The 72,089-nt window shown below is 36.9% G+C and overlaps 1 protein-coding gene and 1 pseudogene across 1 annotated transcript; both read right to left on the reverse strand.

Moving 5' to 3' along the window:
* LOC119508706 overlaps window positions 1-1,026 on the reverse strand; it is a 1,240-nt pseudogene extending 214 nt beyond the window's left edge.
* A 6,143-nt stretch (window positions 1,027-7,169) lies between these two features.
* VGLL3 (vestigial like family member 3) lies at window positions 7,170-57,642 on the reverse strand. The gene is made up of 4 exons (XM_037833843.1): window positions 56,983-57,642; window positions 44,733-44,850; window positions 35,261-35,794; window positions 7,170-7,883 (listed from the first exon to the last, which is right to left on the reverse strand). Exons 1-4 carry the CDS (start codon window positions 57,106-57,108, stop codon window positions 7,840-7,842), a joined length of 822 nt encoding a protein of 273 aa, XP_037689771.1. The 5' UTR covers window positions 57,109-57,642; the 3' UTR covers window positions 7,170-7,839.
* Between the last annotated feature and the right edge of the window lie 14,447 nt (window positions 57,643-72,089).

Genomic DNA, 72,089 nt, shown 5'->3' on the forward strand with positions numbered 1-72,089 from the left:
TTTGTATTTTTTGGCAAGATATTAAATCCTCTGTTGCTATATTTGGCTCTCTGCAAATAGTCTCTTGTACAAGTACAAAGCAATGATCAATGCCGGTGTTCTTCATTCAGCCACAGCCAAACTTGGTAAGGAAAATAAAACAGCCGTGCTTGAGTGTTGTTTCTCACATAGTCTTGCAGCACTTTATTGATCAGCGCAGCATTCCTGAACATGCATACCCACTTTATACGTTAAATGTATCAAAACATTTTTCCTTCTCTATACCTTTTTTTCCCACTGATTAACTAATAGCAGATGTAATGATTTGATATGGACAAAGTGTAAAGCTTCACTACATTTATGAGGTCTTATATAGATATTTTAGTCGAATGTGTATAAGCAGGTCAAATGAGATGCTTGAAGACTTAAGATAGCACAGGATGGGCATTATGTTTCCAAAAAAGGAAGTAAAACAATTAAATGGTAGTTGGTTGTCCCCAGAGAAATTACACTTCAGCTGGGAAGAATCTGCGCCAGATGTCCTGCTTTCCGCCCTCCTGAGTGCCCGTCATACATAAATACTGCATAATCCTTTGGATTCCGAGGCACCATCATAACCACATGGAATGTTGTTTGAAACAGTGACAGAGATTTCCTTCAAATGCAATTATTTAAATGAATGAAGATCAAACTCACACAATTGCCCATGCAAATATTATGTCTTGCTAGTTCCAGAGAAATATTGAATTCTCCCAGATTGCAAGGCTGATAAATGTTTGAAGTGTAAATACTAACAGTGGTAGGTAAAACAATGGTTTCCCAAATATGTCCACATCCTGAAGTCTGGAACTGTGTTGCCTTCCGCAGCAAAAGGGACTTTGCAGGTGTGATTAAGGATTTTGAGATAGGGAGATTGTCCTCCATAACCCAGATGAAACCAGCATAATCACAAGGATCCTTAAAAGTGGAAGAACAGGTCAGGGTGATGCAAGGTGGGGAGGACTCAACCAGCCATTGCTGGCTCTGAAGACAGAAGAAGAGAGCCATGAGCTAAGGAATGTGGAGGCATCTAGAAGCTGGAAGAAACAAGGAAACAGATTCTTTCCTAGAGCAGTGGGAAGGAATGCAGCTGACACTTTGATTTTAGCCCATTGGGACCCATGTTGACTTACAGAACTGTAATATAATAAATTTGTGCTGTATTAAGCCATTAAGTGTTCAGTAATTTTTTACAACACACATAGAAAACGATTACAATAGTATAAAGATGGCAGACAATTTAGAAACCTGTGCCAACTTATTTTACCTGCAATGCTGGAGGGTCTACTTATTTAAATACTGATTTCCAGGCTTTTGTACTGCCTTATTAAAAATTAATTTCATGAAAAAATAGAAGACTGATGTAGGAAAATTCTAACTTCATAATATATTAGGTCTTGGAATTCTCCTTTCTAGGAGCACTTCTTCAGTGTTAATGAACTGTGGAAATAAACTTTTTTGTTTTATTTTTCCCCACAGTTCTTATGGCAAGTCAAAGTATAAATAAAGGTAAAAACAAAACAACAAAATACACCTCCCCCAAAGAATCACCTTAGACGCTTTGTATTTAAAAAATCTCAAGGCTCCTGCTATTATTTAATCAATATATCCCATTTCACTTGTTCTTCTGTTATAACACTTACTTTAACATCTACGCCTCACTCTAACATATAAATTCATTGGCTCTAGAAATTTAGCTCATTAAAAAAAATAAACAACCTAGTATAAGGTAATTTCCAAAGAAATTTATAAGTTCCTTAGTTGAATAGGAAGGAAACAAGAGAGCTTAAATTGATTGTCAAGAATTGCAGGCCAAACCAAAATGCTACATTAAAATATAAACATTAATTCACATTAAATTATTTATTGAACAAACTGAAGTTAATGACACGTTTTTATTACAAAGGCCTTCATCATCTTATATCATTGACACATAGTTATGGGACCTATATTCAAAGAATAAATGGAAATGAGAACAAGTCTCTTCAACTTCCACCCCTCCCCCAAAAAAATAAAAACAGGAAAATATAAAAAAGATTTTAGAATTAGCTTGTAAAGCCAAAATTTTTGTTATATATATATATATATATATATATATATATATGCACACACACACACACACACATATATATACATATATATAGTAAATTTGGATAACAACATGGTTAAGATTAATTAATTTCTCTTCCTGGAAATTTAAAATTAAGCTAGCATAAAATCACTTATAGAACTAACAAATCATGGAATTTCATGGCATTACAATGCTACAAGGTAGTATTTCTATTATTAAATTTCAGTTTACCTAATCAAGTGTCAAAGTTTACCATACTGCATATTTTTTATGAAAGCATTTCACCTGACCTAGATTTATATAATGAAAACAAATTGAATGTATATTTTCCCATTCATTATATGCATTTTAAAATAATACAAAGAGTTCAAACAAAAATCCTTCCATATATTGTATATCCTGAAAAATGTATGGAATAGTAATTTTAAATCAGACATAATATTCAAAATTGTAAATAGCCTAAGAACTTAAATGTGTATATAATCACTATTAACTTTTGCCCTAACCATATCATACAAAAAATGTACATCTCCATTAGTACAAAGAGACATCATTTAAAAAGTTCACATCTTATGCATATATCATAAAAGTTAATTGAAGTAACTTGTATTCTAAAAGAGATATTTTTAAGTCAAAATTTAGTAGTCCAGAAGTTAAAAAGGAAGGTAATTGATGATGATCTGCCCTTTCCTAGACGGTGTCATTGCTTTACTCACACAACAGAATTCATAAATTAAACTTAAGTCTATTAGTATTTTTTGGAACTTGAAAAGGAAATCCAGATAAATTTACGGTATCAAATTAATTTCGCTACAATTTCAAGAGAACACTAGTTTGATCAAGTATTGGAAAATAAAAAAATGTTTTTAACAAATTAAACAACAATGGACAATAAAAGAAACAAGAAAATTAAGATATTTTTAAAATAATGATTATTTCTATAGGTTGGAAAAGTGTATAAGATGAAATTCCCAGAGAGTACTAGAAGAAACTAGTGAAATATTTCAAAATTTAATTGTTCGTTTTGAACCTACTGAAACTGAAGTTTCCTTAAAGGCTCTACCCCCATGCCCCAATCAACCAGAACAATCCAACTTTTCTGTGGCTTATGTAATTTTGTTCTGTAATCTTCCACATACATATTTTTTTTACTATATCTTTAGCTGATTTTTCTGAAATCACTTTAACAACAGTTTCAAAGTATAATTAAATACTTTTAAATGGTCTTAGGCAATGTTTTTAGAATATAAATTCTAATTCCCTCTAGAACAAGCCTCTACTTTTCTGAAAGGCGTGACTGTCATTTACCCTGCAGGGAAGAAAAAAAAAGAGTTATTAGAGTACATTAGAGTATATTAAATTGTACATTATGTTGTACATTAAAATTGGCTTGCTGATTTCAGTCTTTGTCTTGTATATTTTCTGCTGTCATTCCATCTGCTGCAAAGGTGATCAATCACAGGATTTCTAACTGCCATCAATAACCCTTTGAAACTGCAATGGTTCCAGTGAACTCTCTCCATCTTCAATAACTGACACAGTGTCAACATCTGCTTCTAATAAAGTTGTTTTTTTTTTCTTAAGTAGAGTAAATCTGCTGACTGAGATTGTAAAGTTTTTTTTTTCCTTTCCCCCCCTCCCCCTTTTCATATGGAAGATTTTTTTTTTTCCACTATATTTTGCAACTTTTCCCCCAAGGAAAGTAAAAACAAAAATGGATAATTTCAAAACCAATATTTTTATTCCAGGTGGCAAGGAAGCCCAAAATATAACTGGAAAATATAAACTTAGATGCTTTAATGAAATGGTTGCCTTAATTTTGGAGACAATGATACATAAGATGCTGGGTAAATAAAATTTTGGAATACGTAAGAAAACTTGGAATTGGACCTATATACTACAAAAAGGTTAATTTACTTTCCTCCATAAATGGCACACTGAACAAATCAGAGCTGATTTAAAAATTTACATTTCATCTCCCACATCTAGCAGGAGGCAAAAATGCTCTTTACAACATGTTTTATGGAAAAGCACAGCCACATATATATATATATATGTACATATATATATGCATATATATGCATATATACATGACTGATGTACAAACGGAGTGTAGAAAGGAAAGAAAAGAGACATTTGGGAACTCGGCCTTATGATCTATTTGCTCAATTGACAGATTTGTGATTACTGTAATTTACTAAACACCTACTATTAGGTGTTTTATATTATATATAATATATAAATTCTAACCTCCACAGCCTGCCAAGTAGTTATCATCCCACTTTTCTGATGAGATGAAAAGAAGCCTGATACTGCACATCTAATTGTGGCTCAGCCAGAATTCAGAGAATGTCCTGATATCCAAGCCAATGCACTTTTCCACTAATCCATTCTTCTTTTCTATTCACCCCTCCATCAGAAAGAACTCTAACATAAATACTTTCTTTTTCCACCACTTAATGCTAGTGCCTTAATGTCTTAATTTGACAAATACCAAGTAGCAAAGGGATGCTAGAGCCTGTCATATATTCTGCAGGTCTCAGAACAGAAATTGGCAGGTACTGTTTGCATAATGAATAATGAGCTCTTCATGGGGATCTTTTATGCCAGGACTTAGAATTTTTTTAAAAATCTTTGTTATAAAGTAAACAATTAATTCCTCAAATATTCATAATCCACTAGTAATAAATTTGTGAAATTTCCTAGAACAATTCTAGCCAGTTTTTTGCTTAAATAATAATGTAAATAATTTTAAGAGAAAGGAGAAAAATTAAAGGGGTCAAGTTAGGAGGCAATGGTTAACCTTAAGAAGACACGTTGACTTTTAAAACTTTTAAAGACTCTACAAATATACAATATGTGTCAAATAATCTTTTAAGATACTAATTTACCAATACCATGTTGTGCCTTAGCTGGTCATAGTTTAATGGTGGAAGTATAGATTAGATTTAGAATAAATGAGATGATTTTCTAGTTTCTAGTTCACAGATTTTTTAGAAAGCTTGAATAAAGTCTAATTTGTTAAACAGTTAATGGCAGAGTGATTCTAATTGAAATTGTGGAAGGAAGTGGTAGCCCTCAGTAAAGCAATTTAGAAACCAGAAAGTTTTAATGCAATATTTTGATGTGAGGAAACCTGACCTGAAAGGTGATAGCATTTTCAACTTTAAATAAAGTCGGAATATTGCATTAAATTACAACTCATTCTCTTTTATTACTTATGGCAATAATATTAATATGGTTGTAGCAAGGGGATGTCAGAAAACTATAGAGACGTGCTCATTCTCTTTCTGCTTAGATTTTGATATGCTCATTGGGTGGCAGTGTACCAAGCTACCTGGGTCTGTTCTTGAGGGGAGAGCTCACTTACAAATCTTTGCTGTATACGTCAAAATTCAGGTCTCTGATTTTCCTGGGCCCGAAGAGCCAAGAAATGCTTTATTCAGTTCTTCTCAGAAATGAAACACAGCAGAGTCTAAGTTCAGGGTGAAGCTGTCCAATTTTCTGCTCTCTCCTTCAATTCACTTCAGTGGGGAATAAGGAAAGGAGCAGAGTTAATACGTTTCTTCTTCTCTTACTTGGGAAAAGTCAATTGAATGATTTGAGTGAGTTCAAGTAAAACACTGTTTTAAGAGAAATAGCAAAGAAAGTTAACAAGTGCCAAGGGAAGAGGAGGCAAATAAATCATTTCCAGTGAGTCATCCCATGGGAACTGCTGATTATTTGTCTTTTAAAACTGAGGTGGACCCAAGACAAGGCCAGTTTTAAGAGTCATTCAACTCCGTGCTTCAGATGTTTGGGCAAATTACAAACACAATTTATGGTAGATATTTGAGCCAATCAAAATATAGATAATTTAACCAGGTTAGAAATTTACGTTTATATCATTAGTAAGTTGAAGATACCTTAAGTTTGAACTCTACATTATGTAAAAATGTGAGTATTGTGTTAAGGAGAGTCTGGTTAAAAAGAAGCTGTGCCGTGGAGAGATGAGAATATGACAGAGTATATAGAGATTTAAAGCACAGGATGGATCAAGAAAATAATAAAACACAGTCAAGGGAAATTTCTGAAAATGATCTGTGAAAACTCTGCCTAGCTAAGCATGTTGTATTATTTAATATGTTTTAAATGTTCACACACATGATAGACACAATTCAAGATGTAAAGTGAACATTGTATTTCAAGTAGGTGGGGAGTTCAGTCAGGGGGATATTGGAAATACATTTCTATCAAACTAAAACTTCTATATGACACTAACTTTTTATGATGACCCATCTCTTGGAACAGTTGAAAGGTCTTTGCATTTAAAGTTCTGAAAATATCAATAACTGACTGCTGTTTTTATTCTAATCTTTTCCTAACAGGGTCTTAATGATAATTCAAACTTCGCCCTATTTAGATCCTGAGGGATATGTCAAGTGAAATTCCCAAATTTTTAACTCAACCTATTTCTAGTTAATTGTGGCATAACACCAATTTAAATGTAATTTTTCTAAAAAAATTTTTTTCTTAAAAAGAATTAAATCAACTAAAACCAGATTTAAACCAAGAAATAAAGAATTGCAAAGTCCCATGATTAGCATATTACATATAGATGTATTATTTCTCAGTTAACAATGGTGGGTAATGTTATCAGAAAAAGTCATTTAGGTTTATTTAAGGTGTAGAGTACCTTACCATATATTATCTCTTCAAACTCTCTCCAGAAAAAAAATCCACTTAAAAAATATCTTTTAAAATTGCCAGAGCAGATAATTAGAAATAAGGAATTAAGTCACTGCCACTCACAGGTAGCATGGTTGTATATAAATTCTGTTTCCATTAATCAAAGTTGGATGGACTAGAAAGAGAAGTATTATGCTCTAAGCAACTCTCTATCTGACTGAAAGTTTATGCAAACTTTCTTAGTCAACCTCCAAGTATTCTTTGGGAGAAATCAAAGTAATGAGATATCCTTCCTTTAGCATGTTCATTTAAAAAAACAAAACAAAAACAAAACAAAAAAAACCTTCCTTTTCAAGCTACACATATGACTCAAAGCTAAGTGAGCTGGCGTGGAATTAAACTTTCACTGAGATTTAATGTAAAAACAATACTGTATTGGCTTGGCAATGGTGCTACTTTAGTAAAAAGGAGAAAATATCAAACACTTGAGGTAACCTAGAAAGCACAGACAGAGCATATCACGGACATCTTAAAGATAAGTATTTTAAACATTTTTGCCAGTGCTTCTCTGAGTGCAAGTTCTTTAAACAGAACTTAACAATTTTCACAATATTAAACAAAATACAACCCTCAAAAATAGCCCATCAATGCTAAATCGAACTTTCTGTATTTCTACAAAAATAGACGCACATAGAGCTACAAAATCGTATTTCTCAAAGAATGCATTTTCATTTGTGGTTCTTCTTTTCCTGACCAGGTGGTTGGTTCAAAAGCAAAATCAAAATGAAACAAATCTTAAATCATGTAGTTAAAAAAGCAAGGGAAAAAAAAAACAAAACAAGTTGCACAGTTGGCAAAGGCTCAGATGAAGGGAAAAACAAACAAAAAATGCTTTTCTTCAATTTCTAGGATCCTTTCTGCTTTATCAAGAAAAGGATCAAAACCAAAGTCAACCAGCTAACACTTTCTCTTCTCCTTCCATGTCTCTTTTGTCCCATTGCAGAATGGAAAATCCTGGCAGCATGTTTTCCCAGTGGGCCCTTGGATCCATGCTGCAACCTGACTTGCTAATGTTATGTATTTCAGTACCACGGTGATTCCTTGCTCTTGTCTTGATGCTGTAGACCTAGAAAAGATGACAATGGGGAAAACAAAAAGCATTCATATAAGTAGCACTAAAAAATGGGTATAACCTGCAATGCATTTGGATATAGAAACCAAAAAGACTAACCAGACAATTGTGAGATACAACCTATTCCTGGTCTCTAGGGAAATTCTGTATGAGGTCACAACTTTCAAAGAGCCAATGGATACAGTGTGTAACTGCTCTAAATCTGAAGATTAGAGCAGTGCTGGAGGCCTACCAGCACTTGGGTACAGTACATTCAATACAAAATTTTTGCTATGGTTTTTAATTTTTTGGAATAAAATTGAATAGTAAATAAAATGATATAAAATGCAATTTTTTTGTTATTTCTAATTTCAAAAGAAGCTAAAATTGGGGGAAAAAAGACATAACCCATCTTTGGGGCCATTCAGGCATTACTTCAATTAATATTCTCACCAACCCATGAAAATACTTTTGGACTAAAGTGTTGAATAAATTATTGGTTTTTTTTTTTTTTTTTTTTTAACTTTTTTACTTGGTGTGATTGCTACAAATTAAGATGAGTAATTAGACATGGCTAAAACTAATCTGGTGTGGTCAGTAAAACAGATATAGTTGGTTTACAGCTCATAGTACAAACCCATATTCTATTTATTTAGTTATTTTTATCTCACCTTCTTCCAGAAGGTATTTAAGAAGGTATACAAAAGTCCATACTACATAGCAAGTAAATAAAAGCTATTTCTTTAAAGCAACAAAAGGGAATAATTAGAACATACATTAATTTCAACTCAAAGCTAAAATTAGGAAAATGTTTATTAATGAGGAGACGTAGAAAATGTAACTCTGATCTGGGTTTGATACAGTTAATTGACTAATTTCTGACATGGCCAACTGGCGCTCAACATACACATAAAATCACTTTCTCTGCTTTCCCTTTCTTTTGTACCTGAAGCATGCTTGTTTGGTAGACCAAAGGCTTAGAATAATGGTTGCTTCTTCAGTTATTTAGAACTAAATGCCAAATCATGAAGCAAAGACCTTTAAGGAAGGTAGAAATGCAGCACGATCGGTATGAGTTTCAGGCTGTCTTCCTGATCCTTGATCGAAAACTGTTATGAATCTGGGCTGTATGTCCCAAGTTGAATAGTTAAATGAGCCAAAGTGATTTTAAATTCTGTTGCCGAAAAAAGCTGCAGTGAATACATTCCTTGTTTCTTCCACTCATCAAATCATTTTACAAAACAATGGGTGCCATTACAAAAACATACACAATTAGGTCTCCGTAGGAGACACTGACAATCTGCTAAACAGATTAAGTAAAGGGAGAGAAAACAAATAGATGCAGAAGCATCTCAGAGAACTACAAATCACTATCTATATACTACAGCATTTGTGTGCTAGGAAAAAGCAGCTCTTCCTGAATGCCAAAAGATTGGTTCCATCTTTTTTTTTTTTCCCTAGTGTATTCGTATTGTGTTTCGATGCAGAGTCAATTTTCCTTTCCCATTTCAACAGAGGAGGACAATAAAGAAGATAAGTAGGAGGAAGAGGGAGGTAAGGAAGAAAAATTAAGAGTATCTGGGGTAGATAAATTGAATCTAAGTATGCTTTATTCATTTTCAAATGATTTTGTGGTTAGAAAAATTTGCAACCTGACAGCCTGTTGGGTAACTCATAATCTAAACCACCTTTACTGACAATCTGCTGACTACATAAATATTGTTTTCATTATCAAAATGTCGCATCTTCTGTATGACTCATTATTTCCACAATTGAAGATTGCATCAATCTATAGAATGTCAGCACTGCAAGTCATGAATACTATTGCAATCATCAAGTGGTTTGAGTATCTTTTCTTCCTTTTGAATAAAGGCAATCCATAGTTTGCCTTGCAAAGACGTGACTCCTTCTAAAACAAATTAGCCTTTCTGTAGATAAGTATTGTATTACTTTAGGTAGCACCCAAACTTTCAACCAGAATAACAGAAGTCATTCTCTCATTAGAACTTAATCTCTTCAAATTTTTGCTTCCCTTTCTCTCCATCATCTCAATATGAAACTAAAAAAAAAAAAAAAAAGAATTCATCTCTGACCTGAAGTTTATTAACTATCTAATGTGCTTAATGTGCTTGCAGCTTAGCTTAGCTTCTCTTTGTTGGTGGGGCATGAATCAGACCTTTTCTTTAATTACCAGAAATCCATACCTGTAAACTTCAAAATAAGTATGGGTAAACCCACACACACATGCAAAAAAAAAAAAGGACTATTAACAAAAGGCCCTTTAACAAGTTGCAAGAGAAAAGAGAGGCTGTAAGTTTTTAGTTAGACAATTGATGAAGGTCGTTCATGATATTTAAGAGATAGCTGGTACATTTAGTTTTTCTAACTAGGAGAAAGGGAGAGGGGCATAAGTTACCCATGATCCTTATTTGGTCTTATATTTATGATTCCCCCAGATTTTCTCACTAGATCACAGAATCCACTCTGCTACGAGTTTTGCCCTTATTCAGGCTTTTTTTTTTTTCCTCCTCACATCCCTAATCCAAACCTACATGAAAATAGCTCATAACATATCTGGAACATTCCTTATTGGCTGTCTGAAATCACCTACAGTTAAGTTCTTTATATTAGTAACTCAGTTTTAATTTTCTTTCATCTGTGATACTTTCAGTAGAAATGAAAATAAACATAAAAATGATGTTGGCTAACATTTGCTTAGTGTTTCAATGTACCAGGCACTGTGCTACGGGCTTTAGATGAAATGCCTCATTTAATACTCCCAAGCATGCTGTGGCTTAGGTACCATAATAACACCCATTTATCAGATGAGAAAATTGAGACTAAGATAAGTTATGCAATTATTAGGAGGTAGAGCTAGGATTTAATATGAGGTGCTTTGATGTTAGAGTAGATTGTCTTAATCAAAACAGACATGCCTCCCTTTATATGCACTTTATTGGCTTAAGCTGTGGCACTGGCCTACACTTCCCCTACTTCCCAAGTCATAATCCTCTCATCAAAATCAGGTCAAGGAAAAGTTACTAGATTTTTCATATTCCTTTATGCACTGTTTAGAAACAGCCTGATTTAACAGAGTTGATATCAAGATTAACACAATAGCTCTCTTGAAGATTTTCTTAAAAACTATGTATCTGCACTGTTTTCCTCTAAAATGCAGTAAACAATTACATGATCTTTTTTTAATATACTTTTTTTATGGACCACTTCAACTGTGTGATACGAATCCTGTGCTTCATCCCTGCATTAATACAGATAAGTCATATTTATTACATACCTAAATACATGCAACTTTGTGATAGGTTCTATATCAAAATATCCAACCTTCATGGACAACTTGCCATATAACATTGATACAATGACAAAAGATCGTAAACAAAGAGATGCAAGAGACAGTCACATTACTTTCTCCTACCTTATGAAATTATCATTGTTAACTGCATTTGTTTGTCTGAGCCCTGGGGCAATCAGTTTAAATACTAGTTAAGAATTTCTAAATAAGAGCTACTTGGGGGTAGCACTAAACACTAACTTAAGAGAAAAAACGAGACTCAAAAAAGAGCTATCCATTTGAGGACTATGAATTTCAGTTCAGGTGACTATCAATGAAGACCTTGGAACACCACTGTTTGTAACATCTTGATATTTGGGGGACTGAAAACAATCATAGATTTCTTGTTTAAAAAATAAGTCAAATAGTAGTTGGAAAGTAAAAGTTCCACATAATGTCCCTTGTCACCAGATTTTCATACTTAATACTTGCTCAGTATACCTTTGGATATACCAGAAGTATACTCATCTGACGATTTATACTGCGATGCAACTTGCTTATGCCACCAACAATATTATTTTGGAAAACCATTCCATGTCAGTATGTGTAGATCAATCATATTCTTTTGAAGGGCTGTGCAATATTCATTCTACAGTATATTTTAAGTTAACCAATTTTCTATAGATGTACATCATTTGTATATACACTATATATGCACACACACACATACTTGTCACTTATGTAAATATTTTAGCAGATAAATTCCTGAAAACATAATTGTGTAATTGCTGAACCTAAGCATATGCACAGTTACAGATTGAATTGTGATGGCTAAATGCATTCTGTAAGTTTGTATGAATATTCATAGGGTTTTTAAAAATATATATTTATAATTATTATCATAGGTTAAAACTGTAGCTAATTGTTTCAGTTTGCATTCTTTTCAGTAAAATAGTGAGGCAGAACATCTTTTGTGGAATTATGTATGTATTTTTCATCTCTGACCAATATTTTATGTTTTTCAAAAAAATTTTAGGTTTTTCAAAAAAATCATTTCCTCATTGATTTCTAGGTACTTTTCATATGATATGTAAATTAACATTTCTCTCATGTATTACAACTATTTTTGCCACTTTGGTGACTTGCCTCTGTGCTTAGTACTTCAATGTTGGGCAATACTTTTTTTAAAGTCATCATAAATAAGAAAATGCTTCTTGAACCACAGCAGAGACGAAATTTATTATGACACTTGTATTACAATGATCCTCTTATCATCACAACTCTTGCGCACTAAAATAATAGTTTTGAGATGCCTAGTTATGGTAGTATGATAATTTATTAGCAGAAGGAGATTTTTCTGTGTATAGAAATGCTTTCTGGAGACACATTTAGAATTCACTTAAGATTTTCATGTACTAGTACTGTCAGAAACAATGAGGTGAAAACTGCCTGAACTTGTCAAAATGTCTTTAAGTTCAGATCCAAAAGAAGGGTAGAAATGTAAAACCTACTGAACCTGACATTAATAATAGACCATAATTCATTATGTTATTGTAAGAAATATTGCACCTGCACACCTGAGGCAAACCACAGGTGACAAGCAGTTCAGCAACCAGGTGTTTCCCATTGCTCTTGTTTTCCCAGGCCCAGACAGCAAGCCACCTTAGCTAGTCTGCCCTCTTAAAGTCTCCCTCCCTGCAAAATCACAGTCTTCTGTGCATGGAATCTCTAGTCTTTACCATTAGCAATGTCTACTTCCTCAGATTTGTGCATGTCAAAATGCCCAGCTGGAAGGTAAATCTGCAAGTACTTTAAGCATCAGGATATTGAGTTACAAAACTGAACCAGTCATTTTTGAAACTGTATTTGTGGACAAATGTACTGTATAAATCACAAAGTTAGATAGTTTTTTATCCCAGTGGCAATTTACTGTGCTGAAAATTTGAATGTCAGTGTGATAGATAACCTCTTGGGTGACAGAAGCTGGGGGCCAGGAGGCACAATATGGAATTTAGACACTGCTTACCAATTCAGTGACCTCAATTCTTTCAAAAGCAGATATAAAGAAACTTTGAAGACAGGGATAGTGAATAAAGGAAAACGGGATTAGGGAAGGTTGAAATGGAAAACTCTCTGTAATTTCTTCTACAGACTATCTCCCAAAACTGGAGAGGAACAAGAGAAAAAAAAAAAAGAAAAAAGAAAAAAAAGCCTTGGATCACATTATTGTAACTGAAACCACAAGTTGCTGTATTCTCAAGAGATTCTAACTATCCAGACATCTGTTGGCTAACAAATGCAGCCAAACATGCATCTTTAAAGAGGTTTCTAGGTTATGCAGTGACAGCTTTGTGATCCAGAAAAGAGATAAGCCAAGAAGAAGAGCTAATCTGGATCCATTTCTTACCCATAGATAGAGAATTAGGGAAACAATACCAACACAGGAAGCACTGTACTTGGGAATTTCAGTTATTTAAAGACTCCTACATCTTAAAAATTATTTCAAAACTGCAGAAATACAAATGTATTTTCAATTATTATTTAGCTTAGGTAATCAATCTCTCCATTAAAGCAAAACATATTGGAAAATATTCAGTAAGAATGAGATATGTTGCATCTATATCTATTGCTACACTGACATCAGTAGTTTTTCATCTCACTTGTATGTGACATGAACACAAGCTTGCTCTCTGACATTTTCCAGAAACGTCTGTTTTAGCTAAGCAAATAAAATGGGGCTTCAATGATTATGGAGACACTAGGCATCGCCTGATAACTGCTCCAGCAAAGTAGTCACAAGAATAAGCATTATAGCATATTGCTGGTGGTTGGAAAAAAATTATAAAGTTTCCAAAAGGAGAGTGGCATATTTCACCTCTCATCAATCCTTTGCAAGATAGTTTTTGGTCATCTTTTTTGCCAAAGAATTCAGAACATGTTGATCACAGACAACTGTTTGTGAAAACTTATAGTTGATAAATAGAACAATAAGAGAAGAGTTAAGCAGCCTGAAAAGGAAAACGAGAATCTGTAAATTCCACAAGGCATACAGAATTTTTGTAGCCTACTTAAATGCCAATGGGGATAAAATCTGATACAGAATTTTTCATTTCAGCTGTTCCTTTTAGATGTACTCCCATATGTGGTACCAGAAACAGCAAAACATTACTGAAAAGATTCAATACTGAAGAGGACACTGTCCCCTGAAACAGGCCTTTCAGTCCTTTGAAGCAGTGGTTTTCCCTTCAGAGTCCCACCAGAATGACCTGGGACTTCGTGCAACTTCTACAGCTCCCCTTTCAGGAGAGCACATCAGCTTCTCTGGGGAGGACATGGTGCGGTCTGAACAAGTCCCCAACTCCTTAACACAGCTAGTCAAGGGCAGTGCCTTTAAGAAAACAATAAAAAATGAAGGTATTTATTCATCTTGTTGCACTTTTTAAGAAAATATTTCAGAAAGGAAGAGATGCTGTCCAATTTATACAGCCATCAATAGAATCTCTTTCATAAAATGAATGTTGGATGGAAAATGGATGCATTTTTGTTCTTCCCTTTAAAGACCAGCATGTACTAATGTAGTTTCAAGAGTAATTTATGTGATTTCTAAATTCTTTGTTCTGCATATAAAATTTCCTTTTGATCTATATGAGTGACAAAGAAGAGAATCTCAACAATACATAAGCATGTTGGGTGGGGTCTACTTTTTGTATCCTCTCATTCCACATGACAGAGTGTTCTACTAGAGAAAACTATGTTAAGAAATGTCTTGAATTTACATGTCCTGATAATCCTCCAAATCCTTATCTCCTTTACTCTTCATCTGTGCTTTTCCCATTGTCCAACCAATGAAAAGCACCTATTTTTCACTGTTTGATCATTACCAGTAAAACATCACTATTGGGAAATCTAGAGTTATACTGTGCCAATGATCATAAATCTTCAAGAACACAAACCAAATAATATAATAAGAAAATGAAACAAGCAATCAAAACTTGCATCTTAAGTATGCATGAGGCCTCACGTTTCCATTGTGAATTTTTTTCCTTAGAAATGCATCCTATTTATTAAGAATAATGAGAGCTTCAGTTCTGTATCATGTGTCACCATCTAGGAAACACTTCTTCATGTATTAGTTTATTGGATCTCCCAGCTTTGTAAACGTAGGTATTATCTCCATTTTTTCAGCTAAAAGTTGCTGAGGGGTTTCAGGACTTGCAAAAGATAATACAGCTAATATGTGGTGGTATGGGTTCCAGAATCTGTTTTCTGGCCTGATTTTCCCATACACATTTCTGGATACATATCTGTGCCAGTTTGGATGCATTATGTCCCCCCAAATGCCATTATCTTTGATGCAATCTTGTGGGGGCAGATGCATTAGTGTTGACCAGATTGGAATCCTTTGATTGTGTGTTTCCATGGAGATGTGACTCAATCAACTGTGAGTGAAACATTTGATTGGATAATTTCCATGGAGGTGTTACCCCACCCATTGCGGGTGGGTATTAATTGGATCACTGGAGTCATATAAAGGAGTTCACAGACAGAAGAACCTCAGAGCAGCTATGAGTGACATTTTGGAGAGCAACTGAGAGTGACATTTTGGAAGAGCTGCAGGTAAAAGAGGACAAAACGCCCTGAGAGCAACATTTGGAAAATGCTATTTTGAAATGCAACCTGGGAGCAAGCGGATGCCAGCCATGTGCATTCTCAACTAACAGAGATTTTCCAATGCCAGTGGCCTTTCTCCAGTGAAGGTACCTGTTGTTGATGCCTTAACCTTGGACACTTTATGGCCTTGAGACTGTAACTTTGTAACCAAATGAATCCCCTTTATAAAAGCCAATCTATTTCTAGTGTTTTGCATTCTGGCAGCATCCGCAAACTGGAACAATATCTCTATATCTCTTTGCAAAGATTAAAGTTCCCTAAGTTGACCATCATTTGTCTGAGGCCCTAAGTGACTTTTGGGAAAAATGACTAATAAAATCAATTACTGTCTCTGTGTTGTTCTTTCTCTTTGTTCATCTTTTTTTCTATATTTCTGTTTCACACTTATACATACATGTATGCACCTATGCATAAATGTACATATGTAAATAAATACATATACATGTTTTTCTTTTTTTCTTCTAGACTCTCTCCCTCTCTTCTCCTTCAACTCACATTAGTACCCCTAGTAACTGCAGCCCCAAAAGGAAATTCAAGGTTACCAACTGGTTGTCTCTGGTTTCACTGAATTATAAGTACATGCATATGTCACACAGACATACACATACAGGATTTTTTGTCATTTCCATTTTTTTTTTAAAGAATCACATAAAGCATATATACACTTATACATCCTGTTTTTGTTTTTGTTTTTCCATCAGAAATACTGTCTCAAACATAATTCTGTCATACTTCCCTTTCCTGAATGACAGGAACTTGATTCCAGCTTTTGCTACTATGAGCATTGCCACAATAAACAGTTTTGGACATATATCCTCATATGCTGCTGCTTGCATTTATGGGGGTTAGACTCACAGGTGGAGTGATAATGCTGGGCTGAAGTTTATGAATATTTTTAATTTTAATAAATTTTCCAGTTTATGTTTTATAAAGGCTACAACTCTTCAAATTTCTACCAGCAATGCATGAGAATAGCATGTTCCCTTAACCAAGATTCTTTTACAAGCATTCAAATTTACACACCCACAATTATTCTTATTATCAACTAGATGCATCTGAAAACATTCATTAACCTCACAGAATGCCCCTGCACTCATCCTCTCAGGTAGGAGGAGGATGTATGTGGCAAAATTCCTATGCTCTGGGCATTATGATATGATGGCACCATTCTATGGAAGAAGGCTCAGAGGACAGCATGGGTATGACTTCCACATGGCCCCGAGAAAGCACGGGATGTTCATTAAGGTCCTGAAGAATCCAACTACAGATACTTGAAATTGAAAGCAGTGCTCTGGATTGTATTTCTCTCTTCAGATTCACCAGCCAGTTACTTTTCATGTAGATCTCATTATCTGGCTGAGATCTCCTAGTGTTTTGCACGAACCTCAAAGATGGTTTCCATTACCCTTCTGGTCACAAATTGTCATGCTGAACATGTGCCCTATACAACTAACTCCATTCAAAAGTGTATATAAATTTTTAACACACTCTGTGGAAAACAGGCTTATATAAGCCAAAAAGAAGAGAAGAAGGGGGGAGGAGGAAAGTTTTGCAACTCTCAAGCAATCAGAGGCTGAATACTAAAGTCTTCATAGTCAACAATTCAAAAAAAAAAAAAAAAAAAAAAAACTTAAAAAAAGAAGTCCAGAGTATAGTATTCCTACTAGTTCATAAACATTCTGCCTAGAATTTGTCATCTTCTTTTAAAATCTGTGACCATTGCCTTGTGAAGTTTTAACTACCCTAATTGAGATAATGCTCTTTAGGTAGATATACAGAAAAATATGAATCTTTATTGAACAGCACAACTGCCATTGAAAAATCAAATAGTCCTAAGGCCAACTTCTATATAGAAATGTCATTTAATCTGTCTACACTGCTGAGATCAAATAATTAGAAATAAGGCTCTATGACTATTCTATTTTTCAACAACCATTAAAGAAAATTCCAAAATTTCCTCAACACTTAAAAAAAATCACTGGAAGAGTTTCAATGCAAACTTAAAACACTTGTTTCAGAATTCAGATGATAAATATATGTTCCATGAGAAGAGAAGAAGCAGATATAAGAGATTGCTTAGTTGAGTACCTACAAACATGTTATTTTGATGCTCTTCTTCTCTAAGGTTAAAAACACTTTAATGCTATAACATTTTAATATATAGTCATTGAGGTGGATCTCCTATGATTCCTTCCAAATTTACTATATTCCTTTTTCATTGTAAAGACTAGAATTGGAGCATTATGACATCAAGTAAATATTAGAAGATCTTGTATTAGTAACTCCTGGTTTGCTTTAGTCCCTTTGTAAATGCAAATGTTTAGAGAGAGAAATGATTTCCAAGAAGTTATTGAATATAAAGTGCCTTAATTTTAATCCCTTTATCTGATGCTTTGGATCTGTTATGTAACCCAGAAAAGACTATGTTTTTTTAATCCAATCTTGTAGGGGCAGACCTATTGTTGGTGGGACCTTTTAATTAGGTTGTTTACAGGGAGATGTGACCCACACAATTCAAGGTGGGTCTTAATCCATTACTGGAGTCCTTTAAGAGAGCTCACAGACAGAGACAGCTCAGAGAAGCTAAGATATGTACTCCAGAGTTTGACCCTGGTAGAAGCCAAGGGAGAAGCTAAGACAGAAGCCCAGAAACATTTTGGAGAAAGCCATGGAAACCAGAAGCTAAACTCAGGAGAGGACCAGCAGACTCTGGCCATGTGCCTTCCCATGTGACAAAGGAACCCTGAATGCCAGCTGCTTTTCCTCAGATAAGGTATTATAATGTTGATGCCTTAATTTAGACATTTTCATGATCTTAGAACTGTAAATTTGTGAACTAATAAACTCCCATGGTAAAAGCCAATCTATTTCTGGTATATTGCATTCCAGCAGCTTTAGCAAACCAAAACACTTTCACATCAATGGAATTTAAAAATCAGTAACATTTTAAAAATAGATGTTACAATATCTTAGCAAACTTATTCTGTAGCCTTTCATGCAATCACATTTTGAGACAGATTTGTCAACGCCAGACTACCTATACGAAAGCATGGAGGGGAACTTCTGGAGAACATGGTGGACTAGGGAACTCCAGGATTCACTTCTTCCTCCAAAACAGCTAGCAATGGGCAGGAACAGACTTAAACAGCTGTTCTGGGGTTCTGGAGGGCAGAGGAACACTGTAGAGCATCCAGGGAAGAATGGGAGGAAGAGGCTGAGAAACTGCAGTAAAGCACTGTGAGTAGCTCACTCCACACAGCAGTTGCTGGTACCCACCCCCCATTCACAAGGCAGACCACCTTGGGATCCAGCCCTTGGCTAGCTGCTGTAGACAGAAAGGGACATAGAAATCCTTTTCCACAAGAAAGGGTGTAGGGCATGGTTGAGAACTGATCACAGCTTCTGATCAGCAAATTTGGATCTGAGTTAATGTTTTGACTGGCTCTAAGCTACTGTTTCAACCCACCCTGGACTGGTCACAGCTACTTCTTCAGCCCACTCCCAGCAAGAGTGAAAGCAATGGAGGTTTAAAAACACAGTGCCTCCTTAGAGCTGCAGGGAACATTTGCTAAAGGGTGCAAACTGCTGGGCAGGCCAGGAAAGCACAGCTTCAGGGAGTCATCAAAAAGGCTTTTGGTGTCTTTCCTAATCCTCTTCCCAGGGCTCTATGGAGCCAATCTATAGCCCCTTCATGGGTCCTTGGCCCTTTTGGCTGGGAAATACTGACTTGGGAAATCCCTCACCACAGTGAACCTCATCCCAGAATTTGCCTTCCAGGCAAAACATCTGAGACAATGAAAGGAATATAAAATAAAATAAAATAAAAAATAATAATAGAGGCAAAACCAAAAGCAAACAGAATAGGTCAAGATTCCTGGAGCAGGAGTGGAGAAAAAGCAGCTTTCTTCTGACAGTGAAACAAGTGCACAAATTGTGCAATGTTAAAATTGTACCACATATCCAGGGCAAAAATCAGATAAAAAGGGAGCAGAAAAAATCTTATCAATTAAACAAGGGCAATTCTAAATATCTAGAAAAAGTTGAATCAAGTGTCAGAGAAGAGCCTTAACACAAAACAAATCAACAATAAAACTCTATGCAAGACATAGAAACTGACTTTCAGAGTAAACTCATCAAGATAATCAGATGCCTGGACATTGGCAAAAATTACAAACCATACTAAGAAACAGGAAGATATGGCACAGTCAAAGGAACAAATTTAAACTTTGGAGGAATCACAGATTTTGGAACAACTAATCAAAGATGTTCAAACAAATCTCTTAAATCAATTCAAGGAAATGAAGGAAAAAATGGCTAAAGAGATAAAAGACATTAAGAAGACACTGGGTGAACATAAAGAAGAATTTGGAAGTATAAAATAAAACATAACAGAAATGAGAATGAAAGGTACAATAGAAAAGATTAAAAATACACTAAAATCGTACAACAGAAGAACTGAAGAGGCAGAAGTAAGAATCACTAAACTAGAAGACAGGACAATCAAAATCTTACAGACAGAAGAATAGATATAGAAAAGAATGGAAAAAAAATTGAACGGGGTCTCAGATATTTGAATGACAGCACAAAGCACAAAAACATGTGTCATGGGTGTCCCAAAATGAGAATAGAAGGGAAAAGGGGCAGAAAGAATATCTGAGGAAATAATGGCCAAAAATTTCCAAACTCTTATGAAAGACATAAATATGCATGTTCATGAAATGCAACATACTCCAAACAGAATAAATCTCAATAGACTTACTTTGAGGCACATACTAACCAGAATGTCAAATTTCAAAGACAAAGAGAGAATCCTGAAAGCAGCAAGAGAAAAGTGATTGGGCACATACAAGGGGACCACGATAAGACTAAGTTCTGATTTCTCATCAAAAATCATGGAGGTGAGGAGGCAGTGAAAAGAAATATTTAAGGTACTGAAAGAGAAAAACTGCCAACCAATAATTCTTTATCCAGAAAAACTGTTCTTCAAAAATTAGGGAGAGTAGTCACAGATAAACCAAAACTGAGGGAGTTCATCAACAAGAGACCTACCCTACAAGAAATACTAATGGGAGTTCTGTAGACCAAAAAGGAAAAGACAGGAAAGAGAGATTGGAGTAGATTGTAGAAATGAAGATTATCAGTTAGGGCCACTAAAAGGGTAAAAAAGGAGACAAAAATAAGATATGACATATAAAAACCAAAGGATAAAATGGCAGAAGTAAGAACTGCCTTTATAGTAATAAACATTGAATGTTAATGGATTAAATTCCCCAATTAAAACACAGATCAGAAGAATGCATAAAAAAAGTATGATCCTACTACATTCTGTCTACAAGAGACTCATCTTAGACTCAAAGACACAAATAGGTTGGAAGTGGAAGGTTAGAAAAAGATATTCCATGGAAATTAACTGAAAAATAGCTGGGGTAGCCATACTAATATTGGAAGAAATAGATTTTAAATGAAAAACTGATACAATAAGAGACAAAGAAGGATACTATGTATTAATAAAAGGGCCAAGACACCAAGAAGAAATAACAATCATAAATATGCATGCACCTAAATATGCTGCCCCAAAATACATTAGGTAAACACTGGCAAAACTGAAGGGAGAAATAATTTGTGTCTACACTAATAGAGACGTCAATATATCACTCTCATCAATAGATAAACTATCTAGACAGAGGATCAATTAAAAAACAGAGAACTTGAATAATATGATAAGTGAACTAGACCTAACAGACATATACAGAACACGACACCCTAAAAGATCCAGATATATATTTTTCTCAAGTGCTCATGGATCATTATCCAGGATAGACTATATGTTGGGTCACAAAACAAGTCTCAATAGATTTTTTAAAAAAATGAAATTATACAAAGTCTTTTGTTTGACCATAATGGCATGAAGCTGGAAATCAATAACAGGTGGAGAACTGGAAAATTTGCAAATATATGAAAGTTAAACAATGCATTCTTAAACATCAGTGGGTAAAAGAAATTGCAAGAGAAATCAGTAAATATCTTGAGGCAAATGAAAATAAGAACACAACATGTCAAAACTTACGGGATGGAGTGAAGGCAGTGCTGAGAGAGAAATTTACAGCCCATAAATGTCTACCTTAAAAAAGAAGAAAGAGCTAAAGTCAAAGACCTAATTGCACACCCAGAGAAACAAGAAAAAGAACAATTAACTAATTCCAAAGCAAGCAGAAGGAAAGAAATGACAAAGATTAGAGCAGAAATCAATGAAATTGAGATTAAAAAAACAAAATAAAACAAAAAAACAGTAGAATCAAGAAAACCAAAAGTTGGTTCTTTGAGAAGATCAATAAAATTGCCAAACCCTTAGCTAGACAAAGAAAAAAAAAAGAGAAAATGCAAATAAATAAAATCAGAAATGAGAGGGGAACATTACTACTGTCCCCACAGAAATAAAAAGGATCATAAGAAGATACTATGAGCAATTGTACACCAACAAATTAGACAACTTAGATGAAATAGGCAAATTCCTAGAAACACACGAACAACCTACACTGACTCTGGAATAAATAAAAGACCTCAATAGACCAATTATGAGTAAAGAGATTGAATCAGTCATCAAAAACCTCCCAACAAAGAAAAGCCCAGGACCAGATGGCTTCACAGGTAAATTCTAGCAATCATCCCAAGAAGAATAAATACCAATTCTACTCAAACTCTTCCAAAAACTTGAAGAGGAGGGAGCAGTACCTAACTCACTCTGTGTGTCCAACATCTCCTTAATCCAACGCCAGATAAAGATACTACAAAAAGGAAGATTACACACCAATTTCTCTAATGAATGTAGATGCAAAAATCTTCAACAATAGACACCATTGCAATAGACACCATTTCACACCCACTATAATGGCTGCTATTAAAACAATGGAAAAATTACAAGAGTTGGAGAGAAGATATGGAGAAATATGAACATTCATTCATTGCTGATGGGAATGTAAAATAGTGTAGCTGTTGTGGAAGACAATTTGGCGGTTCCTCAGAAAACCAAGTATAGAATTGCCATATGATCCAGCAATCCTGTTATTCGGTATATACCCAGAACTGAAAGCAAGGACTTGATCAGACATTTTCACACCAATGTTCACAGCAGCATTATTCACAATTGCCAAAAGATGGAAGCAACGCAAGGGTCCATCAACCAATGAATGGATAAACAAAATGTGGAATATACATACAACGGAATATTATTCACTTGTAAAAAGGAATGAAGTCCTGATACATGTGACAACATGGATGAACCCTGAGTACATAATATTGAGTGAAATAAGTCAGATACAAAAGGACAAATATTATATGATATCACTGCAATTAGCTAATTATAATAAGCAAGCTCACAGAGTTAGAATATAGACTATAAGTTACCAAAAGATAGACTGGGGTTAAAGAATGGGGAGTTGATGCTTAACTTATACAGAATATCCATTCAGGCTGATGGTAAAAGTTTGGAAATGGATAATGGTGATGGTAGCACATTATTGTGTGTGAAATCAACAGAACTGAACTATATAGGTTAATGTGGTTAAAACAGGAAACTTTAGGATGTATATATTGCTAGAATAAAAATTAAAAGATAAAGCATGGTGAGCCCTATTTTGGGTGGTGTACTATAGTTAACGGTACAAGTATAAGAATGTTCTTTCGTTGGTTATAACAAACGTATAACACCAATACGAGGTGGTAATAATAGAGTGGTATATGGGAAAAAGATGTCTAATATAAATATAGAAGATAGAATTATTTTAATGATCTTTTATCAATTGTAACAAAGGTAACTACTGTTAAAAAAACAGTACAGTTATAAAAAGGAAGGAAGGAAGGAAGGGAAGGAGGGAGGAAAGGGGTGACAAATCCAGTGTGAGCACTTGGGACACATTGGGTCCCTCTTTCCTTTCTGCCTACAATGACCTCCCTCTTCAGAAAACATTTTAAAATACTGAAAGAATTATAAAGACATACTGTGAAAAATTCAAACAATACAGAAATGTAAAGAATAAGCAGATAAAATGTTTCTTCTTCCACACCCAAAATTCCACCTGTCTTCCCCCTGGCACTTGTTCACAGCTGCTGGCATTTTCCCTATATATTTACTAATGTGTTCAATGGTTAGTTTCAGGGTTGGAGTTTTTTTGTTTGGTTTTTATATAAATGGCATCAAAATATATGTATTTTTCAGCAACTTGCTTTTCATATTAAAAATGTTTGCTTATCTGTAAAAAAAAAAAAAATAGGAAGCATGGGTCTTGGGATGTGATTCAGAAAGACACCAAAATCACAGACTGGATGGGAGAGCAAGTGGAAACTTGATGTCCACCTCTATTTCCGAGAGAGAAAAACTGCCCCTTGATTTGCCACTCTAGTATATTGGCTCTTTTTCACCCTGCTTTTTTTTATTTTCTGTGTTTGATAAGACAAATCTTGATGTTTATACTCCTAGACTGCATTGTAAAGCACCCTTATAGTACTGAACAGGACTGATCATCATTATCTTAACCGCTGAAGTATTTGAATTAGTCTATTTAAGGAGATTACTGCATAACAATTTGGAGAAATAGTAATCACAACTTAAATCCCATTAAAATACAATTTTTGTCACATGTGAAGGAGTTCCCTTTCACTAAATGTTCAGATTAAACCAGAATTTTAAAAGCATGTAGTTTACTGGTTTTACATCATTCAAAAATTTAGAAAACCATTTCACATGATTCTATTTTCATGAAACTATCAGACCCAAATTTTCTATAAAGTGAAAAGAATGAATAAGGATATTTGTTTACTCTTAGCATCTCAAGTGGTGGCCAGTGCTCCCTATCTAATAACATAATTTATATTCTCAGGGGACTTTTTCCAAGGTTTTTGAACCTATTCAAAACCTACTCACAGGTTAGAGGATCAAGCCCATTGGTAAGAAAGTCTCTTCAGAAATAATCTAGTTTATGCCCCAACATTTGAAAAAATGCTACAAACCTAGGTGCCTGTATTTAGAGAAATTTTCATAATCTGCATTCAGCAAAGATTTTGTGGATCTGGTAGCTATTGTTGTTTTGTTTTTCTCTATCTGGCAAAAACAAATGTCCCTTTCTTTAACAGACGATCTTGATTTCACTTGGTATCTAAACATGTCCTGGTTGGTGAGTTATGAACCACGTATGTTTAATGTCTGGCTATAACCATAGGTAGGGGAGGACTCATATAATGATTCATTTATAAAAGCCAGTATTAGGTGGCTACTTATACAATGTTCTATTAGTGCTCATAACATGAGCTTTTGGAGAAGCCAGTCTGTGCATCAACACATGTTAATTCCCTTTTAAATTCAGATTTCCTGAATCAGTGGTATGGAAGAGAATGTATTTATTTTTTAGGCTACCTAAGTGGTAACAGTATCTTAGCAAAAAGAATATATATGTACTTCAACTCTAAGCTGTTTATGTATATTTTATATTGAGTTATTAGGACATTCCTCAAAGTATAAAAATAAATTTATAACAAAATTGTAACAAAAATAACATGAGGGATCCTAGGAAAAATAAAGTTGTTGATTTAGAAGTGAAAACAATCTCAAACCCTGAGCAGATTGTGTTTATAGAGAACAAGTCATACCACAAAGCATGACTTCTTTTTCTTTTGGTGAATTTAAATATAGTTGATGAAGTGGAAGTTATAAATAACATCAAATTTTTATTTCCTTAGAAAGGCCTCCTCAAAAAATCTTTGCTTGAAAATTAATTCAAACTGGCTTGGATATGCAACATTATGTGTCTTACATTGGAAAATTATTGGCATAACAGAAAATATGAATGACTCAGCATTTCAGTGAAACGCATTCTATGGATATGACCACAGAAAGGTGAATACTAGGTCAGCATTTACTTAATGTCACCACAAAAAACTCTGTGAATGGTAAGAAGGGGCATATTCTTGCATTCACATATGCATGACTAACAATACTTTGTATCACAATCACAAACAAATATTTTCACTTAAACTCCCTTCCCCTTCCTCAGGACACACAAAGGGGCCTAGTGCAATACTCTGAGGTGCTGTAGTCTGTTCCCCATGTCTATGACTGTCCCTTCAACATCTCCCCATTCAGTGTATTACCGTTGGTATTATCTTCAGTCTCACGCATCCTTCCTAACCTATACCAGTTCACTACAGCTTAATGCATGGTAAAAAGTTACTAATGACAGTTATATTAAAAAGGCTTTGTCTTTTATTGCTAGGAAAAATTCTAAGTGAAATAGCATTTTCCAAAGAGAATTCCAGGAAATCTTAACAAGTATGCTATAACAAAATGTGCCCATAAGAAAATCAGTTTAGAAAACTTCTGCCGAACAAAATTTAGCATGTTTCTTTCCTGAAAAAATGTACAAAATCCTTTTATATGTTAACTCAAACTGTAATTTCCAAGAAAAGTATACAATAGGCAATGTTAACAAATTCATTTTACCATAGATCTTTTCTTTATTCAATCTAGCCCCTATTACCACCTTGAGGAATTTACATTCCATGGAACCCACGGAACCCAGTTTGAAGTCTGCTGAAGGAAAGGGAGGAAGCCTAAGGTAGGATTTGTGTTAGCCTCTTGGTGCAGACAGGCATTTTCAGGTGGAGGGCAGGTACAGATGCCCTGAGATCACATCAACATAGTGATCATTCCAAGGTGTCTGTATGCAATACCTGTTCAACAGAGGGAGCAATAAGTGACAGTGACGCAGGCATGATGATAGAAAAGTATGGCCAGGATGAGGGCAAGGTGAGTAAGGCACCCAACATGCAAAATTTAAGGAGACAAGACCCTGACAATGAGCACCTCTTTAAAATCTTAGGCCCTTGGCACTTCAGTGGCTCCAGTTTTAGCCCTTTAGAAAAGATAGACCATCTCATTTCATTCTTAAGGAATATTGTTGCCTATTAAACCTCAAAACTTTATTTTTATTTTAAAAATTAATTATAACTATAGTAAATATGTTTTGAATAACATTCAGAGAATATAGAAAGTGAGCAATTCCACTCATAGGTATATGATCAAAAGAACTGAAAACAAGCTGAACCAAAAATGTGTGTACAATTATTCATAGCAGCACTATTCATAAGAGCATAAAGTAAGAACAAGTCAATGTCCATCAACTGACAAATGGTTAGACAAATGTGGTATATCCATACAAAAAGGAATGAAGTTCTGATGCACCCAACATGGGTAAATCTTATATATATTATGCTACGTGAAATAAGTCAGACCCAAAGGGCTACTTGGGAAAATAAGAAAATAGAAATAGGAAAATAATAGAGAAAGAGAGAAAAAAAAAAAAACAGATTAGTGTTGCCAGGGCAAGGGAAGGGGGTGTGGGGTGGGGGGAGAGGTGGAACTGGGAGGTGATTCCTAACAAAGATGGGGTTTCTCACTGGGGTGATGAAAATGTTCTGAAATTAGCCAGAGGAGGTGGTTCCACATTTTGAAAATACTATAAACCACTGAATTGTACACACTGAAATGATGACAATCATCACGTGAATTATATTGCAGTAATAATATTTTTTAGGTTTAAAAAAAAGTGAAGGTCTGTCTACCTTCACTTAAAAAGTTAGTATTTATATAGCATCTATTATATGCCAGGCACATTTCTGTTGTACTTAATTAACTCATTTAATCATCAGAACAACTTAATAACCCATCTTTCCCAGTAAAAAAGAAGAGAGATTATATAACTTGACCAAAGTCCTGCAGCAGTAACTGACAGAGCTGGAATTATAAATACAGGTGGTCTGGCTTCAAAGCTCAGATCACCCACTAACTTACCAGGAGTAACTACCAGTAAGAGTTGGTGGCATATACTTCCAGGTAATTTCAGTGAGTGTTTGTGTATGTGTGTAGATAGTTAGAGATCACATACATGGGACTGTACCAAGGGTCAGAAAACTACCACCCACAGGCTGAATTTTGTTCACCACCTATTTTTGTACAGCCCATGAGCTAAGAATTGTTTAACATTTTTAAATGGCTGAAAAACAAAAGCAAGAGTAGTATTTATGATACATGAAAAGTTCATAAAATTCAAATTTGAGTGTCCACAAATCAAGTTTTATTGAAACACAACCATGCTCATTTATTCAAGTGTTGTCTATGGCTGTTTCTATACTACAAGAGCAGATCATGGTAGTTGTGACAGAGACCACATGAACCCTCAAAGCCTAAAATATTCCTATCCGGCCCTTTACAGAAAAAAATTTCCCAACCCCTGTTTTATACCACACATGATTTTCTAAAATTTTCTTTTGTCACTAAACACTATATTGTTAAACCTTACAGATTTCCATCAGATTTCATTACTTTCTTTAAATGGCTGCAAAATTATTTAACCATTCCTCCACTGGTGAAAATTTCAAATTGCTCTCAAATTGGTTGGATTATTTCCAATTGTACGTGGAAATGACCATCCTGATGTTGGCCCAAGTACTGGACTTTAAGAAGTTTTATGCCTGTCTCACCTGAATGAAGACTCTCTTTGGCTGCTCAGTAGCCACCCAACATTGATTCTGAGTCTGGACATGGTAGCTGTTCTGGGTTCCATAGTCAGGGAAATGTGGCATAGGCTGTGTAGAAGAACCTATCTCTTGCTCCTCTCAACTACCTATCCTTTCCTAGCCTTGACCTATTTAACAGGAACTTTTGTCAGTGTACAAGTAGTTGGAAGAATGGAAGAGTAGCTATTGCCCTTCTCTTTGCTTTCCTGTGTAGATGCTGTGTTATGCCACCAGAGCCTTTCCCGTTCAGGATTGGGATATACATTCTCCCAGTGGTTGGCAGCTCATGACTTTCAGCTGTTTCTCTTTTTATAGCTGACATTTAGATTAAGAAAGCCACTTTGTCCAAAGTCATGTCCCCTCCCCAGTCTCGCATAATACCCAATAACTGGGTAATTGCAGGGACATAGAAGCTCAACCACTTTGAATCAAGGCAGGAAAATTGTAGAGGACCATACAAACTCCAGAGCTCTCTGGAGAATCAAACAAGGCCTATGTTGCAACTTCATCACAGTGAGGCTTCTGTCCAATTCTTCTTTCTTGCTTCAAAAATGTAACCATGACACCCCGCAATCAACCATCTACAAGCAAATCTATAGTCTTAGAGTCTGTTTCCTGGGAAATCCGAACTACAATATCCCTCTCTAACTGTCCCCAAAGGGATGGAGATATGATATTGGATGCAATTCCTGAGTTTAGAAGAAGGAAATGGGCACATATGGCTCAGCCCTTCTACTAACTCTTTTTTGGGCTATGCTTCTCCTGCTCCTGACCTCTCTAGAGAAAGCACAGCAGGGTGGTACTTCAAGTTACACTTTTCAGAGGCAAATCTGAGCAATCATCCAACTCTTTTTACTGTAATGGAGGATCTAAAGGATGAGAAAGATGTCTATGGGAATCTTCTCTGAAGTCCAGATTTTCCCTTGGATTGGACCTCCCAGAATCTAAATTTAGCTGAAGGTATTGAGAAAGTCCAATCGTATCATTAAGCCTAATCTACAATCTCCAATTCTGCCTGATCAATGATCATGCTAATAATTTTATCTCTATCTGCTAGATTTTTTTGTCTTAGTTTTCTCAATGGGGTTAAAATTCATTGAATAGGGATAAAGTGTGAAAATTATTCTGAACTGACACAAAGTAGCACTATATTCATCAAATAGGTGAATCCTCACTTCCCACTATAAGCCATTTACCTATATACTATTAGCTTCATTTACCTATATACATGGGGATATGCTACCTCAGCAATCCCTTAGAGAGAGGCAGGTCTTATCTAATCTCAGTTCAAACTGGAACTGAGCAATTAATGCAATTTAGGCAAGTAGGTTTCAGATAAGGAAACTGAGCTTCAATTTATTTGTAAATGAATCTCACAAGACCAATCTCAGATGTAATTTAAGAATTAACAGCAAGAACACATACTTCAGACAATGACTTATAAAGTGGGTACACAGTAAATGTTAATTCATAGCTCAGGAAGTATCAAATACCATTTTATAGTATACCAGTTGGGGATTGAATCACAACCCCCACAGAAGACATGCTCAGGTCCTAACCCCAGTCTTGTGGCTATAAACCCATTTGTAAATAGGAACTCTGTATATGTTATTATTTACGCTGCGGCCAAACTGAATGAGGGAGGGTCTTAATCCATTATGACTGAAGTCCTTATAAGGAGATGACTGAGCAGGAAAAGTAGAAACTAGACGAGGAGACAGAAAGAGACAGATAGCTATGTGCTTGAGGCAGAGATTGAGCCACCACAAGGATGTTCAAGACTTCAGAGCAAACATGGCCTTCTGATTCCTTGATGTTGGACTTCTAGCCTCCAAAATTGTGAAATAATAAATTCCTGTTGCTCAACCCAACCCACTCTGTGGTATTTGTTAAAGCCCTGGGAAACAAAGGTACTACCCAAATGGGTCTTCACTAGGATTTTCAGAGATAATAGAACAAAAATCCTCATGACCACTTCCAAAATGGGGATAATGACTTCTCATTCCCATTGGACTATTTCCAGTCAAAATTGTGAACAATGAGTCAGTGAGGCAGGCTCACACCAAAGTTCAAAGTACAATTGTCATGAACCTAAGATGGCAGCTAGGTGAGACAGGGCAAAAAAACACCTCTGTGAAAAATACTAGATAAAAACCAGAAGGTGACCCAGAATACTGGTTTCAGTGATGCATCAGCTGGACAAGTCTGCTAGAACCACAGAGGCTGTACACTTGGTGAAACCGGGAGTCTGCATTCTGAAACGAGTGAGTAAGCCAGCTGAAAGACCCGTGGCCAAGCTGTGGTGTGGGGAAGCTGGGAGTTGGCGTTTGGAGATGGACTGGTTCTTTTAAAAATAAATAAATAAATAAAGGGGAAAACCCAGGAGCGGCTGCAGTTGCGATGGTGGGAACTGCGCAGTGAAGCACAGCAGAAGTGGGCTGAGCCAGCCTCTCGGTGTCTGGCATGGAGGATAGCCCACTGCAGATTCCCTCAAGGCCAGGCAAGTGCAGGGGAGAGCTGGAAGGAGAACGAAACCCTGCTGCTTGCAGCTGGCTCCCTGGTGGGCTGGAGACACTCCTGCCTGGGGCTGTGCCCACAGCCCAGAGCCACGCCAGTTGTCCTGGAGCTGGGAAGGAGGAACTGTGCAAGGATGGGGGGTTGAGACGCCCCGTTCAGCCATCTTTGTATCAGGCTGAGAGCACCCCTGCACGGCCCGGTGGCCCAGGGTTTCCCTTGAGGGGCGGCATGCACTTGTGATGTAGCACAGCATTCCCTCAGCAGAGGTCCTGGAAGATCACAGCTGAGAAGCAGGGCCCGCTTGGAAAACCCAGGGACGCTACATCAATGCCGGTGGTTTGTGGGTCAGCAACAGAGAGGGTCTGGGGCAGAACTGAAATGAAAGCTTAGACTTTTGCAGTGGCCTTGAATCTCTGGGAACACCTGGGGGGTTTGAATATTAAAGCTGCCCTGCCTCCCTAGCCACCCGGACACATGCCTCATATTCAGGGCAGACGGCTCCAGCAGCACACCCACACTGAGTTCACCAGCTGAACACCACAAGAATCATTTCCCCACACACCACAAGGACAAAGTTGAGGAGAACTGACTTGAGGGGTATAGGTGACTCGCAGATGCCATCTGTTGGTTAGTTAGAGAAAGTGTAAGCCACCAACTTGTATTTCTGAAAAATTAGATTGACATATTTTTTTAGAATGTGAAAGAACCCTATCAAGTAAAGCAAATGCTAAGAGGCCAAAAACAACAGAAAATCTTAATGCATATGACAAAACCAGATGATATGGAGAACCCAATTCCAAACACCCAAATCAAAATATCAGAAGAGACACAGTACTTGGCACAATTAATCAAAGAACTACAATCAAGGAAAAAAAACATGGCAAAGGATATAAAGGACATGAAGAAGACCCTGGCACAGGATATAAGGGACATAAAGAAGACCCTAGAAGAGCATAAAGAAGACATTGCAAGAGTAAATAAAAAATAGAAGCTATTATGGAAAGAAAAGAAACTGTTGGCCAAATTAAAAAGACTCTGGGTATTCACAATACAAGGCTAGAGGAAGCTGAACAATATCTCAATGTCCTAGAAGTCCACAGAACAGAAAATGAAATTACAAAAGAAAGAATGGAGAAAAAAATTGAAAAAAATTGAAATGGATCTCAGGGATACAAAAGATAAAATAAAACTTCCAAACTTAAGACTCATTGTTGTCCCAGAAGGGGAAGAGAAGGGTGAAGGTCTACAAAAAGTACTCAAAGAAATTGTTGGGGAAAACTTCCACAGCCTTCTACACAATATAAATACACAAAGCATAAATGCCCAGTGAACTCCAAATAGCATAAATCCAAATAAACCCACTCAGAGACATATTCTGATCAGACTGTCAAGTACTGAAGAGAAGGAGCAAGTTCTGAAAGCAGCAAGAGAAAAGCAATTCACCATCTACAAAGGAAACAACATAAGACTAAGTTGTGACTACTCAGTGGCCACCATGGAGGCAAGAAGGCAGTGGCATGACATATTTAAAATACTGAGAGAGAAAAATTTCCAACCAAGAATACTTTATCCAGCAAAACTCTCCTTCAAATTTGAGGGAGAGCTTAAATTTTTCAGACAAACAAATGCTGAGAGTTTGCCAATAAAAGACCTGCCCTACTTCAGATACTAAAGGGAGGCCTACTGACAGAGAAACAAAGAAAGGAGAAAGAGATATAGAGAATTTTAACAGACATATATAGAACCTTAGATCCCAAATCACCAGGACACTCATCTTTCTCTAGTGATCATGGATCTTTCTCCAGAATGGACCATATGCTGGGACATAAAACAAGCCTCAATACCTTTAAAAAAAAAAAAAAATTGAATATATTCAAAGCACATTCTCTGACCACAATGGAATACAAATAGAAGTCAATAATTTTTGAATTGTAACTCCACTATTTACTTCCTACATGATACAGAATACACAAACTCTAATGACAAATCAGTGGTTTTGAACTCAATGTAAAATACGTAATTTTTGACAATAACTATATAAAGGTGGAGGAATGGAGGAGTATAGGAATATGGTTTATGTGTTCTATTGAAGTTAAGTTGGTATAAAAGAAAAACAAGACAGTTATGGATTTAAGAGGTTAATTTTAAGCCCCACAGTAAACACAAAGAAATTATTGGAGAATATGACCATAGAGATGAAAAGTAGAGTATGGGTTAAGAGAAATGGGGGAAGAGGCAATGGGGAGTTAAGAAATGAGTGTAGGGTTGCTGTTTGAGGTGAAGGGAAATTTCCAGTAATGGATGGCGGGAAAGAGATAGCATTACAACATTCTAAATGTGACTAATCCCACTAATGGAATGCTAGGGAGGGGGAGGAATGGGAAGATTAAGGCTGTATATATGTTTCCACAATTGAGGAAAAAAAAAAAAAAAGACAGTCTAAATAAATGACAATTTAATGCCAAAGATGACCCTGGATGGGACCTAAGGATGGACGACAGGAGGCTCAAAGGGACACAGTTGAGACATAAGGGAAAAAAAAAAAAAGGAAATATAGAATGTAAGCTTTGTATCAATGTTGAATCTCTTGTACTTCTTAGCTGCGTTTAATGGGATTGCATAAAAGAATGTTCTTGTTCATGGGACTTGTATATGTGAATTATAGTGTTTGTTCAAGGATGTGTGCAGCTAGCTCTCATATGTTCAGAAGACAGCAATAGATGATGTATGATAGATAGGGAGTGAGGGAGGGAAGGAGGGAAAGAAATAGCGGTGTGACAGCATGTTAAAGTTGGTGGATTGGAGTATCAGGGGAGGGGGCTCAGGGTATGCTGGAGTTCTGTGTATGGGGTTTGTATCGTTTTTGCAACTGTGCCTATAACTTTGAATTTATTTCAAAATAAAATTAAAAAAAAAAAGTACAATTGTAGGTAAAAAAGTGACAGAATTTGAAAGGGGGAGCAACAACCATCTCCATTTAACCCATTATATGACAGAATGCACAGAGGAGAGGACATCCCCGTTGGCTCCTATGACACTTATACTCTGACTGCTTGGTACCATGGAAATCAGTCTGGCTGCCCATGATGGCATCTACCAAATCAGGACACTCGAGTTGTCTTCATTCTGCAAATATGTGGCAAAGGAAGAAAGGAAGTCTAGGATGGCTAGCTCCATCACACTCTCTTTTCTCAGAGAGGGGGAAAACCAAGTCCTCTGATCTTTTGTTTATAAAAGCAGCTTGGAACATAGAGACTCTATAGGAAGATGAAATGGGTGGCAATAACCAACACAGGGAAGCTCAGTGGAGAACAGGTAACCAAAATAAGAATGCCCCACTCATGTCAGGGTGAATGCAACTTTGTGCTAAAAACATATTATTTGGGGGAGTTCCCTGCCATAAACCAGCATTCAGATTAAAGCTCCTCCACGCTACGAAAAAACCAAGGGGCAGAAAAGTTTCATTAAATGTCTGGAAAGAAAGTTCTAGTATGATACAAATTGTTCCAGGAAAAGAACCTGGGATTGGAGGTGGGTGACTCTGGAATGTAGAGTCTGGGGATGTAATTACTGACTTAATTTGTCTTGTCTCTGATGTCTGAGATTCGGTTCAAAAACCAAACTCAAACAATTAACATTACGACCTTCTGAAGAAGTGAATTCCAGAGAGGAGCTGAATGCTCTGTGAAGAAATATTTCTCTTACTAATTTTTCTAAGTCTGCTCAATGTAAACTTTAAAGTAACGGTTTTAGTCTGGTGTTATTTAAATCAGAAAGAAAGAAGGAGGGGAGAAGAGATGAGGAGGGGAAGGGGAAGACAAGGGAAGGAAAAGAAGGGGAAGGGAGAGGCGCAAAACCCATTCCTTTAAAATGTGATCCTTAATTCTTTCTCAAAAGAGTGCACTATGGACCATATTCCAGAAAATACTTAGTTTTGTAGATCATAAATAAGACCTCACAAAAAGGAGAGAAAGAAAAATTGCCGAAACCTAACACTTTCTGAAATCCATTAGGTATCCAGTATTGAGCACAGAAACATAGGGAGATTTAAAGAATGTGCTCAATTCTTTGTAAACATAAGGTACCAGAGATTCCAGTTCAGAGGAATAGATTACTAGCCTAAGAGATGGGAGAAATATTCTGAGACCTTTCTCAGGCTGAACTTCATGAGCTAGTCATACCAGTTTCTGCAGGAATGCAGGAATTTTTGCAAAATGGTTAGATTTTCTACGCATATTGGCAAAGTTTAACTTCACATATAAGAGAAAAATATTTCAAAGTATTCAAAACATCCCCCATTCTTAACTTTTCCTGCTTCTTGAAGAAAGGAGGAAACCCACTGGCTTACCTGCATCAAACCCCACACTTGGCACTATATCCACTGTTCCGTGGAAGGCTCCAGCCCATGCTGAGGTAGCAGTGGTAACTGTTGTTGGATCTGTCTTTGTGATGTCACACTGGGGAGCAGGAATCCTGGCTGCACGCACTGATGGCATCAGCAGGGGTCCATAGGGTGCATCCAGGGCAGAGCCAGCTGAAGGGTGGTGGTGGTGATGGTGGTGGTGATGGCGGTGGTGCATGTGGGCGTGGGGGTGGTGGTGCCGCATGTACACATCATGCATGTGGCTGTAGGATGGGCTCACCTGAGATGCCAAAGGGTAGTGCCAGGACTCAGACACGGGAGGAGGAGGGGCTGGGCCAGTCTGATGCAGCCCATGTCCTGGCCAGGGGCTAGGGTCAGCTGCAGTAAAGGTGCCAGGGGGTGCCGTGACCTGGAAGTCAGGATGCACTCCCCCCAAACAGGATGCAGGTGGGGGCTGGTAGGAGCTGGTCCAAAAAGAAGTTGGGAAACTACTCCGTTGACTTGAGAGAGCTGAGCTGTCTGAGAAGACAGAAAAAAAATTATGTACATAAGATTCACTTCTGAGATAGACTTGCCTTTACTTGTCCAATAATGTTTACAAGCAGGCTAATTCATAGGCACTCTTTCTCATCACATGCACGAGTGAACTGGTACCAGGTAAGCCTCTGAGCTCCCAGGCCAAGCCAAGGCACAGGGTTCAAAGTGTTGAATGAGTCCCCCATCTGTTTACTCGGCTTATACAGTGACAGTCTGTGCTGAGGTTTGAAAATCTGGGAGTCAAAAGCATCATTTCCTCCTTGGTATCTTGCTGTCATCAAATCTGAGCAGAAGTCATAGCTACATACTTCAAATATAAAGAAAGCTTATGTCATAGATGCAGTTTATAGAGGTTGGAAATTAGGGTTGCCTTTTTTTTTTTACCAACTTCTTTTAAATGCAAATATAATTTTCATTCAAACAGTACACTTTAAAGCTGAAAACAACAAATAGAAGTAACACTGCACTTAATTATACTCACCAACAACTCATTTTCCATCAAAAAGACTATTATGGATCATTCTTTTCTGTAGAGATCTGAAGCATCTCCAGACTGAGACACTCATGAACATTTAATGAGTGCTAACCAAATGCTCATCACTAGGCCAGGGGCTTCTTCTCATGGATGAACTCATTGAATCCGCACCTCAGCCTTATTAGATTGTTATTATTATCCCCATGGTGTAGATAATAAAATAAAAGCAGAGAAGAAGCCCAAAGCTTCACAGTTATGGAGTACTAGACTGGGCATGATGGTTAATTTCATGTGTCATTTGGCTAGATTATGGTGTCAGATTGTGGTCAAACACTGACCTGCTTCTTACTGTAAGGGTATTTCACAAATTGGATTTTCATGTACAATCACTTGATTGCATCTACAATCAACAAAGAAGACTGCCCTCAACAAATGGGGCATCTTCTCATTCAATCAGTGGGAGGTCTTTAAAAACCAGAACTGAAGATTTCTAGCTAGAAAAGGAATTCAGACTCAACTTTAGCATTAGCTCTTCCTGGAATTTCCAGCCAGCTAGTTCCCTGGGGGAATAGCATCACCTTTATTGGAGATTCCAGCTTTCAGCCTCCCTAGACTTTAGACTTGCCAGTTCCCACATTTGTGTGAGCCAACTCCTTATAATAAAATAGTCTGGAAAATCCTGACTAATACACTGGGTAACATACCCCAATGGCCAGAACTCTTCAAACTCTGCCACAAGAGGGCACAATTGTAACTCTAATTGAACACTAAAATTTCGTAAACAATCTGTAGGAGGTGAGTAGAGGAGATTGAAATAGGGGCACTGGATTTGAGGAAGTGATGGGAGGGACAGTATCAAAGAACAGCACTTAGAAACAAATAAGGAAAGAAGAGGGAGAACCCTCCCCAACTTTGCATGGATTCAATTTTTCTACTCAATCACAACATTTATAGATGATTTACTATGTACCAAACAGGGGATTCAAGATTAACCAGGCAGATGTGGTTTTAGTCACAGTCTGGAGGAGGCCAGAGGGGGAAATCGATGTGTGCAATGTGGTAGGTGCTGTCACAGCAGAAGCACAGAGAGAGGGCATCATACCAGCCTAAGAAAGTGATATTTAAGTTGAAGCTAAAAGGGTCAGTGGGGGTTAGACCTATGAAGAGATTGATCAGTATTTTAGGCAAGAAGAAAAGGGTGCGGGAAAAAAAAAAAAAAAAAAGGCCAAAAGATGCCAAAGAAAGTGCAGCATTTTAGGAATGAAAAAGAGCTCAGTAGCAGAAGGTAGTAAAATGTGAGATTGTAGAACAAGTAGCACTCAGATGGGTGTGGGCTCTCTCCAGAGGATGACCCCAGCATCATCAGATCTGTGCTAAGAAGATCAATACTTCCAGCTACATAGCCTGCTGCCTACAGTGTGGTGTAGCTGAATGAGGACAAAACTGGGAGTCTAGTAAACTTGACTATGATGCTTGCTCTTACCCTATCTCATTTTACGATCCTGAATGAATCTGTTGATTTTTTTTGAGTCTATTTCTTTAACCAGCAAATGAGGTATTTGAACTAATTCAATTCCAATTATTTTCTAGCTCCATACTTCTCTCATTCTGTGAAGTGACCTGTGGATTGTTTGTATCTATAGATAATGATAAGTTGCTGAAGTCATTAGTCATACATGTACAATTAGATCATTATACCAGGTTCCACATACAAGAATCTTAATAGATATTCCCAGTGAATGATGAAATCCTAAGAAATACTTTGAAATAAAAGTATTCAAAAAGTCTAACACATCCATGTTTGCATTTTGTAAATATCCAGGACAAAATTTTCTTGCCTCAGGGAAAGCTTATATAACTTGAATCAAACACTCCATATGTCATTTGACTAATATAGTTATGCTATCATTGTGGTTTTCAAACATCCCTTTCTCTAGCTTTCCTAAAGGCTGTGGCACTAACACTGCGGATGATTCCATTCTCATCCTCTTCAGTCCTACTCCAGAGCGATCATCACTCACCCCATTTATCCTGTGAACAAACAGCAAATCACTGTCTCACATTCGAGTCCCGCACAGTATCACCATGGATCTGAAAACCCTTGTGGAAACCTAGGAAATGATGTCCTTAAAGAGGGAATGGATGGAAGTCCACACTGTCCTTCAGATCTTCCAACAATCTGCACAAACTTTTAATAGAATGACTTTGCTCTGTCACAACTGCAAACTATCTGAAAATGGCACTTTAAAGCACACTTACTGCCATGGGGAGCAGATATGTTTTATTTAACATATGCAAAATGACTGCTACAGAAAAGGACAATTTTATAAACTATGAGAAGAAAATTCAATTTGCCCAAAATGATGGTCATTTGTAGAATACTTCTGTCATGCCCACAATAAAAGCTGTTAATATTTCAAGTTTAAAGCTCATAGAAGGAGTTTATAGAGGCTCCTCATATTACACAGTATGGTTTTGCCACCACCAAACCACGGCCTCTTTGCTTTCACACCTCCAAACTTTGGGACTAAACCCCTTTTTCTGCTCATAACTTTCATCTCCTGGTAGGGCCAGAACCCCATTATGAAAACTGTGAAACCCCAACCCACAGGTTTCTGCCAGACATAGAGTCCCCCTAATTAAAATAATTCATTAAAATGTCGAAAGTATAAAGAACATATATCTCTGGATACCTTCCTCATTCCCTTTCACTTATATGTACATTGAACGAATTGTATAGATATTTAAGCTTTTTGGATATGCACGCACAAATGTGAATAATAGACAAATTCCTTACCAAAAATATTATTGTCTTATTTATGAGGTGTTGTACTGTGATTCATTTAAAGTGGAAATCTATTTTTAAAAATGTATTTCATAAAGATGGAACAAAGCTTCAAAATACTCCAGAGAAAAACAAAATTAGAAGCAACTTAATATTTCCCAGTCAGTATGTCCCCTGAGAGTAATATAAAGTTTGTAGAAATCTCTACAGCCCTTTTCAAAAACCACTGCTGCATGTTACAAGTAACTGAAACAATATTGAATAGCAAATATGTTTATGAACAACTCTATACTTCAAAACCACTATTTGGTATCTTGATAGTTTAAAAAAAATCTTGATACAAAGAAACAGATGATATGCTTTGCTGCAAGCCTGGGAATCAGTGCACTTATTTCATATGTATGTAAATTTTTTCATTACACGACTCCTTGCTTACGAGAACTTAATCACAGCCATATTTGTTGGATGAAAAAGCATATGAAAAACTGCATGAGATATTTCATGCAATATTACTTTTCAAGTTAGGAGGCAATTCAGAATGGAATGATCTTAACACTCCATGGTGCCATGGGCCCAACGGTACTCAATTTTTGGATGATCTTAACACTGACCTTCTAAAACCTATAAAAACTCTAAATATACTTTGTTTCAGTTTGTATTTGGGATTTAAAAATATCACACATACACACCAGCTTTATTTACAAACAATAACAAAACTGCAAAGCTGATACATTGCCTGACACAACCCAAAGCATACCTAAAACATCTGATTTATACCAGAAATATATCTTACAGACATGGTAGAGTCTGTCATAAAACATCAAATGGTTCATTCAATTTCATAGTAACTAGGATAGAATTTATATTTACCCAAAATGTTTCTTTGAGCAAATCTGAGGGAAAACTATTTAATCAAGAGAAAATCCACAATTTAACTTAAAAATTTAATATTTCACTAATAAATTTTGAAAAAAAAGTGAAAAATATATCAAAAAGAAAAATGGGACAATAAAATGTTTAAGAACCTCTGTGTTAAGTCATTTTAAAAATCTCCAGAAAAGACATTCTTAGAATAAATACTAATAAAAAACAATTTTAAAAGATAACATTTATCTTTTTTACTAACCTCAGTAAAAAAAAATTCTACTCACTAATCAATCTAAAGGATGGGTGCCTTAATTCCCATCCTCTTGTTCTGCTTCCTGTGAAAATAAATTGTTGGATGGTACGTGAAATCATTTGAGTCCCAACTTTTTCTGCCATTTAAGAATAATGCTTTGCTATTATGTGAAAAGATTGCCCTCTAGTTACTTGTGCTAGAGTTACTTAAAACGGGCCTCAGGACTCTAAAATCAGAGCTTCAAAGGGCAATGTCAGATGCCCATACACTTTGGAGGCAGAAGGGTGCTATAAGTCAGGCCTCACTTTTCTCCCACGCATTTATTTCTCCTAAACTTTCTAGCAGGGATAATTTCCAGTGAGTCCTGCAGATTCTATTCCACTTTCTCCTTCCCAATCTTATCCAGCTCATGAAACAGATCCTCCTTCTTTCCTTCTCTCCCTTTGGCTGTTTAAGGTTAATACTCATTTTGAGACTTTTTCCTATAAGAATTAATTGCCCCAGACTAAGTTGATCAATCAACCAACAAATATTTACTTTGCAACTACAACAAGAAAAACAATATCAGTAACGTTACCATTCTGTACATTTTTTTAAGTCAGTGATATATTTTATTTTGCCTTGACTACTCCCCTTTGCTACATGCACACACACACAAACACACACACTTTCTATAATAATATTTGGACCCTGAAATCGATGTGTAGATATACTGTCAGATTCATTAGGATTTCTTATCCAAGAAACCCTATTCAATCCCCATTGGAATGCAAGGTAAACGTGGGATTAGCGACAATTGATGAGATGTGTCAAATAAAGTACAAATATTTCCTGTCATAAACTATGGACCTAGCAGCTACAAAACATCTAAATAGAACTTTCCTAGTTCCATCAAAGAGATACATACACAAAATATGACCATTAGTTGACACACTAGGCTTTGTTTAAAGATTTATAGTGGAAATGTATTTTGCAATCAAACATAATTCAGTTCTGAACTCTTTTGTAGCAGTTGTTGTAGCACAGCCATAAATTAAACCCTTTCCTTTAATACAGCTGGCCCACAGCTTCTGTATAAAGTATTACTGCTATCTTCACCAAGATCTGCAGTAGCTTTGAGTGCTTACTATGACCAAGGCATTGTGTTGTGTGCCAGAAATGCAAACTCCTAGAAAACAATGTTTTGGATAAAGGCCCAAGGTTTGTTTTCTATGAGACAAGTGAGAAATGTACTTAAATAAAAGGCATGTGACCTAGGTTTAGCACTTTGCAGCAAGTCCTGTGCCAAATTCTTTATATTCATTATCAAAAAAATATTCACAATAACCCTAGGACATCAGTATTAATAAACATAAAAAAATAAACATATACTACAGCTAAGGAAGGTGAGGTCAGAGAGACTTTTAAGTAATTAATCCAAGATCACATCACAACCAGAAAATGACAAAGCCCAGACTTGAACCCAAGATGATCTGACTTTAAAGACAGTGATTTCTCCAAGTGTGTGTACCCTTGACCATTAATAGTAAATTACACTTAACCCTCTGTTAGACCAAAAAAATCTCATTTTATTGTACCTCTTCTTTAAAATATTTTCTAAATCTTTAATTGCATTTCATGGTTCTTCCATGAATCCTACCCAAATTTTGTATATTTCTCTAAAGCTGACTAATTCACAACTAGAGAAAAATATGGCAATGTTCCATCCACAAATGGAAAATAAAAAATACATTTGGAATTACAGAACTTTGTGGGAGAAAAGATTTCAGAAATCATTTAATTCAACCTCCTTATTTTATAAATAAGAAATTGTTCCAAAGTTTTCATACAATGTATTAACAATAAATTATCTACTTTATTAAGGACATTTTTGTTTTCTACTCCTAGGTACATGGTTTGAATGTAGCTTATTAATTCAGTCATTCAATCATTTAATTCATATTTATTTCAGATTTGCCATATAGAAATGCTTCAGGGAAAATGATGTGACAGAACTAGGTATGATATATGTAATTTAGTGGGACAGGGAGATGGAAATTGGAAATTGAAGGGCATTCAGTGTTTGTGTGGGCTGCTCTGATAAACTAAACTGGCATGCAAAGCTCTAAAATATCTGGTCTCCACCAACCACTCTTCATTTCACTTCACTTACACCAGCATTTTTTCTTCTCATTGAACCCTCTAAAGTTTAATCCTTCTTCAGAATGTTGGTACTGTTTGCCCAGAACTATTTTCCCCTAGATATTCAAATGATGAACACTCTTATTTCCTTCAGGAAATCATTTGAATATCTAAGGGAAAATAAATGTAATGATCCCAGAAAGGCCTTCTATTGTCACCCTAAATAAAATAGCACCTTGCTTTGCATTATATATTCATATACTTCCTATCTTTTCCCCTAACGTATCAATTCCATAAGTATAGAGGCTTGGAATGTTCAATACATTCAGATATATTTCCAGTGTCTAGAACAGTGCCTAGCACAAAGCAGGAGTTTAATAAATATTTGTTGCATAAGTAAAAGAAAGAAACAGGAGACAGATTTGAGGATCAAATTTAAGAATATATCAAGGAAACTCAAATAATAGTTATTATATTACCATTATCTGCCCTTTCAATACTGAAATTTGACATCTATTTAAGCATCTTCTCTATTCCAACATGCAGATTATGGAAAAAATGCTGAATTTTTGTAGGAGTTTTGCACACACACAGCACCACATTTAAAACTATTCTGGTTATAATAGTACAGATGATCTCTCTCAACCTAGGTATAATTTTTGGGTCTAGTTTCTATTTTCCAGGTTAAACAATCACTAGGTTGCATATGGCAGTATGCTGAAAGAAAAAGACATAGCATTTATTATTCTCCTGGGACTGATTATCCTGATGGGAGTTATTATTGAGATATCAAATTATCTCCTAAAGACAACTAATTCAGTGAACCTTTCCTACTTCCATCCTCCACAAATTATTGTGAATATTCACCATTTGCTCTCAAGTAGGATACTGGTTGATTCCATAAGCATCTTGGGCTTCCAAGGACTACATTCTCAGGTCCTGTAGGAAGTTAGTAAATATTACTAATAATATTGTAATACTGAATAATATTTACTAATCAAATCACCAGTATGCTTCCCAATTCACCGCCATCGAGGTCTCTGTCACTTGAGTTTTTTTTCCCTTTCCCCTTTATAATACTTATCTTTATGTTCTTCATATTTATTAGAAAGAATGAGAGATGGTGGTGGGGAGGGAGGAAAGAAAGGAAGGAAGGAAGGGAGGAAGGAAGGGGAAGGGAGGGAGGGAGGGAGGAAAGAAAAGGAAAAAAGGAAGCATTGCATCTACAGATCAAGCCCAGCAATTCCATATGTGAGCCTCTCCTACAATGAAGAAGGAACCATTCCTCTGAGGCTGAGCAGGTCAAGGCTCATTCTCCCCCTTTGTCCAGTGGCCTAACACAAGTGGCCAGCCTTTCCAAGTCTGGGGCACAGGGCCTTCCTCTGGGGATTCTGACTCAATAGGTCTGAGGTCAGGGGACCTGCAACCTATATTTTTAAGAGCACTATATCAATGATTATCAAACTTGAGCTGCATCTGAATCACTGGGAGCGTTGGCTAAAGCAAAGATTACCAGCCACACCCCAGGGTTTCTGATTCAGTAGTCTGGGGTGGGGCCCGAGAATCTGCAAATCTAACAAGCTCCCATGTGATGCTGAAGGTCCTGGTCCATGGGAACCGCACCTTGAGAACATTTTACTACATACTACTTATGAACAGATGAGTTCAGGAGACACTTCCATAACACATTTCTCTGAAGCTATTATTGAAATGGTGCATTGTCTTTCTTCTAACCTTGTATTTATTCTAATTAAAATGTCACCAACAATTTTCAGTGAGCCAGAAATCAGATTCAAACCACCTCTGTAAGTTACATATAGAGGCAAAAATGAAGAGCATATTCAGTCTACTGTTTTCCTTTAGTTAGGTAAAAACAACTGTTTAATCATATGATACAGCCACTAGTGCCTAGATTGTACACTACAGAGAGTTAATATTACAACAAAGCAAAGTACAGAAAGTTATCTAGAAAACACAGAAGGCTTTTAAAGTCTGTATTCTGGGTCAGACTCAGATCTCTGCTATGTCACCACATAGCCCCTGATGGCATGAGTAAAAATTAATTTTTTAAAAGCTGATGCAGGCACGCCTGTTACATAGAGATCCAAACTGGGCCATTGGGGCTTCAGAATTGGTGGAGTGCAGCTTGATCCTGCCACTATAAACTCAGGCCGGTTGTATCACTACTTTCCATGAGGAATTTGAGGGGTGTGACTGCATCCTTTCCTTTCCAATCCTGCATTCCACATGTGACAAAACTGATCCAGCTGTTTGTCTGAAAGAAATTCCTTGCTGTCCTTAAAAATTAAAAAGCAAGTGGATATCCATCCTCCCGGGGCAAGTTTCCAGCTGGAACCTGGTACAGGCGGTTGCAAAACAGAGACAGTGCCCTGGAGAGCATCTGCTTTTGAATTCTTACCTCGCCATAGGGGGGTTAGCCCCATCTTGCTTTTTGAAATGGCAGATTCTGGATGGAGGGTGCTGACTTGGCCCAAAGCTCTTGAGAAGTGTTCATCCACTACTGACCCAATGTCTCCCTGGAAATAAGTGAAAAGGACACAGCGAGAGTTAAGGTACTCCATCTCGGCAGGCTGGTCTTTCTCTTCCTCCTCCTCCTCCTCCTCCTCCTCTTGTCCCGGCCATCCTCCTCCTCCTCCTCCTCTTGTTTGCTGGAAGGGTGACTTCCAGAGAGTCCTGCCATCTTGCTGTATACCGCTAACTTTCTTCTGGGATGGAATAAACAAAACCAGTATCAAAGACGTTTGTACAAAGGCGTTAGCTATTAAATTCTAACTTTTAAAAATGAATCTAAATATTATCATATGTTTGCAAGCTGATTCTTCTTCCTCTGTTTTACTCCATTTTTTTTTCCCTCCCCAAACCAGCCTTCTCTTTCTCATACTTTGGGGAAAAAAAAGTCTGTTATTCCACATTTGGGGGAAAAAACAGTCCATTATCAAATGGTGTACTTTCAGAATGTGTAAGACAAGTTTTCTTAATCCATACATATTAAAAGAATGACTTTTTAATTATTATTAATGACCAACTGCTTCTATTTGTCTTCCCCTTTTCTATTTACTTTTGAAAATTTAATATACAGCAACATTGTAATTCAGGATAGGGAAGCATGGGGACCAGAAGACTCAAGTGTCTAGGGGAAGGATGGAGGGAGAAAAGCTTTTCATAAATGAAATAAACTAAAATAAAAACAGGAATATAGCATCTTGTAAAGGGATTTGGCAGATACGCCAAACTCATTTCTCAAAAATGAAACTAAAATGATAAAATATGTGTGTATGAAGATTCATTTTGCATGGAACATATTTTTCAGATGTTTCATTTACCACCATTATGATAAAGGAAAACTGTAAGTTATTACTATGGCTTACTGAAAATGATACCAGTAGATCATAGCAATGACTAATTTTTTAAATAAAAATGAGAAAGGTATGATCACTTAAAATATTTTGAAACATCTGATCATAACTCTAATAATAGTTTATATTAAGCCAGACACACTTCTAAGAACTTTATATTTGTCACATCATTTAATCTTTACAATTCTACAGTTATTATTAATATCCATATTTTCAAGACAAAGAAACTAAAGCATAGAGAAGTTAAGTAACTTGCCAAAGGCAACAGAAGTCATAATAAAAATATGCAGGTGTATATATGCTTGTACAAAAATGAGGTGTGTTGTGGAAAGGGGATGGGGAAGGAGATATATTTGGCATGGAAAAAAAAAAAAACACAGAACTATTGTGGTTTGTATTGTTTTTCTGGGTGATAGATTTGCAGTTAATTGCTATATTCTTATTCCTGCTTTTCAATATTTCCAAATTTTTTCATTGAGCTCATAATACTTTTATTATCAATAGCTTCAATGTGAATTATATATATGAAAATAGTCAAAAGGTTATAAAACTCATTATTCTACTGACCAAAAGAGTTTTCTATATCATCTGTACAAGTGCAAAGGCTGATCCTTTTCATATCTTTTTTCTTTATTTCAGAAACAATGCATATTGGAAAATGAATGTGAGTAGAGAAAAATAAATCATTCCAAAATATGCAGTAAACACATAGTCTTGCAAATATTATCAAAATACACAACCCAACTTTATGTTTCTAATGTATTTAATGGCTGTAAAAACTATAACTGCATCATTCAATAAATTGAACACTTTTCCCCTAGCAATGAATATGTTGTTCTTATGTAAGATGTGTTCTGAAATGCTTAGGCATGTTATAAGCTTCGGTTATTATTTAGGAAGCATTATTTATACATATACATATGGCTTTTTATTTTAAAGTTATTATGTTTATCACTCGCTGAAAAATAAACAATCATATCTTGTGAATGAATATAGCTTGCTGATGAAAGGTCATTGTAATGACTAAGTGGTTATATGTCTTACAGCCTGCTTTTGCACATATTTTAACATGTTTCTATTTAACTTTTATACTAAAAACACTACAATAATATAAGTTATGTATAATGAAGGGATTGAACTAAAATACATGTAAAGTAATTCCTAGTTTTAAAATCCACTATAAAATTAAATTAATAATACAATTTTTTTAGTCAAATCACAGTATTATTTCTCTGTGTGTTTTCATATATACCCTAAATATATACTGTTTTAAGCATATGCACACACTCTCTGCAATGTAGTTTGGCTTTTATAAGGAAAAAAATTAAAACTGATCTACAGAGTGTGAAACTGATTCCTTTTCTCATTAATGTCCAGCTCATGTGTCAGTTTCTGAGAGTTAGGCTTTGCATATAATTGTTTCATTTGTTAATTGGTTTTACATTTATCCTTTAAATGAAATAGCCCTGGCTGTGTTACTTGTCCAAACAAAGGCAATATTTTATTTTACCCACATTTGAAAGCAATTAACTCTTAGATTAAATAAAATCAAGACTATAGGTATATATAAATATTTGAAAACTACAACTGTTATAAATGTAAAATAGTATTATGATCAATAATAGCAGTAATAAAATATCTTACATTCTTGATAGAAATTGAATTCAACTACTGTATACATTTTCAACGTATTTAATACTATACAATATTTCCAAATGCTACATAATTTTGTGTTATCCTTTTTCTACTGATTGCTGAATGGATACAAGTAAATTAATCTAAAAGTTACACACTTCTCGATATGCAAGATCTGCCTTTGTTACAAAACATCTATCATTAATCTTTTTCCTAATTATCATTCTTCCATCAATATATGCATTGATTCTTTATCTTCTTTATGATTTTTATAAATACATTATATATATATATAAATTTTTATAACAAAACCCTCCTTTATGGCATCATAACACCTGAAGTTCTAAAAAAAATCCATTGCCTCTCCTATTTAAAAAAAAATATATATATATATATTTAAAATGAATAAAAAGGGTACTTCTGTTTTTATTCTCTCCCAGCTCTTTAAGGCATGTCTTCTACTAATTAAATAAATTTGCTTGGAGATTATAAAAAATAAAATGAAAAAGAAGCCTATGATATACCTATTAATAGGTAGGACATAAGGCATATCTATCATTTCCATTCACAATTTATTCAGATAAAGTTGGGTCAATTTTAACAAATTGCAAATTGTGAACCAATTTAAATATGTAAAAGTGTCTCTGCAGGCAGAGAGAGATTCATCATTTAAAACATCTTAGCATGCACACACACACACACACACACACACACTCATGCATATTTCTAGCCTCACCATCAACAACCCTGATTAGAATTCCAAAATATCCAAAAGGCCTGATAGCTACCTAAAATGCTACGACTGAATTCGCATACAATCTTTACCATTAAGTTTGAGCATCAAGAAAACAGGAACACAGAATTTAAGCAGCAATTGATTCATATGATGACATTCACACCATCCTAATTTTTTCTCCCTAGACTCTTAAGCTTCAACTACTTTCTAACTTTCGTGACTGTAAATCAATTCTTTACCTTTTTTTGTTAAACTAAGTATATTACTGATGTACACTTTTCCCATATTCTGTATTCAGTTGGTGTTTGCTCCTTGAAATGAAATTTCCCTAGTGCTACATTTTTTCTTGGGGATAATATGTAAAAATCAAAATACTGAGATTAAATTCAAATCACTAAAATCTATCTTTCCTGAATCAAGGTCAAAATGTAATCTTGTTCATATTTTTCTCAAGGTGCTAATTCACTTCCTAAAAATATCCTAATCCCTTAGAAATATTCATGTTTTTCTTAGGAGGCTGAAGGATTACTAACCAAAAATAAAGAGGTCATCAAAAGGAATTTCAAAGAATACAAGTTGGTTATTTAATGCTCGTTAACTGGCTCATCCTATGTAACCAGAATAAGGGCAATTTTTCCTCAGGTAGAATGACCCTCAAGTAAGGCGAAACAAAGAACTAGTTTATAGCCACAGAGCTGAAGCTCACTCCTGAAGAGGTTGAAGCAGCTGTGTGAAAAATTCAGCCTAGGCTGTGCAAAATATCCCCAACTACCTCAGAGCCTGCCATTAGGCGTAACAGAACAGACTTTAACTGGAATGTGTCGGGGAAAGGATTTGTCTGACAAGAGAAAACTTCCACATCAGGAGCCAAATACCACTAACTCCCCAAGGCTTAAGCTGACAAAATGCCAAATGATTACTGTGCATATTTGGAAACTTTTTTCCTAAGGAAAATAAAAAAGTATTTTAATGAATCACTAGATATTGTTTTCTAGCTTTATGTTTTTTGTTTTTTGTTTTTTAATTTCTATTGGCTATCTTCTCTAAACGCAATGAAAGAACCACTAACCCAAATGTTTCAAAATTATAAAGCAAAACATTACTCTTTAATCATATTTTTCCTTAATTTATTTGCATAACAGATTTTTAAAAACAGCTCAGAGATTTGACACTTTGGTTCTTAGCTTATTTGGAGAGGGATAGAGGGGAAAGCTGAATCAGGGAGATTCGCCATAGTCCTTTTATAGATTATATTACACAACTCTCACGCACACAACAGTATTTTGTCACAATAATTATTTCCAATGTACATATGCAAAAACTGATGTACTTGCCCAAGATCACCTAAGTAATGATAAAAGAAAAACTTTTCATACAATTTAGGATCTTACAGTTTTATCAAGTGATTCATGAACCAGGCAGCATCCCATTCAGAAAGTAGAAGGGGGCTTAACAGAGGGGTTGGAAAAGAGAAGCTCACGTAGTGTGAATGTGCAAGCAACTGAGGAAATATTCTGACTGGCTGACATTAAGTTTCCAGTTTATTTGGTGGGGGGGGGTGGGCAAAGTAGGGAGCAGTTGGTTGCTTAGGAATGAGGAGGTTAGCTGGCAATAACTGATCGGCTGCATTTAAATTAAGTTTTCTGATGAGCGGGACATTTATGGGAAATAGAAACTAGCTTAGGTTTTTTGTTTTTCTGAATTGGGACTTAGCATGGGCACCTCCATGTTGGGCCTATTTGATTTTATTTATCACTAGTAAATGGTAGAGGTGGAATTAGAACCTATTTCTGTCCGACTACAAAGCATGTGTGAAGGAGGTAGACTAAAGGGAATGAGCCTCCATATGATATTTTTTTAACTGAATAAATGAACATGAGCCCACAGTCAGCATGGCAGCACATATTAATGACAGTCTAAAATTATTGATAACAAAAACTTTCTAGTGATATAAACATATATCAGAGGTATAGCTATTAAATAATGCAGTGCTGACAGATACACAGACAGATAGACAGATAGATAGATAGATAGATAGATAGATAGATAGATAGATAAGAAACTGAACTTCTATATGTAAAAAAGTATTGTCCCCTTGGCAAGCCAGATACATAATACAATTGCCTACAAATTTTCTGGAAATCCTATTTAGGATATGTGAGTAGAGCCAATCTCTGAGACACTATTAGTCACACTTGTTCAAGATTTTGTGTTTGTTTTTGTGTTTGTTTGTTTTGTTGTTGTTTTTAACAGAAGGGAGGAGCAAACCCAAAGCAATATTACTTAATATGATCAGCTATTTTTGAGCACACTTGCTTCTCATCGATTGTGATTACTATCAAAAATCAAACCCACCCACTAGAGGGATGAAAATTTTCCTGTTTTTGAGGACGTTCAAAAAAATGTGCCACAGGCTTAGAGGCAGTTTCAAAATTTGCATTCCCAAAATGTTTTAAGCTATGATCACATCATTAGGGTATGTATGAAGACATCTCTCAAACAGACTACTCTGACTGTACAACAGTTTCTGATGTATAAATTTCTGTTTTGTTTGTATAATTCTAATTCTAAACTTAGGGTATGATTTCATTTTTTAAAAATTAATCTATTATCCATTCATCCTTCAAATGCTCAATCAATTCCTATTTTGTGTCAGTGATTGTGAAATGACTTGGAGACACAAAGATGAAGGGTGTAGCCAGTTCCTAAACTCAAACCGCTCATAGTCAGTTGAGAAAGCATTTTAAGTGCACTGGTAAATAGAGACGCATTGTTCTATTTATGTGGCTAACTGCATTACTTCTCCAAAGAGCTAATATTCCCAAATTAAAAAATAAGAAGAGTATGAAGATAACATTAGATGAATCACTAATTGTTTTCGTATTTTCAAGGAAGCCCACATGGAAGGTAACACAGTAGAAGGAAGGAAAGAGGATTTGACCAAAACTAGCTTTCCACGAGTCTGGGTAAGTCACTGAACCTTTCAGGCCCGAGTTTCCTTTTCTGAAAATGAATAATTTTGACTTGGTTATCTCTGAGGTCACTTCCAACTTTATAACCTAATAAATAATATGCCGGAGCTCTAGACAAATTCACACGGTTTTGTTTCCTACACTGGTCACCTATTCTGATTCTGCAGGGCCCTAGCCAAAAATTCCCCTGCAGACCAGTGAAGACTAATTCATTTCCAGACATGGGTCACCTAGCCCAGTTCCTAGGAATTAGTTATGGTACTTCCTTTTTCTGTCTTCCACATTGACAAGAAAAGACATATCCTTTCAATCTCCCATTCCATCTCCCAAAGACAAGTGTGCCACACATTAAAACGATACAGTTTTACAGGGGAAGGACACCTGTTCAGTTAGGTCATCCTTTATTTTTTCTCTCTCTTCTAATGTGGGAGACAAGCGAAGAATAATTCAGTTACCCCAGTTCAGAGAATAATTGTAAATTACTGGCATAAATCTGGTATCTACTGAAATATCTATAAATATGGCATGTACGAGTTGTCTACCAGCAGCTGTTTGTGTCTAATGGTTCATGGAACAATTTGAGTTCCCCTTAATAAGCAGTCAAGGCAGGAAACTAGCTGCTTACAGAGGTGAGCTTGAAAGGCTCAGATTTGAGTTCTACCCCAAATTATTTCCTTCACTATCTCCACTGGAGTCTAAAATACCACTATTAGAGAGTTGAACAAAAATGTTTTGTTTTTTTATTTTTATTTTTTGTAGTTAGCACCTTAAATTATTATTGATTACTGAATATATTAGATTTGGGAATTTTTCAAAGCTGGCTTTAAATAAATCCTCTAGGTATGGGATCCAAAATAGGCACCCACATTTTAAAATGTTGGTCTCCTACTTACAAGTTTGCTTTAGGATTTCTGTTAGGCATCAAGAGCATAATGTTTTTATTCTCATTGAAAATTCCCTTTACACTGATAGAAATAAGACAGAAATACACATATTGCCCAAAGAGGTCAGCTCAGCATCTCTTCTGCAGAGGCCCCAAGAGATGCTGCCCTGGAGGGCAAGATTCTACACCCCAAACATTCTTTTTCCCTTGTATGGGTTATGTCCCTGGCATTTCTAATCACATGAGTTGTGAGATTTTATTAAGTGCTAGGTGAAGTAGTACTTCCTTTCATTTACCAAAATACCCTTCACTTAAATTTCCAAAGGGTATCTTGTCCTGACATTTGGGATCTTGGTAAACCTATAGTCACTATGCCTGATTTACAGATTTCAATCCTGTCCCTACCATCATTATTGTAATTTCAATTCTGATTGGTTGCAAGAGGCAATAGTTTAGTTTATTATTTTAATGTTTGATTTTTCCTCTACCTTTGACTTTTCTGGCTGAAAAGTTATTAGGGGCATGAAACTCTGGAGTACTTTAAGCTTCTAAGTCTCTGTAGTCAAGTTAATCTGTCTAGTGTGGAATTACAGAGGCTGTTCTTAAAGATTTTTATAAATCCGCTTAAGTCCTTGCTTACAATTGCAAGCAAGTTGGATCCTCTGCCTTAAGGAAGCTGACTGTGATTTCAAACTATTTAGGGTATAATTGTGTTCTTTCCTCTTAATGAATCCAAACTTATGTTGGAATAGCAATGATATATGGGACACTTAAAACTCACTGTTAATACCACTTTCTCTACTTATTAAAAAAATAAATAAATGCTCATTTGCTAAGTGGATAGTCTGCCTCATCAACAAAGGATGCAACATGGATAGCAAAAGTCATTAGCATAATACAAATATTTGTAAAAGGCCTTTGGAATGCTTAAACTTAAAAAGTACACTACCAAGGACTTGGAAAGAATTTCAAGCTCCAAGGCCAAAGAATCTACTGCATATTAATCTTCTTTATCAAAAAAAAAAAAAAAAAAAAAAGTTGATTTAGGACACTAAAGACAAAAATAAGTCTATTGTGCAATACCAATGAAAAAGTCTGGGAGCTGATAGGAGTTGTGAAAAGGTGGTACACTGAGGAGTGGAAGATATGGTAGTCTCAATTTTGTCACCAGTTAGCTGTGAAATTTTTAGCCAGACATTTCAGCTCTATGAGCATCCATTTTCCCACTTGTAAAGGGGATTGAACTATGCTTTTCCAGGGATTTTCCTGACAAACACAATTTCAGAATGGTTTATGACTTAACCAAGGTGGCAGGGCCCTAAGAAAGAATTTGAAAACAACCAACCAACCAACCAAACCAAAACAAAACAAAACTCCTTACAAACTTAAAACTGAACTACTGCCTCCCAAGGGGATTTAATTCTTGTAAGTGAAAGCATGCACACATATTCACCCAGTTGTCACCCTTGAAGAGGACAGAGTAAATATTCCTGGCCTGATGTATGTGAAGCCCAGAGGGTGATTGTTTGGAAAACCTTTGCACAATTACAAAAGTGGCGATTGTTCTCTGCTTCACCACCTCATCTATAAACTGCGTAATTCTGAAAGTGTTGCTATATGTATATTCCTAACATTACCATTATGAATATAGGGGTGGGAGGTTTTGACAAGAGACTATCTGTATTTAAGATGACAAGTCCACTGGGTAGGAAGGGAATCTCTTATCATATTATTTCTCTCAGTTTTTTCCTGATACCTATTTTGAAATTTTCTATTGGTACTTGATGTTGCTGCTAAAATATGAGTGCTCTCCTTCCTGCACACATTCTATACTGTCTTCATGCCTTCAGAGCATGTGCTAGGGATTGAGTCAAGAGTTCTCCTGATGGAGATGTTAAGGATTGGAATACGAAAGCAACGACGAGACAGTGGGCATGGATAACAGGGAGCTTAGCACTCCTCAAAATGCCTGTGCTCTCTGAAGAACACTGTAAGATGTATGCACAGCCACACAATTTCTAAGAATTAAAATCTGAAATTGTAAAATATTCTCTCTTGAGATGCTTTTACAGATACAGCCTCCTGTATGCCTAGTACACCCACAGTACAACAGTATAGCCTGATATATATATACAGTTAACTGTGCTTTTATGGCACTCACCTGTTACCCACCTATTAGATAAAATATGTTTGATGAAAACTGAATTTAAGATTTCAAGCATAAATGTGTGATTTTAGGGAAAAAAGCTGAAAGTGTACATGCCTGGAGTATGGAATTCTAGTATTTCAAAAAGATTTTTTCCAAGTTAAGAGAAAAAATATACCTGTGCTGAAAATCCATCATAATGAACCACTTTGTTATACTAATTTACAAGGACTTCAGGGCTATATAGATTTGAAAACCAAAATCAGTTCAAAGACAATTGCTAAGGTTGAATATAGAAGTTATACAAAACTTTATTGCTCTCTTTTCTAACATTTTATAAATGATCATTAAACTGTCCTGATTAATCTATCACTCTCTCTACTTCTTTCCTTTTTTTCTCTATCCAACAAAGAACATTTTCAAATTAGACATTGTAGCCCATATTTTTGTCTCTCAGACAGGATGCTATTAAGGGTCACTTCCCATGTACGGTGAAAACAATCTTCATGGATAATAATGATAAAACCTTATGGAATGCAAAAACAACCAAAATATGTATTCTCAGATGACTGCATTAGGGCCAAGTCAATATTAGTCCCACTTCACCCACGCACCACATAGTCTAAAAATGTTGTCAGCCTGATAAGAATTTCCTGATTTACTCTTTTTTCCAGTAGAAAATATAGGTCATCAAAATAAACTCCTGAGAATAAAAGAACAGTAGTTACACTGTCAAGTCTCTTTTCATTTCTCTGTTCAGTTATGGTCAAAGAGTTTCTTTACTTCAAAAAACAAAAAAAAAACCCCACATCATCTCAAACAAGCCATTTTAGTATAAGCAACATGAAAATTTCTAAGCACACTTCTCAACTACAGCCTAACAACTACTTAAGCCATCTCTACAGAAGCCCAAAGTGTAAAGTGTAGCAGAAGTAGATTATTAGTTGCCAATATGAACAACATTCATCAATATGGACAATTCACTTAAAAAAAAAAAAAAGCTCATTCTTCAGTTTGTTGGTGGTTTCAACAGAAGAATAGAATTTGGGAACAGAGTCTCAGGGCTATTGCAAAAGTTAAAGTATTTGGGTCATTTTTTATGTAAACTAAGTTTGACGATTGGTAATATATATACATTTGGCTTATTTTCCAGCTCAAAAAAAGTATTTCAACACTAACCCCCCATTGATTCATATTTAATGGAGTTAACTGCACAATCCTAGAAAATAAATCTTTGAAAATAAAACCTTATTCTTGAACTTGAATTTCTACTAGTTCAAGTCAGTTTTTAAGGGAGAAAGTACCTTTCTGAATATTTAGCTAATTTTGAGTCTGTCACTGGACCAGATTCCAATTGATGGCTATGGCCTCTATGGTCTCTGAGACAGGAAAGGAGGAAAAAGTGGTTCACATGAAACTGAGTGTTTATAAAATACACAGAATTTATAACCAGGATTTCTTCACCTTATTTGTCTGTCTTGTACCTAATTGGTTTTCTCCATTACTTGTGATATTTTTTACATTTAAAGCCAAAGAAAAACAAACAGCTTAAATAAGCTTGCTTTGAAAGGCTAACACAGCTGAAGATTTTTTTTTTTTTTTTAAGCTATTATGAGAAAGTGGGGTCTTCTCTTTTTTTCCCTAATTGGCCCTGGTCAAACTTACACCTTTTAGGAAATGAATCTGGGGCACATAACCCTCCAAAATCATCTGAATTTTGCCTTTCCTAAATTCTAAACAAAAGTTATGATTCCTTTTCATACAGTGGGGCTATAAATCTAGCAAAAAGACATTCGTAGAAAAAATATAGGAATTTTTTAAAAGACAAGATTAATTAAAGGGCCAAACCCATAAGGCCACAATAAGACTTATGATTCCTAAGAAACTAGAATAATAAATAAAAAATTTCTGTGGATGAAATTTCCTAACCATATCTAGCTTCTTGATAGGAGTCTCCACCTTGGAGTGTATAAATTGCATTTTTTTATGTCACATCAAGTCAACTCATTCTGATTCCCAGAGTGGGAGTATGCTTTTTCAGTCCAGTTCCTTGCCAAATACATATTTATTTTCTGTAGAGCTAACTAAGACTTCATACACTTTCTCTGTGGACAAGGAATGTTCAGGGGCATCAGGGTCAAATTTCACCCCCCCCCCCCTTTTTTTTTAAATTTTACCCACAGTATTCTCAGTCACTCTTGGCATGGTGGAGACCCAACACTCAGAGATTCCAAGGTTGCCCCTTGGCTGGGGGACACACTTTCAACAAACTAAACAGTACTGAAACAAGCTCTGTGATGCTGATGGGATCAGAAAATGAATGAGGAACCACGGGATGGGTCCCTTCCTTCTACATCACCGCAGTGGAGAGAAAATAGACTCCAGTGAGAAGGTCTAGTAGCCGTGATAAACTGTACACTAGAGCCATGTTCCACCAAAAAGTCCAAGAAAGGTCTTTCCATAAACTCAACTGTCCTTGTAGCCTCCCCTATCGCAGTGGAAACTCTTCACCCCCTTAATCAAGAAAACTCTGAAACATTGCACCTCTCCAAAGGAAACAAAGTATTGGGTTTAAAGGAAGTTTACTCACATACTCCTAAGACAGATGCCCTTGATGAGCTTCAGGGAACTGAACCCTAACAGCTAGGTATGAGGAGCAGCCTCTGAGCTTCGGTGACGACGCTCAGTAAAGCCCCCAGCCAGGTAAAGCCTCGAATCCCCACTCTTCCACCCCTGCTTCTCTTCCCTTCCCGAAGCCTCCTCTCCTCTCTGCTGATGGCTTTCTGCTCCAGGGCACTCCCGCAGGTCCCAGAGCATCCTCCGTGCCACCAGTCCCGGCGTGACGTCCCCGGAGCCCCAGACCGATACTCCCGGTGCCCCTCGCCCCCGCCCCCGCCAGACTGCCTGGTCGGTGACTCACCTGCTGGCCAGGTTGGGGCGCCGGATGGTAGTAGGCTGTGGGGCAGGTTGCAGCTGCCACAGGGTTGGACAGATACTGGGGAGCTCCATACGGCTGGGGGTGATACATCACCTCCGCACAACTCATGGCAGCCGGGGCAGCGGCGGTCCCCGAGCTGCCGCCGCCGCTCTACGCGCTAGCGCGAGGGGCGCCGCAGCCGCCGCCGCAGCTGCCACAGCTGCCGCCTCTGTCGCTGCTCCAGCTGCTACTGCGGCGAAGGCGGGTCCTCGGCAGCCTCGGGCTCCGCGCGGGGCGCGGGCTCGGGAGGGGCTGGCAATCAGCGGGGGCCCATGCGCGGGCACCTTCATCTTCAGCCCCTCAGGGTGTTCCCTTGCCCGCGCTTTTATAGCAGCTTAGGGTCTCCGCCGCCCGCCGCGCCGCAGGGGCAGGATAGTGCCCGGCTCCAGGGAGGGCAGCGGCGCCCACTGCAGCGCCAGCCGCAGCCCCAAGCCCCGGCCCGGGTCGGCCAGAACTGGGTAGCCGCGGCTTTGGTTTGCATATACACAATGCGCGTCGGGAGCTCGTCCTATCACCAGCGCTCCCGGCTGGGCGAGAATCGGGGGTGGGAGTAAGGGGAAGGGGGGAACTTGGGGAAGGAGGAGGGGTGCAACTTCGTTTCCCCAGGCTCCGACGAGGAGCTGTGCAAAGTTTCTCCAACTTGGTCCGCGGCGGGCGTGTAGCCCAGCAGGGGGACCCTGGGGAGGGCCAGCTGCGGATTGGAGCGAAGTTTGAAGCCCTTTCCGCCTCCCAACAGTGCGAGGGCGATGGGAGGGGAATGGTATGTGAGAGGCTCCGCGCTCTCAGAGATCCGTGGGTTTCCACCCTCTCTCTGTCACCTGGCGGCCAGGACAAGGGCTTCCTGACTCCAAGGAGCTTTTACAGGGAGCACTGACTCCGAACCAGGGCCAAACGAAGGCCTGATGTGCAAAGAGGAAAAACAGAGAACAGAGAAGGCGTAAAATAAACGGGGATTAGCTCCTACATTAAGTATAACCATAAGTGAAAGTTAACATTATTGCAAGTGCGCACACGCCAAGAATGCAACACAATTTTCCTCAAGGAATCTCCGCTTTAAGTCTCATGGTATGACGTCCTTGTGGGACGTCAACCCTTTCTGGGTGTTTCAGTCTGGTTTCCATAGAAAATAATGATTGATTAAATTCATTCAGCTACTATTTAAAAGTTTATCCATTGGCTAGTGGCTTGTAAGCCTCTCCAAAGTGAAACAAAAATCTATCTGTAGCAATATCTTTGTATTTCCACATGATAAAGAAAAAAAAAAATTATACTTACTTTATAAATGAGCAAACTCTAGCTCTGACCTTTAACAAATAACTCTCTTTAAATAGATACACCCTTTCATGATACTGAAAAAGTCTTATTTGAGCAATCTATTCTTTGTCAGAGAAAAAGTCAGAATCTGGATGTCTAATTCTTCTTCTGGTCTGCAATGCTAATGTATTGTAATCCTTTATGCACGTGTGTGAGTATGAGACTGTGAATAAACAGACACATTCATACATATACACTCACACACACACACTCACACAAACTATGATAACTTAATAGCAACTCTGCTAATTTATACAGCTCTTACTTTTTTTCATCTATTGGTCATTAAAAATAAACGTAGCGAGGATTTACACAACTACTTTAAACTGCACATTTTGTTATGGGGAATATGTCTATCAATAAAATATTAAGAATTGATTTTAAATGTTCATTGCTGCCTTTTTCCAACTCTACATCCTCTTTCTTGAGTTCCAGACTCATCTGTTTGGCTTCTTTCTGGATAGCACTTCATGGATACATACAAACAAAGGAACCTTGGACCTTAATAACACTAATCTTCTCCCCGCAGCCCCATCTCCATCCTCTTCTTTTAAATTCCATCGCAGATAGTGAAACTTCCACCCACCAGCTGCCCCAGTTAGAAACCTGGAATCATTCAACCTTCCTTTCTTCTCCTCACAGTCCCCACATCTGGTCATGGAGTCCGGATTATTCCAAGTTTTGCATTTCTACTGACTCTCTTTACTCATCTCTTTATCTCTGCTACTATAATCCTTAGTTGACTTAGCATTTGTCTCCCAGACTCCTGCAAGAAGATTCTAGGCAATCCTCAGTCCTCGAGTTTTACCCACTTCTGGCCCATTCTTTTCAGTTTATCCTTCTACTTTTTTTGCCTCAGACACAACAAAGCCAACAGAGTAATGATATCCTCTTCCTGCACCCCCGTTCAAAATCTGGCCCCTGCCTATGTCATGATCTCATAACCTTCCATTCTGGAAAGGAGTCCCTCCTACCACGATGCCTTTTTACACATGCACAGAACATCTGCACCAATACCTATCTTCTTCACTTGTTAACTCTTTGTTCTTGGAGGAATCATCTTCCAAGACAGGTCCTGAAGACCAACTCTAATGCTTCTGCTCTGCAACTCCTGAACTCCATGCATTTGGCTCTAATACTAATGACCAACTACTTGGAGTTGCTTGTTTGCTTATTTCCCCTACAGGACCATAGCTCTATGGTTTTTGAAACCAGAGACTGTGACTTTTAGCTTTGACTCTCCATCACTTCATATCATGCCTGGATTAATAAACATTCATTGAATAAATAAGTTTTAGAAGTGGAGTAACGTATAAATACATGACATCTTAGAGGCGCTTAAAAGCTTGTGGAGGAGCTAAAGCACATACGCAATCAGTGAGATTTAGAATGTGGAACATGGTTGCAGAATCAGTATTAGGCTTTTCATCGTATGATAGAATGACAAGGTCCTTGTGATGTGAGACCTGGAGTGTAAAGTGACTGAATAAGGCCACAAAGCTAGTTTGTGAAGGCAGGCTTTCTGCAACATCAGAATACATTAGGGCCTCCTGTTATAAAAAATCAGTATCTCCAACTTTTTCCTCAAAAAACTTAATGTATCTGTAGTTAATTAATTTTGACACAATTGCATGTTAAATATCCATCTTCTCCATTAGACTATAAGCCACATGGGTGATGAGAACATTATATCTTGTTCACCTTCATTTAATTAACCCCTGAAAGACGGTCAGCTCTCTCCCTAGTGAAGAATGCAACTTCTGCCTCACAGATTCTGCGCTTTAACCCGTCATCTCTGCTGACCTTGATACTTCTGCCCACTACTCATACACCTACATTGGTTTTGTGGCAGGATGGTCCCTTGGAGTGGTTGCATTTGCCTTCCACCCCTAAAAAAGCCGTAGTTGCTTATTCTACACTATTGGCTCTGTTATTAATTAAGGGACGGCAGCGTAGCATTGAACTCTTCAGTAAGGAGGCAGACACCGTCCAGCTTCCCCTTACCAAGGAACAGTTAAATTTCCTTTTTCAAGTGGATGCAAATTGGCAGACTGCCCTCGCTGCCTTTACCGGAGAAGTTTCATATCACATTTTATCACACCCTATTTTGTCTTTCCTGGCTAGAAATAAGTTCATTTTCCCCAAACATTTCTCAATAAAACCTTTAACTAACGCTGCTCTAGTTTTTACAAACGGATCCTCTAATGGGACTGCGGTTGCAGTGATTGATGGGAAGATAGAAAAAACTAAAACCCTCGAGACTAGTGCACAGAGGACAGAGTTATTTGAGGTGCTGCGTGTTTTTCACCTCCTCAAAGAGCAACCATTCAATCTCTATTCTGATTCACAATATGTTACTCGCTTGTTTCCTGATATAGAAACGGCTGTTCTCTCTCCCCACTCTTCGTTTGAATTTAACATTTAGAAGGTGCATAGTATATATTTGTTGACTGAGTAAATAATTGCAGAACCAGATCTAACATGTCCAGATCCCAATTGCTACATCATCTTTGTGCTATGCCTGGTGCAAATATTTAGTACATGACAAAGATGTGGCTCTTGGGTACTAATAAATTAAGAACACAAAGTCAAGAGAGGTTGACAAAATCTTTTTACAATGCAATATCTTCGTTTCAATATCTTCCTTTGTTTCTATATTTTACTGATGAATGCAAATGAAAGAGCAAAGATAAATTAGAATCCAGAAGAAGAATGGACAGATCAGAGAGAAAAAATAACTTGTCAAAGGCTGGAGTCATCATTTGCTGGTTAATAAAAAATTGGGGGAGAACTTAGGTGGAGTTCTGTTAGGAGAGCAGATTCACCTGACTTCCCTGGGTAGATTTTTAGAATTAAAGAATGAAAAACAATTGAAAGGGTCATCTCATCTAAAGCAGCTTCTTTCATAGATAAACAAACATTTAGTGTGAGTCATCTCCTATGGAATTTGTGACAGAGCCAAAACCAAACCCAAGTCTCTTTCTATCACCCCATGATAAAGATATACAAATAAATACATATTTATATTAGCATGTGTTCTAGTTTGCTAATGCTGCCAGAATGCAAAACACCAGAGACAGATCAGCTTTTATAAAAAGGGGTTTATTTGATTACACAGTGTGCCAGTTTGAATGTATTATGTCTCCCAGAAAAAGCCATATTCTTTGATGCAATCTTGTGGGGCAGACATTTTAGTGCTGATTAGATTGGAATCCTTTGGGTGTTTTCATGGAGATGTGACCCACCCAACTGTAGGTGATAACTCTGATGAGATAATTTTCAGGGAGGTGTGGCCCCACCCATTCAGGGTGGGCCTTGATCAGTGGAGCCATATAAATGAGCTGATGGCAGAGGGAATTTAGTGCAGCTGTGAGTGACATTTTGAAGAAGAGCCACAGCCAAGAGGGATGCTTTGAAGAAAGCACAGGAGCTGCAGATGAGAGACATTTGAAGATGGCTGTTGAAAGCAGACTTGCTCCAGGGAAGCTAAGAGAGGACAAATACCCCAAGTGCAACTAAGAGTGACATTTTTGAGAAACTGCAGCCTAGAGAGGAACGTCCTGGGAGAAAGCCATTTTGAAAGCAGAATTTTGGAGCAGATGCCAGCCACGTGCCTTCGCAGCTAACAGAGGTTTTCCGGACACCATTGGCCATCCTCCAGTGAAGGTATCTGATTGCTGATGCATTACCTTGGACACTTTATGGCCTTAAGACTGTAACTGTGTAACCAAATAAACCCCCTTTTATAAAAGCCAATCCATCTATGGTGTTTTGCATTCCGGCAGCATTAGCAAACTAGAACACACAGTTACAACTGAAATTCAGTGAGTTGAACCTCCAAAATTATGTTTTATTTGGAGGGGTAATTGAAATGGTTTTGTGCCGAGGTCCTGCCTCAGCAAACGTGACAGGGTCCTAAAGTGGGGGTCGGTTTAGGATGTGGCAATTTGGCTCCCGACAGTTTTGCTAATATCTCTTGGGATAGGATAGGGGCAAAAGCAGTTTGGAGAGTGTGTTGGTTTGTAAATATTATATTCCCCCAGAAAAAGCCATAGTCTTTAGTGGGATCTTGTGGGGGCAGATGTATTAGTGTTGATTAGGTTGGACCCTTCTGACTGAGTGTTTCCATGGAGATGTGATCCTGTGTGGGCCTTGATTAGTTCACTGGAGCCCTATAAAAGCTCAGACAGAAGGTGCTCACAGCTAGCTGCAGCTGAGAGGCACATTTTGAAGCCGACACTGACATTTTGGAGAACACCATTTTGAAACATAACCTGGGAGCAATCAGACAGAAGCCACGTGCCTTCTGAGCTAACAGAGGTTTTCCAGATGCCATTGGTGCTCTTCAGTGAAGGTACCCTATTGTTGATGCCTTACCATGGACACTTTATGGCCTTAATATTGTAACTTTGTAACCAAATAAACCCCCTTTATGAAAGCCAATCCATTTCTGGTATTTTGCATAACAGCAGCATTAACAAACTGGAACAGAAGGTAGGGGCAGCTACCTTTTTGGGTGATGATGGTCAGGCCCACCCTTAACCTGGGGTTTGAACTTAAGAGAACATATGAGACCTCCAGAGCAAGTCCTCTAGGCTGAGGTGAGCCAGTGGTAATGCAGCCTGCTCTAGGAATCATTGCTCTGGGGAAGTGGGTATAGGGTCATCTGGGCAGGGAATTCCCAGGCCTTGAGCACAGAAACTTGGTTATAGAGTTAGAATAATGGCCCCCAGAGATGTCTACACTGTAATTCCTGGAATTATGTGGAATTCCTGTGAATATGAGCAACTTGAGTTAAATTGCAAATGGAATTAAGGTTGCTAATGAACTGACTTTAAAATAGGGAGATTACCCTGGGTTACCCTGGATTATCCAGGTGAGCTCAATATAATCACAAAGGTCCTTATAAAACAGAGACAGGAAATAGAAGAAGAGTCTGTATCAGACTGAAGGCATTTGAGGAAGAACCTATGTGCCAATGCTGGCTTTGAAGACGGAGGGAATGCTTGTGCCTAGGAACACAGCCAGCCTCTGGAAACCGGAAGATGAAAGGAAATGGACTCCCTTAGAGTCTGCAGAAGTAAGCACAGTCCTGCTAACCCCCATGAAACACATTTTAAACTTCAGGTCTCCAGAACTATAAGATAATAAAGTTGTGTTGTTTTAAGCTACTAACTTTGTGGTAATTTGTTACTGCAGCAGTAGGAATCCAATACAGTGGCTTAATGGAGGAGGAGATGGCTAGAAGGGAGAGCACGGGATTTGGGTGAGAAAGTATCCTTTGCCCTACAGATTTCTCAACCCAGTGGGAATGGTCCTATAGAAAGAGGTCCAGAGAAGGGCCCTTTGAAGAGGCTAGGGAGAGCCTCTGGTTCTGGATCTAAGGATGATGGCAACAGCAGTAGGAATAGAAGTGAAAATGGAAGGCCAAAACTAACATGTAAAGCAGTAAGGCCTCTTTATTCAGTTTCCTTCAAGATCACCTGCCTTAAATAGACCCTCCTCAGTGCCCAGGAACTTTACTGTATTTCTCTGTCATGCTCACCCACCTCCTCTGCATTTACTGCTTCCTTTCTTCTCCACCTTTCTCAAATCCCTCAAATCCACACCTGCTTGCCCCCTCTCCTACTTCAAAATTTATCGAGAAAACAATAGCTATCAGATTTGAATTTTCTTATCATATTAGTCTCAAAAATTTGCCTCTATCTGCAGCCATCCTGTCTTCTTCCCTCTTCCTACAATGGAGAGTTTGTCCCTCCTCCTGTCAAAGACTAATCCTTGGTCATGTGTAATGTGTTCCATCCTTGCCTGCCTTCTCATAGAACTTGCATCTCTGGTTTTCTCTTTTATTGGGTATATTGTAAATATCTTTCTTTAGATCATTTTTTCAGCATTTAAGCATTGTTGTTATATTACTTATTCATTTAAATCAATAAAATCTTCCTTCATATCCATGTCTCTTTAGCTACTATCAACTTTTCTTCTTAGCCAAGCTTCCTAAAAAGTAATTCATGTTCAGTTTTTCCACTTTCTTCCTTTACATTCACTATTTAACCCACTTACAATCAAATTTCTGCCTCATCATTTCAACAAAAATTATTAAGGTCATCAGCAAGAGACATATTGACAAATACAAACCTCATCCTAACTGATACTTCATAAATTTTTGACACTTTGTGTCAATCATTCCTTTAAATTTTCTCTTCTCTTGGTTTCCATGACTCTGGCTATACTTTCTCACTTTTTGCCTATTCCTCCTCTACCTAAACTCTAAAAAATTGAGTGTTTAGTTGCTTGGCCCTGGGTCTTTTTCTCACCTTACTCTATGCTCTCACCTAAGATATTTCATGTAACTTTAAATCACCTCTATGATACAAATAACTCACAAAATCAACCTGCAACCTGCAACCCTGAGCTCTCTTCAGAGGCCCATACTTGTAGAGTGGAGCTGCATCTTATATAGGGATTAAGTTCTAAAGTCAATATAGAAAGCAAAAATTATGTATAGCTCAAATTACCATTGAAAATTTATCCAATCCCCCACAATGAACTGGATCTATAAGTTATTTAAGTTCAACACAGAAAATTTGACCTCTAGCATTGAAAAGACTGCCTTTTCTTGGGTTGGCCAGCAGACAAAGCAGGTGAATGATGGGTTCTAGGAACCATGTCTTTAAAAAAAAAATGCTAATCTTTAAATACTAAAATCATACTTCGATTGGTAAGCTCTATGCACAATGTGAGAGAGCCATGTGGGAACTTAGACCAATGGAAGGAATAATAGATTCATTTCTCCCATTTACCCTTAAACACTCAGATATATTCATAGAGTTGAATGGTGAATATAGTTCTTTATTGTAAATTCTCTCTTATAAATTCCGTCTTGTGAATTCTGTCATTCTTTCATTATCTTTTCCTCTCCAGTTTACCTCTAAACCTCCCACCCATTTCTTCCTGCCCACCCTATAACTTTGTTTCAACACATGTTCATCCTTTAATTTGCTTCAGTGCACTGAACACTCTCCCTCAAGGCCTTTTCATGCACTATTTACTTGGAAAATTCTTCCGCTGCTCTGCCTGGTAACCTTCTAGGTCTTAGCTCAAATATGCTTCATCAGATATTTCCCAATTTAAAATGCACCCTACCCCCATTGTTCTCTCCAGTGACAACCTGCTCTTTCCCTTCCTAGTACTTACCATAATTTGAAATATAGGTGTTTTGTTAACTTTTATTTCCTGTTTCCACATTATGATCTCTGAGGGCAAAACATATGTATGTTTTATTCACTACTATATCCTAGCATCTGATACTGAATGAACTAATGATTTTATGCTTTTTTAAGGGATTATTTTGTTTGGGGTTCAACAAAATATAATTGTGTAGATAGGTTTTGTTCACAAGAAAATTTTCATCACCCAAAATGTAGATTATAGATTTGTTAGTTTATGTAAAATTTTGTTAGCATGTGTGTTTATGAGAGGATGAAGAATAATGGAGGAAGCTTATACAAATCAGGTGCTTATGATTATTGTGTTCTCATGGAGAAAATGATGATAAAGGGAATTCATTTGCTCTTTTTTCTTTTGACCATCTGCAATGGACTAGGCAATTGTGTTAAGATTCCATAGCCTTTGCCTATTTTATTCTCACAGTAGCTCTATGAGGTAATTGTTACCAACATTTTAGAAGTGAAGGAGCTGAAATTCAGAGAAATTAAGTGTTTTTTGAAAGATCACCTGTCAAATGGCTGAGCCTGGATTTGACCTCAGGTCTGATTCTAAAATTCCTGTGTTGTTGTTTTAAATTACTGTACTATATCACCTAATTATAAATGGGCACAAAAGCTAGCAAAATGGTATGTATATGTATTGAGACTTACATAGTTAGTGCAGGGAGTGAGAAAATAGATTGAACAAAGTGTTGACCATCCTCTAAGAAAACTTCCTAGAACCATTATTTGTCTAATAGTGAATTTAACTAAAATTTCCTGTTGTGTCTGAGTTTCTGACTTTCAGAACCTGTTTGGAGAGGAATGAATGGGGAGCTCTTAAAAATTCCTGAGTTCAATGTAAAAATTAATTGCAAAATTCAAAATTTTCTTTTTGAGTATAATTGAGAAAGTTTCCTTCAAAAGAGTTTTAGTGTATAATTTTCCTCATCTTCTTTGGTTCCTTCCACAGTCTATTTAAAATTGAATAGTGCTTGATAAGAGGCTTATTGCAAGAAACATGGCTTTAGTTTCAGGAAACAGGGAATTGGAATGGAGCAAAGAAGAACAGCCAGAGTAGGCAGAGGACAGGGCCAGAAGCCGTGTAGGAGAGGGTGATTGCAGAAGTCATCAGGAAACACACATCCTTACCAGGAGAACAGATACTGGGTGAACTGTGAGGAGATCAGTAACAGCCGGGTCATAACTGGGACCTCAGAAATACACATAGGGAGTGAAAAGAGTACAAATTGTGGCTTCAGACAAAACTCTTGAACTTTAGTTTTCTCACTTGTGCATGGAGGTAGTAATATTCCTAGGTCGTCTTTGAGGATGAAATAAATCATGTATTTAAAGCTCATATCATGGAAGCTGACACATGTGGACATTCAAACTGTCAGCACATTTCCCTGTCACAAATTTACCTCAGCAAGTTGTAGAACAGACACAAATATGGAACAAGACCTATCATAGGACAACCAAAAATATTAAAAAGATAACATGGTGGTCTTTTTATGAGTTCTGATCTAAAAATGTACACATCAACCATCCAGTCCTGTGAATTCAAGGACAATCTAGGAAGTAGGACAAGTGATAGCTATGCATGGCACATGCCTGTTATGTTTTGCATTATTCTATTCTCTTCAGCTGGGTAAGATTTGATGGGTAAGTTGGTAATCATTTTAAAAACATCCTTGCAGGAATTTCATAGTACTCCTTGTAGAAATTTTATTTGTACTGTGATTCTAGGTGGCAATTATTTTCCTGATGGTTTTTCAACTTCTCTAAAATGGCCCTTCCCCTGACTTATTTACTCCTTTTATGTGATGTTCTTAGGTACAGCATGTGATGTTAGTTATAAGTTGAATACAAAAGACTCCCAGGCTGGGGTTTCCTCTATTCATAGTAAATAATGAGACTATTTTTGATCAACATATTTTGGTTTGTTTAATGACAGTGAGATTTAAAATATCTCCGCCTGACCTGGCAGAGACATGTAGCAAATGGCAGCACCTGCTTGTTCCTCACCCTTTGGGAGCCCAGTCAAGTTTGCCCCAACTCTCTCTTAGAATCTCTATTTCTCACTATATATTATTCTCTGGGATATTAAGCACGCTTTCTTTAAAGAGTGTTCTATTGTAATTTTGACTGGAGTTGCAGGATGTAGTATATTTTATAGATTTAATAATAGAGGAACCCAATTTTGGGAATAGTGCATTCTGAGAAGAAAAGATGTCAAGATACTTCATAACTGGTATTCAAAAATCAGCAAAGAGCAGTTCTCATTTAACTATTTTTTCTTTTGTTGTTTGTGCTTTGGGTGTAAAGTCTAAGAAACCACCCCCTATCACTAGATCTTGAAATGTTTCCCTACAACCGACTTAATGGGAGAAAATATTTGGAAACCTCATATCTGATAAGGGTTTGATATCCAGAATATATAAAGAAATCCTATGACTCAATCATAAAAAGACAAACAACCCAATTAAAAAATGGGCAAAAGGCATGAATAGACATTTTTCCAAAGAGGAAATACAGATGGCTAAAGAGCACATGAAAAGATGCTCAACTTCACCAGCTATTAGGATAATGGAAATCAAAACCACAATGAGATATCGTCTCACACGTACTAGAATGGCTGCTATTAAACAAACAGAAAGCTACAGGTGTTGGAGAGGATGTGGGGAAATTGGAACACTTATTCACTACTAGTGGGATTGTAAAATGGTACAGCTGCTGTGGAGGATGATTCCACAGGAAGCCAAGTATAGAGCTGCCTCATGACCCCGCAATCCTGCTCTTCGGGATACCCCTTGAAGCAGGGACATGAACAGGCATTTTCACAGCAATGTTCATAGTGGCATTATTCACAATTTCCGAAAGCTGGAAACAACCCAAATGTCCATCAACAGATGAGTGGATAAACAAAATGTGGTATATACATATGATGGAATATTAGTCAGCAGTAAGAAGGAATGCAGTCCTGAAGTACACAAAAATGTGGATGAAACTTCAGGATAATGTTAAGTGAAATAAGCCAGACACAAAAGGACAAATATTGTGTGATCTCACTGATATGAACTAATTATAATATGTACACTCATAGACATAAAATAGAATATAGTTTACCAGGATATAGAATGGGGCTAAAGAATGAGTCATAGTTTCTTAATATGTGCAGAATGTTTAACTAGATTGAACTTAAACGTTTGGAAATGGATAGACGTTAGCACATTATTGTGAGAATAATTAACAGTACTGAATGGTGTGTAAATGTGGAAAGGGGAACTTTAGAGTCATGTATGTCAGCAGAAGGAAAGTTGGGGGTTAAAACATGGAAATGGATTTGGAGGCCTTATCAAAAATCAGTCAGCCATATACCTGGGGGTCTATTTTCGAACTGTCAATTCAATTCCATTGATCAATATAGCTATCTTTATGCCAATATTATGCTATTTTCTTTCAGTTGTTCATAGTACAGTTATATAGTTGTGTGTTCATCACCAAAATTAATTTTTGAACATTTTCATTACCACACACACAAAAATGATAAGAACAAAAATTAAAGCGAAAAAGAACAATTAAAGTAAAAAAGAACACTGAGTGCCTCCCCTCCCCCCGCCATTTTTCTACTTATTTGTCCATATGCTGGACAAAGGGGCTTGCGGTCCATATGGCTTTCCCTACTATGCTGTTTTGACCACTGTAGCTTTAAAGTCTGGAAGTAGGCTTCAAAGTCTGGAAGTGTAAGTCCTCCTACTTTGTTCTTTTTTAGAATGCTTTTGGCAATTCAAGTCTCCTTTCCCTTCCAAATAAATTTGATAACTAACTTTTCCAAATCTGCAAAGTAGGTTGCTGGAATTTTGATTGGAATTGCATTGAATCTGTAGATCAGTTTGGGTAGAATTAACATCTTAACAATGTTTAGTCTTCCTATTCATGAGTGTGGGATACTTTTCCACCTATTTAGATCCTTTTTCATTTCTTTTAGTAAAATTTTGTAATTTTCTGTGTAGAGGTCTTTTGTGTCCTTGGTTAGGATTATTATTCCTAGGTACTTGATTTTTTTGAGTTGCTATTGTGAATGGAATTTTCTTTTTTTTTTTTTTTTTTTTTTTGATTGCCTCTTTGTTTAGGGCAGGACTCCCCAGATGAATAAGTCTTCCTGGCGATGTGGGACACGGATTCCAGGAATGAGACTGACCCTGGCATCAAGGGATTGAGAATGCCTTTTTAACTAAAAGGAGGAAAGAAAAGGTAACAAAATAAGGTTTCGGTGACTAAGAGAATTCAAATAGAGTCAAGAGGCTTTCCTGGAGGTTACTCCTATGCAAGTTTCACCTAGATAAGCCAAATGACCACAGTATGATAAGCCCAAGTCAACAATAGTCCTGAAAACCTTAAAGAATACCCAGATCCCTATCTGAGACTCTATAAAAGTTTTACTCACTAAGTTTATTCTTCAGAATCTTAAATTCTTCAGAGAACTCCTATGACAGCTAAGTCCCAAATCCAGAGGCAATAGCTCTTCAAGAATGTCAGTCAGATATGCCCCCTTTTCCCACAATGTAGAAACCCGTTTTCAACATGAACAAGTTAGGGTCGTTAATGCCTAGGTATCCCTGAAGACTGGGAAAATGATTAAACAAGAGGAAGGGGTAGCAACAGACAAGATGGAATTTAACAATGGATTATGGATACTGAATCTCTATATAATTTTCTTTTTCTTAGTTGCTGTGGTATTAGAATAGCTAGAAGGAAAGAATTGAAATGGTGGAACTGTAATCCATAGCATCTTTGAAATTTGTTCTATAGCTACTTGTTAAATTGTAATTTGAAAGCTATCACCTTTTTGTATATGTTATATTTCACAATAAGGAAATAACTGAAACTATGGTACTGTGACTCATAACAACTTTGGAAATTTCCTCTATAACTACTTGTTAAATTATACTTTGAAAGTTATTACCTTTTTGTATATATGTTATATTTCACAATGGGGAAGTGACTGAAACTGTGGAACTGTGACCTATGACATTCTTTGAAATTTGCCCTCTAACTGCTTGTTAAATTGCACTTGGAGAGTTATCACTTCTATGTATATATGTTATATTCTACAATAAAAAATATGAAAAAAATGAGGATGTATAACACAGTGAATCTTGTGGTGGACAATGGCTGTGAATAACTATACAAACATAAAAAAGTCCTTTTGTGAACTAGAACAGATGTACAACACTGCTCAAGGAGTTAATAATAGAGGGGTATATGAAAAAATGTAGCTATTGCAAACTATGGACTATAATAAACAGTAATGTTTTAATATTCGTTCATCAACAGTAACAAATGTACCATGCCAATACTATGGGTCAATAATAGGGGAGGATAAGGTGTATGGGAGGGTTTGAGTTTCTTTTTAATTTTTATTTCTTTTCTGGAGTAATGAAAATGTTCTAAAATTGATCACGGGGATGTATGCACAACTCTGAAATGATGCGGTAAGCCAGTGATTGTATACTTCAAATGGTTTGTATGGTGTGTGAATATATCTCAATAAAATTGCATTAAAAAAATCAGCAAGCAGTATGTTCTTAGCCATATGTGTCAGTTTGAAACTGTCATGGACCCCAGAAGAGTCATGATCTTTAAATCCAATCTTGTTGGGTGGAATCTTTTCTGTGGGTGAGAACTTTGATTAAATTATTTCCATGGAGGTGTAAATCCTGATCATTCAGGATGGGTCTTGATTAGTTCAATGGAGTAATTAAGAAAGCTCAAGGGCCAACACAGATGGTAATGCTTGGATACACTTGGAGATGCAGACAGAAGGGCATTTGGAGATGCTAAGCTAAGAGACGAAGCCCAGAGTTTGCCCCAGAGAAGCTAAGAAAGGACCCCCAGATGCTTAGAGATATGCCCCAGGAATACCAAGCAGATAGCTGAAAGAAGCTAGGAGAATAGAAGACCAGAGACATTTTGGAGAAAACCATTCTGAAACACAACCTGGGAGCAGAGGACCAGCAGGTGCCAGCCATGTGCCTTCCCAGTGACAGAGGTGTTCCAGATGTTATTGGCCTTTCCTCAGTGAAGGTATTCTCTTGTTGATGCCTTAGTTTGGATACTTTTATGGCCTTAGAATTGTAAATTTGTAACCTAATAAATCTCCTTTAGAAAAGCTAATCCACTTCTGGTATTTTGCATAACAGCAGCTTCAGCAAAGTGGAACACCATATATTAGGATTTTTCTGTCCTTAGGGAAAATAATGACTATGGGCTATTAGCTCAGTGTTTACCTTGAGTTTATTGCTTATTTCTTTGCTATTTCCTGGTAGTAATGAGAGATCAAGTCTAATCTAACTGTATTCTCTCTGTCAGCCTCTGTGAAGTGGAATACACTCACATGAAGTCTGGCCTGGCCATGGGTACAGTTCTTGTTACGGAATGGAACAAAGCTAAGTAGGTCGGGAGGGATTAAATCCTTGATCTTGGCATCATTATCACGGTATTCTAACCCACTGGGCTAACTAG

This window comes from Choloepus didactylus, chromosome 1 (genome assembly GCF_015220235.1).
Source record: "Choloepus didactylus isolate mChoDid1 chromosome 1, mChoDid1.pri, whole genome shotgun sequence".
NCBI classification, from domain to species: Eukaryota; Metazoa; Chordata; class Mammalia; order Pilosa; family Megalonychidae; genus Choloepus; species Choloepus didactylus.

Coding starts and splice junctions, on each gene's coding strand:
- VGLL3 (XM_037833843.1), bottom strand. CDS start 57,108: ATGAGTTGTGCGGAGGTGATGTATCACCCCCAGCCGTATGGAGCTCCC. Junction 44,851..56,982: donor CGCCCCAACCTGGCCAGCAG/GTGAGTCACCGA, acceptor ACTTATTTCCAG/GGAGACATTGGGTCAGTAGT. Junction 35,795..44,732: donor GCTAACCCCCCTATGGCGAG/GTAAGAATTCAA, acceptor CTGTCTTCTCAG/ACAGCTCAGCTCTCTCAAGT.